At 38.3% G+C, this 72089-nt stretch overlaps 1 non-coding gene across 1 annotated transcript; it reads left to right on the top strand.

The window, feature by feature from the left end:
• The first annotated feature begins 31550 nt into the window (after nt 1-31550).
• LOC123836163 (U6 spliceosomal RNA) lies at nt 31551-31654 on the top strand. Its single transcript, XR_006788867.1, has one exon. It is a non-coding gene; the product is annotated as a U6 spliceosomal RNA (small nuclear RNA).
• The last annotated feature ends 40435 nt before the right edge of the window (nt 31655-72089 follow it).

The following is a 72089-nucleotide window of genomic DNA, read 5'->3' as shown; positions in this document are numbered from 1 at the left end:
GGACTAAAACTATAGATTAATTCTGTATTTGTATATTCGTTCAATGATTTATATATAACCATTGGGCTTATCGTAAAGCCTGTTAAAATGTATACATCTCATCAATATTTTTCTAGTAGCACAGGATTTGCATTTAGCCATTTTATGAGGACTTCTTTGCACTGATTCTTTTTCATTTGGAATGGCTTCTGAAAAGAATGATTCTTAAAATAAGACTGATTAAACAATTATGCAGTGAGTCCGTTTCTTCAGTTCAGATTTCTGATGAGAATATAGTTCTCCCTGGCTGCCTTTCCAGCTAACTCCCTAAATTAGTAGAATTAGGGGAATTGCTTCTTTTATTTCTAGAACCAATATTAAGGGTAACTTTAATTTAAATTCAATAACCGACATCATTAGTTTTTGATACAATGTTCAGTGATACATTAGTTGCATGTAACAGCCAGTGCTCATCACATCATGTGCCCTCCTTAATGCCTTAACAGAAAATACTAAGAATTCTGTCCGCTGTAGCTGTACATTGCCTTCAGCTGAAAGCCCCCCAGAACGCACTGTATGGATAAAGCAACACCAACCCTGAAGAGCATGTTTGGTCTCAACCAGTAGTCAAAGAAATGAAGGGCTGGGGAAAACACAATAGGTGTACCCATTGCCCCACCCCACCCCAATCCCACCAACTCCACCTGTTGACATTAAAATGTTTTGGGATCCCAGACCTGTGTCATAACTCATGTATATTTGATGATTCTGAGTCTGCCAGATTCATAGGAGATGTTTTGTTTAGCTGTATTTTGTAGCTGAGATGTTTTGAAAATGAGTTTTTTGAGCCCACGGAGCCGGATAACAAAGGTGGCCCAGAATTCCTGGGAGGGGGCTGGGGTAAACCGAGAAACATGCCGTGGCACCTGGATCCTGTTGACCACAAGGACACAAAATGCACCCATGGTTTCTTTCCATAGTGTTTCACATCGTTGTTATTGTCCTTGTTTTAAAATGAGATTTCTAAACAGAGTCACGCAGACTGACTATATCAAGGTTGTTCTAGGTTGTTCAGTATTCTCTCTCTTTTTAAAGATTTTATTTATTTGTCAGAGAGAGAGAGAGAGAGCGCGCACAAGCAGGGGAAGCTGCAGGCTGAGGGAGAAGCAGGTTCCCCACTGGGAGCAAGGGGCCTGACGTGGGACTCCGTCCCAGGACCCGGGATCATGACCTGAGCCGAAGGCAGTCGCTTAACCGACTGAGCCACCCAGGTGTCCCGTTCAGTGTTCTCTCTTATGTCCAAAAGGAGAAGAAAAACAAATCTTGTCAAAGAAAGTGTCACATTGATAGAATATCTGATGATTTCTAGAAAGTTTAATAATGTCATCAGGAAAAACAGAATCTCTCATACATTCATGAAGAAAAAACATGAAATAAAACTCAAATTTTAAGCAAACACAGGTGATGAATTTGTTCCATTTCACTTAATATTATAAAAGTTACCTGCCTAAAAAACCAGATCAAATTGTTCTTTTAGATTACTCATTAGCTATTACCTTTTTTTGTTAGTTTGCTATCAAAGCCTGCCCCTTACATGGTAATGAATATGCCGAAGGAAAGCAAAAGATCAAGACGTTTATCTAAAATTTATTTAGATTCCAAATGTTCAGGCTGTATGAAGCCAGGAAATTTCATGTATAATTTTTTAAAGAAATACTGAATGTGTTTATGTTTAACTTTAGGCATTGTCTTACTGGGCCTTTTTAAACTTATTTTTCTATATTTTTATATTCATTCAACAAATATTGCTAAGTTTCTTAATATGCTAGGTTCTCAGCTATTGGGGGTACACAGCAATTTGTGCCCTCATAAAGTTTCCATTCTAATTGAGGGAATGGTTAACAAAGAGTAAGTGATCATTTGGTTTTTTTTGTTTGTTTGTTTGCTTTTTTTTTAATTCTTATGTTAATCCCCATACATTACATCATTAGTTTTAGATGTAGTGTTCCATGATTCATTGTTTGTGCATAACACCCAGTGCACCATGCAGAATGTGCCCTCCTCAATACCCATTACCAGGCTAACCCATCCTCCCACCCCCCTCCCCTCTAGAACCCTCAGTTTGTTTTTCAGAGTCCATCATCTCTCATGGTTTGTCTACCCCTCCGATTTCCCCTGCTTCATTCTTCCCCTCCTGCTACCTTCTTCTTTTTTCTTAACATATATTGCATTATTTGTTTCAGAGGTACAGATCTGAGATTCAACAGTCTTGCACAATTCACAGCGCTTACCAGAGCACATACCCTCCCCAGTGTCTATCACCCAGTCACCCCATCCCTCCCACCCCACCCCCCACTCCAGCAACCCTCAGTTTGTTTCCTGCGATTAAGAATTCCTCATATCAGTGAGGTCATATGATACATGTCTTTCTCTTTTTGACTTATTTCGCTCAACATAATACCCTCCAGTTCCATCCACGTCGTTGCAAATGGCAAGATCTCATTCCTTTTGATGGCTGCATAATATTCCATTGTGTATATATACCACATCTTCTTTATCCATTCATCTGTTGATGGACATGAGTAAGTGATCATTTGTAAGACTGTTGCATGGGTGGTTCAGTGGTAGAATTCTCGCCTGCCATTTGTAAGACTGTTAATTGCCTTGGAGACAAAAATGAAGCATAGCCGGGCAGGTGCCTGAGGGGCGGGTAGTGTGTCATGTGGGTTTGCAGATTTAAACTGGGTTCCAAGGAAAGCCTCCTTGAAAGGGTAATGTTTAAAGGACTATAAGAAGTAACAACATATACAGAAAAATATTTAGTTTTCATCTTCTCTTTAAGACGAATTCAATTAAAATAATTTCTAAGCCTTTAAATATGGCAATATTAGAATTATTTATTGCATTGGTCATTACATGAGAAAGATGTGGACCTCTGATCATCTCAGAAGACGGCCCGGGGTATTCTGCAAGATTGGAGGGACTTCCATTCGATTCAAGACAATTTTAGGGTTCAGGGTAACTTTGTTCCATCTTTCTGAAAATTAGAAATCTGATCATTTTCTGGACCTAGCTTTAACCATTTCATGTCTTTTCTTTATTGAACAAGAACATCCGGTTCTCTGACCAGGATAGTAACAGATTAACAGCATGGAGAGCCCCGGTGGTGAGTAGAACCCAGACTGGAGTTATAAACCAAGTACTCACGCAGTAGCCTTGTCAATCCACACAATACGTTTACGTTCTCCGAGCCTCAGTTTTCTCACATGCTAAGCAATCAGTTTGCATGCCATGGTTTAATAAGTTTTCTGTACATTGTAAATGGTTATCGCTTCCAAAATTCTGTGACTTCGTCACACATTCCTATGCCTCTTACTAAACTAGAGGGCAGCGGGGTAGTAACTGTTTTGTGGGAAGTTCTGCGGGTGACTCAACAGATGAAAGTAGGAATCGTGAACACGCCTTTCAACCGGTGCCCATGAGGATCCTTTTCTCCGAGTTTCAGCTGTAGTCACTTCTTGCAGAACTCGTTAGTGCCCTTGCCAAAGTCCTTACCCTATTGCTCAATCCGCATGCCAAGCTGTTTCATCTGCTATTGTTTTCCAGAAGTTCTAGCTGCCCTATGTGGCTGGAAGCAGTGCTTTGAAGTGTCCCTACGCCTGTGGTTGTCTCCTTTCATCTCACTCTACCCAGATTCCGGGAATCCTAAAATAATCCTTTCTTCACGTAGAGTAGCTCAGTCAAATTGGGCGGCAGGGTTTTGTATACAAGAATGATAGGAAGATCTGCACTATTCTGGCCCTGGGATGGCTCTAGCTATCTATCCATCTACCTACCTACCTACCTATTTATTTATTTATTTTGGAGGGAGAGGATATTTACTGTTCATGAGAGCTCCAAAGTTCAAAGTCCAATTCAATATTCAGTTGTATTCCTTCCTGCTTCTACAAAGATTACTGAATACTTCAAGCCACATTAGTCTCCTCTCCCTTCTTGTCTGGGAGGAAGAGACAGATTGTGGTACAGCAGAAAGAACACAGGTATATTTGGGAAATAAACAAACTGGATTTGAAATCAACTCCACATCTTACTTGGCTGGATATTTGGAAAAGGACTATAGCTGCAACTACTGAGTATTGATAAATATATAAAATCACTCACTACTCATTACTACCTGATATAATTTCATTAAAAAAATACCAGTTGTAATATTCAGATCACACAATTTGTATGAAAATAAAAATAATGTGTGGAAAACATTCAATCACTAAAGTACCCAACATTTGAAACATATTAAATTTCTCCCTTTCAGCTTTTATTCAGTATTTTTAAGCTGAACACAATTATTTTATAATTATTTCATACATATAAATGTTGTCTTATTAATCTTCTCATAAACTTTCTGACAAAAGGATGGTGCCACATATTTCTTTAGGGCCTCCAGTGCACTGTCTGAACTATTTGAGGGCTGCAGGGAGTTAGTAATTTTAGACCTAGCATTTAGTACCACGCCAGGCACATGATAATTGCTTAGTAATAGTTTGTGAATGAGTGGGCTTCCTCAATTATTTGTTGCTTTTTTTTAAATTCATGGGTCCGGTTTGCTGCTCCTGAATTTGTTTCCTTCCAATCAAAATTCTACATGGTAAAAGCAACAGTGCTGGGGTAGACCATAACTTATTTCAGAATACTGCTAATAGAAGCCTCCTTGTCCCACATCTCTGGGAAAATAGGTACTGTCCCAGGACTTCAAGGAGACACTGCCCAGAAAGGGATATTCACATACAAGGATGTGTTTTAAACGTAGGTAATATTGTATGAAGGCCCAAATAGGCATATGAGAGGTATGTTTAGGCTTAACCTGATGCCATCTTCTGGAATTAAAGTCAACTTTGTTCAAGATATAACTGGCAAATATCCAGGAGGATTATCTGTGTTCTTTAGACTGCCTATTCTAGTTTTAGTAAATAATAACTTTTAATATATTTTGAAGGAAAGCTCCTACTAGAATTTTGCTTGTGTATCCAAGAGTTGTAATGTGAATAATGATTTTTAAGTGGTTTGTCATTTGGGAATCTTTAAATAACATTTGTATTCCCTGCTCTGGGAAAGAAGAGAGGCAGGTCAAGGGGCCGGTCATCTCAACAAATCCAGTGAGCTAAACTTAAATATTTTAAGTAACTATAAAAGAAATATATTTAATTGAGGCAGCTATCTCAAGTTTTAGCTTTGGGTAAGAATCAGTTCAGCAGTTGGTTAAATTACAGTTGGTCTGGGGTGGAAATCAGGAGTCTATTTTTACAGGCAGCCCAGGTGATTGACACTTGTCATCTATTGACCTCAGTAAAAGAAACTGTCTTAGACTCCATAATATATCTCTACTTAGGAAAGAGCATGTGGTTTTTATGGCCAAATAAGACTCAGTTCAAATCCAAGATCTGCCATTTACTATCTTTGTGAGTAAGGTAAATTATGGAACCTCTCTGCTCCTCAGTTTCCAACTGTAAAGCTGAGCAATTCTTATCATGTAGGTGAGATAAAATGAGGTATTATACCTCAGCATTTTGTATATCAAAAAGTTGTCACTGAATGGGAGTTATATATTTATTCATTTACCATATGTGTGTTTCTTTGGCTTTTGTATCCTTCTAAATATAAGAGCTAACTATTAATTCTAATAGGGAAATAGATCGTGAATGCATTGATATAATGTCCTCAGCTAAATTCTTCTCAGTTCCTCTATGGTTATTCAGAGATGAACGCCTTGAGAGCTACTAGCTAGTGGGAACATTGTATCTCAATGTGCCATTCACTTTTGAATTAGATCAAAGGGCTTCCTGAATGTTGTGCTAGACAAAAGTTGTGAAGGAAAGATGCAATTTGATATACTCCATTGCCCTGAATTTTAATATAAGAAAAAAAACTCATCTATTTCTGGCTCTGTAAACCCCTTTAAGTCACACTGTAATTTCCCAGAAGAGTGAATTGAGGTGATTACTCAGGCACATAATACCTGTAAATTAATCTGCTTCAAGGCCTCCTGGAATGTCTGCTGCAAATACAGGTAGAGGTGGGAGGTTTTAATAATCAAGCTGTTCTGGGAGCCAGCCGGGAGGTATGAGAGCACTTCATTGTGCTGTACTAGGAAAACCTCCGTGGAGAATCTTGGGGGGCTCTCAAGTCCCAGGTAAAACTCCCTGAGATTTTGATCACTTGGAGTGACACTGAAATTTCCTGACGTCCCAGAGGTTTTTATTTCTCATGGCACTTTATATTTGCACATCCACAGCCTCGTGTTAATGTATACTTGATTATTTGCACATCTGTCTCCCCCTGAGGGAATAGATTGTAGTTTACTCATTTTTATTTCGGTATAGAGGACACAATCAGGTGTTGAATTACTATCCTTAGTTATATACCCACTTCTTGGACTGAGTAGTCCTGTCCATGGGAAGTTTCTTTATGGAACTGTACAAATATTTTGCATAAATGAAGGCTGAATCAGCTCCCTTTGTACATGTAGTTCCTTTAAAGTTAATAGAATATATCATACACTAGTGCTTAAGTGTTATAGAGAAGAAAATAATTGCCTTTATGATTTGCTAAAATGCAGATACAAAGAGATACTTTATGATTTTTGTTTGTTTGTTTTATGATTTTCTACTTTGCATTGGAGTGCCTCAGGAATAGTTTTAGCAGGTATATCTTTAAAAACAACTTTCAAATCACAAAAGACCAAGGAAATATTTCATAATTTCAGATTTACTCACATAAGATTTAAGGTTAACAGATCCCATAACTACCACAAAAAAAACCCAAAATTTCAGTACCTTTTACTAACCAGTTATACCCAAAATATGTAGAAAAGAGCTATTGCAATGTTGGAGTCTTTTTATAAAATATGTAGAATGTTGAAACATTTTTTAAAATGTTATCTTGGGATTTATTTATTTTGTAAAGATGTTGCTAGATGCTGAAAAACCCAGTCTGAATTCAAATTGGAGCCAAGTAATGACATGCAAAAAGAAAATTTCATCTTTCTACAGAACATTCTTGCTCATTCTGACTTAGCTAAGCTTACCTACTATGCTTGAAATAGAGTCAGGTGGTGGTACTCCAGAGCAAGGTGCTCCAACCATAACTACTTTCCTTAATGTCTTATTTTCTGTCCATCAAAAGGTTTAGTCAATTTAATCGTAGGTATAACTAACAAGAACTTTGATGGTTCCCTTTAAGAGGATATTGGCTAAACACCTCATTGTACCATTTTCAATTGTACCAATTTCAAAATTAGATTTAAAAACAACTAATTGTGCTTTTAAGCCTTTTACATATAGCTCCAGATAATAAATATACCAATAAAATAAAGAAAGGAACAAGGTATATTTATATCAATTCTAAGACTATAACAAATTGTATTAGTAAGCATTGAAAAACCATCCATGGAGAGAGCAGGGCAGGAACGTAAGACTCTCAGAACAGCTGGGATAGTAAAGGATGATCTTTCTCCAAGGAATCTGGTCATTGTAAATCAGAGCGCTGAGCATGCTCCAGGCATGCATGTGTACTTATAAATTTCCATTTAGGAAATGATAAAGCAAAAGCCAATGTTGAGACCTTCAGATAAAAATTAATATTCTGGAACTTCATCAGTGCCTCTAGTCCATCGTCACTCGGTTATATTGAATTCACATGTGGACTGGCATTTCATTTTTAACTGTGGAATACTTGGCCAAAAAGAATGCTTACAGCAGGAAGTTTCTGTTCCTCATTGAAAGTGAGGATATTTCCAAAGGACTTTCCAAAAGAAATATTTAACTCTGAATCATTGTGAATATCAGTATTTAGACTTGCTCAAATATGGATCTTTGGAAAAAGCTTTGAAGTTAACTTTTTATTGGAATGTAAAATGCATATAGGAAAATACACAAATCGTATGTACAGCTTGATTTTTTTTTTTCCACAAAATGATGATTTCTATGTGGAACCTGCAGCCAGATGAGGAAACAAACCATGATTAGCACCCAGAAGATTCCTTCTTTCTCCCTTCCAACCATTAGCTTTTAGGAATAACCACTATCCTGATTTTTTTTAACTTGATGTAAGTGGAATCATGCAGCAAGGATCGTTTCTTGTCTGATTCTTTTGCTTCAAGTATGCCTGTGAGATCCATCCGTGTTGTGGCTTTAGTTATCGTTTTATTCTCATCACTGTGTAGTAATCTGTTGTCCAATACGCCATAATTTATTCTTCTTTCTACTGCTACAGACATTTGATATTCCCAGTTGGGAGCTATGACAAATAGTGTAGCCATGAACACTGTCATTGTCTTTTGGTAAACACCTGTGTGCCCTTCTGTTGGGTGCATGTTTAAGAATGGAATTGTAGAACATTTGCATATGTGTCTTCAGTCACTCTAGTAATTTCTGCCAAACTGTAAGAACACCATTTGATTACATCCTCTCTAACATTTGGCATTACTCTCTTAAGACTTATTATATTGGTGAATGTGCAGTATATTTCTTTTCAGTTTTAACGCATATTTAAATGATGACTATTAAAGTTCCTTCTTCTATAGTTAGAGGCCATTATAAGTTTCTTTTGTGACGTTTTCTTTTGCCTACCTTTCTTTTGTGGCGTTTATATTTTTCTTACTGGTTTGTACAAGTTACTTATATTTTCTTTATAGACATTCTTAGTAAAAAAATCTATTTTTATATATGCTATGTAGTTTACCCTTTTAATCTTTTAAGGATTTTTTTTTTCTTTTGAAGAATAGAAATTGTTCGTTTTAGCTTGGTCCAATTTTATCATTTTTTTTTTCCTTTTCTTTAGCCTTTTTAGAATCTTATTTAAGATTCTTGCCTACCGTTGGTCATGAAGATATTTTCATTTTCTTATGAAAGCTTTGATGTTTTACATTTCACATTTAGATCTACCATCCAACTGAGTTTGATTGTTGGGTATGGTGTGAGACTAAGATCAAAAGAATTTTTTTCACATGGATATCCAATTGACCCAGCACCCATATTGAAAAGTCCACTTTTTCTGGAAAACTCTTTTCCCTCCTGCTCTACAATGTCATTTTGTCATTCAGATGACTATATCTATCTATATCAATATAGGTATATCAATATAGATAGATAATATTCGTAGAAAATCTGGAAACATATCCATAGATAGGTAGATACATAGGTAGATAGATCGATCTATGAATATCTATATATTTCCAGATTTTCATTTCTTTTTTCTTTTTAAAGATTTTATTTATTTATTTGACAGAGAGACAGTGAGAGAGGGAACACAAGCAGGGGGAGTGGGAGAGGGAGAAGCAGGCTTCCCTCCGAGCAGGGAGCCTGATGCGAGGTTCAATCCCAGGACCCTGGGATCATGACCTGAGCCGAAGGCGGATGCTTAACGACTCAGCCACCCAGGTGCCCCCAGATTTTCATTTCTGCTCCACTGGTCTATTTGTCCTCGTTCTAAAACCACAGTATTTTATTACTAAAGCTTTTTAATGTTTAGCAATCTGTTAGTGTAATTTTTCCAGCTTTGCTCTTCTTCCAGTTTGTCTTAGCTATTTGCAGCTTTTTTCATTGTCATGTTAATTATAGAAGAAATTTTTCAACTTACACCAAAAAAGGACTGAAATTTGTATTTATGGATCAATTTGAAGAGAATTTGCATTCATACAATAATGAGGTTTACAACTCATGACCATGGTATATCCCTACATCTATTTACATCCAATTTGATTTCTCTTGGGTATGCTTTGTACTTTCATATTGTTTTTGAGATTTATTCCTAGTGAAGTTGTTTCTTAGGTGTTATTATAATTGGTTTTGTTTTAAAATTTTTATGTTCTCGTTTTCATTTTGGAAGATAAAATGCAATTGATTTTGTACATTGAGCTTGTATCTAGAGATCTTGTTCAGTTTCCTTTTTAATTCAAATGGTTTGAGTATAGACTGCTTTTGTTTTGCCATTTTCTGTGTGTACTACCAAGCCATCTGAAAATAATGACATTTTTATATCTAACTTTTTAATTCTTTTCCTTTCATTTTTAATGCCTTATATTGGTAACGCCTAATACTGTATTGAGTAAAAGTGGCAATAGCAGATAAATAGAACATTCTTATCACTGGTCTCAGAGGACATTTTTCAGCATTTCACCATAAAGTGGAAATTTTGTCACTACCAGTTTGTTAAGAGTTTGAATTATTTGAAATATTTTCTTTGCGTATATCAAGATGACCATGCAATTTTTCTTCTTTACTTCTGCTGCTGTGTATCAACACTAATTGATTTTTCAATTTTAAGACACCTCTGCATTCCTAGAATAAATCCTGTTGTTGGCGATATATTATCTTTTTATCAATTACAATTCTTTTTTTGTTTGTTTGTTTTTAAGATTTTATTTATTTATTTAATTGACAGAGAGAGAGAGAGAGAGAGAGACGGCAAGAGAGGTAACACAAGCAGGGGGAGTGGGAGAGGGAGAAGCAGGCTTCCTGCTGAGCAGGGAGCCCGATGCGGGGCTCGATCCCAGGAGTCCGGGATCATGACCAGAGCCGAAGACAGTTGCTTAACTAACTGAGCCACCCAGGCGCCCCTGTCAATTACACTTCTATGTAGCAATTTACTCATGAGTTTGAGAGACACTGAGCAAGTGTTTTTATCCAACTTTTAAAATAGATTGAATTTTTTTGACAGCTTGGCTCTTTTGTTGTTTTTGACATTTTAACTCTTTTGGGAAGTAAAACATTACAGTATCCACTTATCCTGATTATTGTTGTAGCAGATGTGCTCATAGAGGTGACCTTAGAATGATTGTGTTTCAGGCACTATTGTCTCATATTGTATAGATAAAACAGACTCTTGTGTTGTCACACTTTGGGTAAAAGGATTTTCCCAGCTTTTCCAGACATCTAGTAATAGTCCAAATCACTCTGTCTACAGCCTTTAATGAGATTTTTCTCCAAGAATACATTTTAGTTGGAAAATTTTACCTTACCTGTTCTCCCCCCATTTTCTTAAAGAGTGTCATTCCACACTGAAGTTTGTCCTTTACCTTTGCATAACCAAAGTCCCACCTAAATGTTTCTCTTTAATTAGAGGTATAATTTGTCCTCAAAAGTGAATCCAAACTTCTACTTTTGTAGAAAGTGTTTTAAAAAATAAAATCTGGAACACTTTATTATTATATTATTAATTATTATTTTATTATTATACTTGTCTTTTCCATTTAATTGCTATACACATACACATTACTGCTTTTTTCTGCTCATATTTTTAAGTATTATTTTACATTAAATATTTTTTACATTAAAATATGGCATTTACATTTTAAAAATATGATACAATTGACAGAAACTTCAAGTAAAATTGGGAAAAGTATACGAGTCATTAAACATGAAATTTACTATGTGTAATGACATTACAACAAAATAATGGATATAAGATAACTATAATCTAGAATCTTCTGAAAAGGTCTGGTAATTATATTTCATGGATGTAAGTTTATTTCTATTCTGTTTCCTTCTTCTCTCTCTCTCTCTGTTGTGATCTAGTTATGGATTGTATAATTGCAAGAAACATAAATTCACTCCAGGAAGTGGAGAGAAGAGCAAGTTATGGTAAGGGTACATTAGGCAAATGTAGTCATCCAAAAACAGGCTGCAGTAGAACTGGAAACCAGATATTCAAAAGTGAGTTCACCATTTCTTTCTTTTTCTTTTTTTTTTTTTTTAAAGATTTTATTTATTTATTCATGAGAGACAGAGAGAGAGAGAGAGAGGCAGAGGGAGAAGCAGGCTCCCAAGGAGCAGGGAGCCCGATGCGGGACTCGATCCCAGGACCCTGGGATCATGACCTGAGCCGAAGGCAGACGCTTAACCATCTGAGCCACCCAGGCGCCCGAGTTCACCATTTCTAACTTGAAAAGGTTTATCTCTGTTTTTTCAATCTCACTTCTATTTGACTTTATAGGTTTTTGCATGGCTACCTCTCCTTCCCATGTTTACGTGGTCTTAGGATTTATGTGTACATTGTTATTCAAATATTAAGGGGAAAAAGACTCTACCCTTCGTTTCTTATCTTTCCACCTGAGGACCTTCAGCTAAAATAACTCATCTGTCTTCTTTCACTCCTTACTAACTCCCTATCTTGGAATGAGTAGGGATAATTTTGGTTGGTGAGTTCAAGAGAGGTTGTTGAGCATGCTTTGCTAAGCATCTTCTTCATTGCTTTCTTTGGCTCATCCTCCTTATGGAGAGGGTACATTCTTATCCGCACTCACCGGGATCTACTGCTGAAGTAGGAGGCCAGTAGGGTTGCTCCTGTGTCAGTGTCTGGGTGAATAACTGTTCTGCTTATTTAGGCTGCTCTAACAAAATACCATAAACTAAGTGGCTTATAAACAACAGAAATTTATTTCTCATAATTCTGGAGTCTGGAAAGTCCGAGATCAAGGCACTTGCAGGTTTGGCGTCTGGTGAGAACCTGCTTCCTAGTTCATACACAGCTGTGCTTTCACTGTGTGCTCACATGATGGAAGGGAGCTGGGTTGCTCTCTTTTAGAAGGACACTAATCCTATTTATGAAGGCTCACCCTCATGACCTAATCAACTTCCAAAGGCCCCACCTCCTAATACCATCATGTTAAGGGGTTATAATTTCAACACATGAATTTTGGAGGGACACAAACATTCAGAACATAGCAATAACTATATCCAATTTAGGAGTAAATTCTTAGCAAGCCCATCTAGCTTAGATCTAAAACCATAGTCTCCTATCAGCATTCTTTTTTTTCAGTAGTAATGATGATATTCTGGGTTCCATTTATCTGACTTTTGCTTCTATTTCTCAGTTGGTTCCAAAAGAACAGAGAGACCTATTTAGTGATTTACATGAACCTCACATAGAAAAAATGGTCCGTACTTCACATTATATAAAAATAAATTTCAAATGTTAAAATCTAAATGAGAAAAATAATACTTTGAGTATACAGGTGAAAGTATAGGACAATATTTTTATGAACTTGAATATGGAAGGATCTTGTAAGCAAGCAAATAAAAAAGCACAAATATAAAAACTGGCTTCTTATCTGACCATATTAAAATGAAAATACTTCGGTCTCAAAAAAGCATAATAAATAAAGTACAAAAATAAACCTCAGACTGAAACGGTTATTTGTAACACATATAACTGACAAGAAATTGAAGAGAAAAAAAAAAAAACAATAGAAAAATGGCAATGGAGAGAAAAATCTCACAAATAGGAAAATGAAAACTAGTTCCACAATGAAATACTAGTTTCACAGTGAGATACTAAAGACATTGAGTGTGATAACACCAAGCATTGGAAAGAATGAGGGGCAGTAAGAATACTTAGGCACTGACGGCAGGGGTAAAAATTGGCACAGTCACTTAGGTGGCAATTTGGCAGTATTGAGTAAAGCTGTAAACATGCATACTGAACGACCCAGCAATTTTTATACCTCTCTCCCAGATATATACAAAGAAACATGTATAAGGATATTCATAATGGTGGCATTTATAATGGTTCAACTGGAAATAAACTAAATATATGTTAATAGGAGGAAAATAAAGTGCACTATATCAACACAGTAAAACCCTATATATCAATGAAAGTGGTTACATTTGAAGGATCAACATCACAAATGCAATATTAACAAAGGCAAGGTAAGAATAATATTTCCAAGTGATTATATTTGTATACATTATATATAGTAAAAATACTGGGAAAATAAAGGATGGATTGATAAACACTAGATTCAGGAGAGAAGTTATATCTGAGGAGAGGAAGAATAATGGAAACTGTTGAAATGTTTTATTTCTTAAGCTAGGAGGAGCATGCAGAGATCATCATTCTTTTGCATTCTGTACATTGTTTATGTCTAAGATAGTTTATAAGTTTTTGAAGGAAATGTTGCCTGATTTTGAAGTTATAGCAGGTAAAGCTTGTGGAATATGGATGATAATATAATATGTGCAAGCATCATCCTCGGGTTAATAGCACCTGCTGGGTCCTTATTGGCTACTGGGTAGATCTCGAATGTCTTAGCAGGGCGTAGGAGGCCGTTTCCATTTAGGACCTTACTTTCCTTTCTGCACTTATTTCTCCTATTCTCTTCCTCTTGCTTATAACCCGTGAAGTAAGTAACCAATGAATCAATCTCAATTTCTTGAGTGTACCTTTACCTGAAATGCTTTATCCCTCTTGAACTTCTATTCATCTTTCAAAACACAGTTACAATATTGCCTTTGTGGAAATATCCCCAATTCTCACAATGTATTATGCATGTACTTCAAAATATTGTAATAAAGCATCTGACTCTTGATTTCGGTTCAGGTCATGGTCTCAGGTTGTGAGATCGTGTCCCACGTTGGGCTCCATGCTTAGTGTGGAGCCTGCTTAAGATTCTCCCTCTTCCTCTCTCTCTGCCCCTCCCCCTTGCTCCTCTCTCTTTCTCTGTCTCAAAAAAATATATTGTAATATATGTATATGTATATGTAATATATGTAAATAGGTTTACATATCTGTATTTCTTATGAAAGACAGATCATGGAAAGTAGCACCATGTCTGAATTGTTTTCATCACCCAGTGTCTGGCATAATAGGTGCTTAATATTTTTAGAAGAATAAATTTATTGGAAGAGATATTGAAATGTCACAATATTGAAGTATCAGTTGCTGAATTAATAACACAAACAATAAACAGCATTAAACTTCAGAGAATATCACCGTGGGTTAGAGTGATCTGGAAAGATTCTTGAAAGCTTGTGGCCTTAAGGGGTCTAATAGGATGGGTAAGACTTGCTATCATTGAGGAGGGAGGTAAGCTTTCTAAGCTGAACCAATAATGAGAGCAAAAATTTGGAAAAGAGGAAACCTTTCTTCACTCTGCAGATCTCAGTGCATATGCTACCTCTTTGGGGGGAAATCTAGTGTCTTTATTCTGCTCACATTTCCTCATTGTTTATGGTGATTTCTCTAGATACAGTGATTGTGTTAAGGCTTCAGCTTCATGGAGGAAAAAAAAAGAGAGAATGGGATAACGCAAGAGATGGAACTAAGCAAGGATATGCAGCCTTGGGTAGAATGTAGCTTTCGAACTTCCTCCCCAGGGAGGTCCAGCATGTGAGCAGCACTGGAGCTGATGCCACCTGGAGGCAAGCAGTCCAACCTTTTATACACCCAGGTTCGTCAGTGTTGACAGCAGTTTGTCTTCAAGAAGGGGGTCATCTTCCGGGCAAGAGAACTCCCATTTGGTTTGAGGCAGTTCTCTTTATAAGAGCCAGCTACGAACTTTGAGCAACTAATATGCCCAGCCTCTGGGGGATGGCTCTTGCCTGTGAAGGTGGTTCGGAGCAAGGCACTACCAAAAACTCTGCTCAGTTACCCAAAATAAGTGTACATTTTCCCCACTCTTCTGCTTTGGCCCCATTCCTTATCATGTGGTTGCAGCATGGCCCCCAGATGCCAGGCCACTGTATTGCTTTTGCTGGGCACTGCCACTTTCAAAGTGATCCTCATCCTCTAGGCACTGCTGTGTCTCCTGGTCACTGGCACTCCTGCCTGGCTCTGTGGCCACTTCTACCAGATATCACCACTGATTGCCAGGCAGTGTCAACTCCTGCCTTTCCTTCAGCTCCCTTCCTGTCCATTTCTGTTCAGGGTCAAAGCCTTGTGAAAGATCCCTTGCATTGTGTTCCATTTATGTGCTAAATGGGTACTCAGAGCAGAACAACTTGTACCCATGCCTTTAAGAGTTAATAATAGACCAACTCTTTCATTTGCTCTCAGTAAAACACCATGCACCCAAACACTGCTTGGACTTCCCTCTTCTCCCATCACTCATGCTGTTATTGGAACACTATGATCTTCTCCACTCTCTGCTCCCTTGAGGTGGGTCCTCCCCTCACTAATCTCTCCATTGTTCTAGGCAGGCCTGTGCCCCCAAAGTTCCCAGACATATCTGAATTCCAGTAGTGGCAAGGCCATACCCCAGCTACCTATGCAAGACCCAAATTAAGACTCAATGATTTGGGGGCGCCTGGGTGGCTCAGTTGGTTAATCGGCTGCCTTCGGCTTGGGTCATGATCCCGGGGTCCTGGGATCGAGTCCTGCATCAGGCTCCCTGCTCCGTGGGGAGCCTGCTTCTCCCTCTCCCTCTGCCTGCCTCTCTGTCTACTTGTGCTCTCTATCTCTCTGTCAAATAAATAAATTAATAAAAAATCTTTAAAAAAAAAAAGACTCAATGATTTGGTTAGTTGAAATTGAAGTTAATTTAGTATGCAGTGACTATTACAGGGAAATCATTGCATTAGGTTCTGTTCAGAATCCCATGATAAGCGTATTTCTAGTGTGTTCAGCAAAGCCTGGATCTCCTGTCCTTCTAGGCAAATGAAAAACAACCCCATGAGCTGTGAGTGGAATGACTTATAGGATGAGGCATTCAGTTGCCTTTGTCATTTCTGGGCCAACGCATCTAATCATGTGAGATCCTCTTGTGTTCTCATCCTCCTACTGCAGCAAGTATGGAGGGGGTGTGGTGGGCAGATGGTTGGTACCAGTGGTTAAAGCAGTCTTGGTTCTGAAACTGGAACCCACACATGGAGGGCAGGGAGAGACTGGATAAAGAGGCAGACCACTCCAGATTGGTAGGTGGCAGTTGAATAAGCAAGGGAACATACACGTGGGGTTAACTTAGGCAGCCACAAGAGGAGTAGATCTCTATACCCACCCACCAGAATTTTAAAAGTTTATATGAAGGCCTTAACAGGGTTTGGTCACATATACTGTCCAGATAGTCTCAATAGCACCTTACTCTCACTTCTGTCTTTGGAACAGCTCCCTCTGTGGGAACAGTAGGCAGAGTATACATTCTAAGGACAGGGGAAAAGATGAGGAGGCTCTCATTGTCCAGGTCCAGCTCAAGGATCAAGCAGCGGTCGCGTCCTCTCTATTACCTCCTACAACAAGCAGTGTGCATCATCAGACTCACAGTGGATGTTGCATAATTGCGAAAAATAAGCAATAGCCTTTTCTTGAGTTAAGTCACTGAGATCTGGGTATTGTTTGTTAGTACAGCATAAACTTAGTCTATCCTCACTAATAGAAACAACCCTTTCATTCCCCTGCTATTCCCCATTCAACTAAAAAATGTGGTCTCCATAATGAAGCAGATTTGGGTGAAGACTCTTAAGTTAGAAAACTTCACACTAATAATTTGTTTTTCAACTCTCTTTTTCCTTTTCCCGCTCTCATTGTCTTTGTTGTATCATCTGGTATGTTATTAAGAAATCTTTGTGTTTGTGTAGAAGGGTTTGGTCAAAAGAAAATACTGGGTATAAGTTTTTACAGATGGCTTATCTGCCACAGTTGTTAAAATAAGTGAAAGATCTGAGTTACAAAATGATTGGTCCATATAATTTAAGAAGTCAGTAATCAGATCAATTGCATGACATTAGAAAGTCAAACCATTCAGCTATTCAAATTCTATATTCTTTTTTTTTTTTTGGATGAAGTTGGCCAGAAGTATGTTTTCAATTAACATGTCCATTTTGGGAAAGTCTGATAACTGTTACTGAGAATTATACAAATAAATGGTAAAATAAGTTTCCTTACTGGAATCCCCCCAAATAAATAAACCTCAAAACTACCTTTATTTACATCCTGTATTTGGTGAGCTGTACTGGCATAAAAAAAAGAAAGATGGAATTGGATATATTCACATCACAACATAAGACTTTGCTTGTGAAATATTATTACTGGCAAAATAATTGAATATTTAATATATATCATTCTGAATGCATTGTATGGGTAATGTGACATTTAACATTTATCTGAACACATCTATTATTTAGAAAATACTTAAATAGTAAAATTCACTTCTTCAAATCCAATGGCTAAAATCTGGATTTGTTCTATGTGCATGGATCATGCTCTCCTGTTCCACTTTTTAACAATTTGGAAAACAAAGCTGGAGGCCTGCTTTTCAGAATCTTTAATTCCTTTGTTATTTTTAAGAAATGCTCTCATCAAAGCATGGTCTGCTCTTAGAATCGGCAACAACAGGTCATGGCCTGTGTCTCATAAGCTTTATTTATTCATGAAAGTTGTCTGTAGTAAAAACAGTTACTATAGGTGAATTAATCTGTTCTGATTTTTTAATGTGAAAAATTTAAACCATGAAATATATCTGATGATTTGCATGAGAAAGGGCAGCTGATAAAAGAGCTAGATGTGAGATCCCAGAGTCAAACAGAACGTACATTGATGGCCAAGAGTATTAGCAGTTCTTCTGAGTATTTTTTCCCTCTAGGCACTTGATGATGTCATATTGCAAATAGGCATTTTTGTTACAGAGAGAGAAGACCCTCCATACAGTCTTTCTATAGAAAAAGATTTCATTGTAGTGGTAAGCATGTCTCTTAGTTTAACATTGGTATTTAGACCATCTGGTAAATAAGAAAAAAAAACTTAAAAAATGAAACATTCATTTTCTTTTTTTTTTTTTAAGATTTTATTTATTTATTTTAGGGAGCGAGCGGGAGCATGCAAGTGGTGAGGAGCAGAGGGAGAGGGACTGGAAAACTCTGTGCTCAGTGTGGAGCCCAGTGACCCAGGACCCTCAGCCCAAGAGTCCATGAATTGAGATCATGACCTGAGCCGAAATCAAGAGTTGGATGATTAACTGACTGAGCCACCCAGGTGCCCCAAAACATTCATTTTCATGACCATTTATAATTATAGGATATTGGTAATTAATGCAATATTTTTAAAAAATACATAAAACAACAACAGCCTAATATTGATTGAATATGAATTATGTGTCAGGCATTGTGTTCTATATGGATTATTTCATTTAATCCTCAAAACAGTCTTTTAAATTAGATACAATTATTATTTCCATTTTAAAATGCAGAAAGCACATACAGGCTAAGTCACTTATTCAAGGTCATAAAGGTAGTCGTTTATTATACACGAATTAGCAAACATTTGTCTGGCACTAGGATTACAGAAATGAGTAAACATGGTTCCAGCCCTGAGGAACTCTGTGGGAGAGATAGACACAGAAATAGCTATTCAATATGACATGAAAATAACTATGTGCTTGAAACAGAAACCATGATTTGATACAGAGAAAATAACATTTGAGCTGAGAGTAAGATTTCATTAGAAGAAAAGGGAAGGTCATTCTAGCCATCATAACCTGTATGTGCAGGGATAGGCATGAAGGGCCAAGCACCGGGGAATGCTGATGAGTCGGTACAGCTGGAATAGAATGTTGGGAGAGGAGAAAGAGCAACTCTTGTTGCCCACTTGAAAGAGCTAGATAATTCACTCACTCTTTGATTTCAACACTTTTGCCTTGACTTCCTTCTTTTTCCATTGCTTTTCTTCTTTACTGTTTATATACTATTTTCACAGAATCTTTACAGTGGCTACATTAAAAAAAATAAAATATGATCACTGAGATGAAAAATATGACCAAATGCCTTACAGTAGTAGATTCAGGGACTTGACAAGGTGAGAAGAAAGAGAAAAGAGATACTCCATTAATTAGGCCAAAAGTAATTTCGAAAAATTAAGTGTCAAAAAAAGCCCTGGACATCCTAGATGATCTAAAAAAAAAAGAAGAAAAAAAAGACATTGAGTGCCACACATAATTAAACATTTTAATTTCTGAGTGTCTAACCCACTCATGAGGTTGGAAAATCCCTAAGGTTATCTTGGGCATTTGACTATACCACAACCCATGGGGAAACCCCTAAAGAAAAGTAAACTTATTTTAGAAGAACAAGGGTTTTCTGAGGTGATGTTTAAAGAGGCTAATGTAATTTTTTAGATTGAGAGGCTGGCAATTTATTTCAGGAGACAGTGTGCTGATATATAAAATCTAAAATAGAATGCAAAAGAAAATTCTAAGATTGTCCAGAACATGCAGGGCAACTCAGGAAGTCATATACGCACTTACTACAAATAGGTGAAGTATAAAACATAAGTCATGAGATATGTTTTCTACCAAAGAATAGCAAAATAATAATGGAACAAGTATTATTTTTATGTAGCTCTTCCTAACAAGAGCAGAACCTACTACTACAGAGGAAAGAAGGCTAAAGCATGAAGGATAATCATGTCTGGAAGAAGAGGTCAGGGCCTGCAGGAATACTACAAGTAAATGCTTGTTTCACTTGTTTATCATTTGAATAAAAACCATTTGAACAAAACCATTTAGTAAAATAAATTTGACATAATAGTATGTGATGGCAAAGGCTGATAAAAATACTACATTATACATGGAAATACTAATAATTAAAGATCGCACGTGAGTTAGAAGTTAGACATGACCACAGATTTTTACAGAGGCCCAAATGCCTAATAATTTCAGAGAACATAATGAAGATGGAGAAAAGAGAGGGGGAGTGAGGAAGAGGGCCAGAGAGATGTAGCAAATGTTATTTTTCCCCCAAAAAGTAGCTACAACAGTGTTACTCATCCTTCATGTTCTTTGATACTCCCCTCATTAAGAGATGAAGTCTGTGTCTCCAGTGTAAGTGCTTTAATCTGGGTGGGCCAGTGACTATGGTAAAAGGAATGCCATGTGGCTGCTGAGAGTAGGTCATAAGAAATGGTATACGCTTTCCACCTGGTTCTCCTGGGACAATCTGTGGTGGGACTCCGAGCCTCCATAGAAGATGTTTGCGGCCACCATGCTGTGGGGAAGCTCAGGCCAAAGGAAGATGCTACATGCAGATTATCTAAGGAGCTCTAGCTGAGGTTCCTGACAACAGCCAGCGTCAACTCCCAGGCATGTGAATACAGATGTTTTCAGATGATTTCCACTCCCCGGCTTCAAGTCCTTCCAGCTGAGGCCTCATCATGGAGCAGATGCAGGTGTTCCTGCCATTCCACTTCTAAATCACTGACCCACAAAATTCATGGTTTAAAAAAGAATGGCTATTTTTAGCCAGTAAGTTTTGGGGTAAATTTGTTATACACCAATACATAACAAAAATAAGAGAAAACAGAAAATAACATTTATTGTTAAAAAAATATTGAGCTTGAACATTCTTGTACTCAGGTCCTTGTCAACCTATACCTAGAAAGTGGTCTTGCTAGATCAAGGGATCTACATATCTTGAATTTAACTAATTATTTTGCCAAGCTCCCACCAGCAATGTATAAGAGTTACCACCAATACTTAGATTAATCATTATGGTAAATTTTATCAATCTAGTGAATATGGGAAAATAAGTCAGTATTACTATAATTTGTACAATAATATTTAATGAATTATCTTACAATACAGTAAAATCTGAATGTCCTTAGGGGAGCAGATGGATAATATGCTGGGGGAAATACTACACAGCCATTCAGATGAATGAACTAGATCGACACACATCAATATGATTGATCTCAGAAACATAATGTCAGAAAAAAGCAAATTGCAAGAGAATACATAATGTGATAATATTGAGAGGCATTTAAAAATAGGAACAACGCCTCTATAGTTTAATCATTCAGAAAATCTACAGAGTGCCTGCCAGATGCTAGGCTCCGTTCTAGGCACTGGGGATGCCACATCGGAAAGAACACATAAATATATGGATCTCAGCCCCCCAGAGTGTACGTGGCTGGTAGACACTATCCAAATACGTGTATGGCGAAATAACAAAGATGTGCATAGTGATGAGACAAGCTTCAGAATAGTGGGTCTTTCTGAGGAGGAAGGAATAAAGAAGGGATAGATAGAGGCTGGTAAGTTGGAGCATAACTTTATTTCTTTAAAAATTTTGAAACAAATATGCAAAAATGGTCACACCTGTGAAATTTTGGTCGCAGTTATATATTATCTTTTGTGCTCCTCTGTGTGAAATGTTACATAATTTAACATGCAAATGCAAATCTATTGATAGGGTATATACAGCAACTGCTCGTCAGCTATGGGGGAAATAGCTATCTTAATCACTCTGCCGCCCACCTGGATACAAACCTAAAGTTTAGAATGTGTCAGTGTAGCTAGGTCTTGAACTAAAAGAAAGCAGTATGATATATATTTTGGAAAGAGTTTATATAGGCTTTGGATCCAGGTAAGCCTGAATGAAAATTCTACTTCCTAAAGTCAGTGGGTGAAATATTTGACCTTCTAGAAGCTCAGTTTCCTCATCCCAAGATAGTTGCAACAAAATTTAAACTTACCTCCGTAGGTTTTTGTTTGAATCAGATAAAATCGACAAGGAGCTAACATTTATTGAATCCTGGTTTGTGGCAGGCACTGTTCTTCTTGCTTTATATGAATTAGCTCTGTGATTCCCAAACTGTGTACCAGTGGATCATTGTAGCAAACTCACAGAGGCTCTGAGCAATTTCATATGTTTAAGACAGTGTGGTACTTGAAATCTGCTGGACACTGTGGTAGCTTCTAGCTCAAGCTTTTTCAGAGTCAACCTCAGATTACATATATTCTTTGCAATAATATTTTACCTTTGCAGTACTATTTAAAAAATTTATGTTCTATATTTTCCAGTGGCTATTACTTTAAGTTGTTACGACACAAAGGCTTAATAGTTGTTTGGAAATAGTTACTTAAGAAATAGAACTATTTAGAATTACATTTGGCCTAGGGACACAGGGAAAGGAATTATGGAGACACTTAGCATAGGGGTCTGTGAACAAAGGAGATTTGGGTCCCTCTGCATGTTTAATCTTCATATCAACCAAATGACATAAATCCTATTATGTCCACTTCACAAAACTAAGACACAAAGAGGTTTACTACCTTGCTCACACAGCTAAAAAAAGTATTCTGCAGGATCTGAACTGAGTCACACTGACATCAAATCTCACACCCGAAACCAGTGCACTCTACTGTTTCTATGTATATAACTGTGTAAATAGCGTGACCGTGTCAAATACACTACAGTACTGTAGAGACATGTTCTGAAAAGAAATAAAATTTTGATCACAATATTAGAAGTATGTATTTCAAGCTGGAGCTGGAAGGGACTTCATAAATTTTTGTACAAGGAGAAAACTAAAGCCCTGATGAGTCTCCAAGACAAACACACCTAGTCATTGGGAGAGTCAGAATAAGAACCTCGTCTCCTGTTCCCACTGTGATATACCTGTGGAAAACTGACCACATTCTGTTCAGGAGTGGCCATCAACAATAAGATATGCTTATGATGCCACAAGAAGGCACAGAGAAATAAACACCCACATTTGGAGAGCAGTGGCATGGCAGGTATCTTTGTAGCTGATAAGAATCAATAGATAAAAGTCAGGTGTTTTTCCACTGAACTCAGGGGATTTACATGTAATGTTTATTTCAAACACTTACTAGAGCGACCGTTCCCAGTGGACAGTCAAGTAACTCTCACTACAAGGCTCTAATTTGAGCTCTGTGCTTCCACAATCTGTGAAATACTTCCTTCCTCTGGGTTCCACGGCAGACAATGTAATACTCACTTGTTTTCTTGTTGTCTGATTTCCTCGGCAGCTGAGGGCTCTCGAGGGCAGAGCCCATGCCTTTTGCCTCAGTCAGTATTTCCAGTGTCAGTCAAGCATAGTGCCTGGTATATAGTAGATGTTCAAAAGACGCTTGCTGAGTGAGTTTATAAGAAATATATGTTGGCAGAAAGTTATATATGAGCTATGACATCATTTATTTAATCAAACCAAATACAAATTTATCTTCAATTACAAACACCTATTTTGGACTTCATATAAGTAAGTAATATTTATTGTTAAACTACTAAGATTATGGGGTTCATCTGTTACACAGGCTTCTGTTAGCCTAATGTATCTGTTCATTAGCCTAAAATAACCATCTGTTATCTCCAAAATTTTATCCAGAGTCAGGCCTCTCCTTATATGTTTAAGCTCACTTGGTTTTTTATTTGTTTGTTCTTTAGAGACAGAGAGAGCACACAGGAACACATGTGATGGGGGGAGGGGCAGAGGGAGAGAGAGAATCCCAAGCAGGCTCCATAGCCAGCTCACAGCCCAATCTCATGACCCTGAGATCATGACCTGAGTCGAAATCAAGAGTCAGATGCTTAACCGACTGAGCCAGCCAGGTGCCCTGATTCAAGCTCACTTGTAATTGTTATGTAGATTCCGTCTGCTTCGGCCCCTGGTGACACGCACGCATACACGTATCATCTTAGCACTTTGAGAACTCACTTGTATCATCTCCATGTCTTTACCTTTATTCATCATATTCATGTTGCTTAGAACATTTATTCTTTTTACCTATCCAAACCCTCTCTTCTCCTCATTATCTAGTTTAGGCTGATCTCTTGCGCTCTGCCTTTTCTAATAGTTTTAGACTCCATTGATGCCCTTCCCCTGAACCTTAACAGCATGGCAGCTCTGCACTGCACCATTTGGCTCACGATTAGACTGTCTTGTTTTACTCTTATGTGTTTGTTAGTCTAGTCGCTCCAGCTAGATTCCAAGCTCTCTGAGTATAGGAATCAATCATTGCAGCATCACCAGATCTAACAGGATCCTAAGCAAATGGTAGTCATTCGGTATTTCATGATTCATTTGCTCCCTTGATTGCCTCATGTATTGCTTAATCTCAACTTACTCAACAGACTCCAAATCTGATCAGATAGTAGTATTTCATGGAGCCCTAAGCACAAGCAGAAGTTGGTGATATCAAAGAGGAAGGGAGAAATCATTTCTTGGGCACCAGGATTTAGACAATGCGTCAAAACAGAGGAAGAAAAGAAATTTGAGTGGAAGTTCAGTCATGGTTCATGGTCAAGCGTGGGAAGGTCAGTAGTTTTAAGGAAATATAAGAGCCAAAATACAGAGCAAAAGGAGCTGAAGTTTGGATTGAATTGAACTAAATTGTTCGTGTCCCACTGATGTCTAGGCTTCACTTTTTTTTTCCCCCCAGTTTCAGTATTAGAGCCGGATATGGTAGTGGCTGCTTGAAAATCTTTCCAGATACATGTTAGAGTTGCGGTCCTGGCATTAAGGCATTATCTGCAGTGACAATGATGGGGGATCTCCCTGGGATTATGAGTTATGTATGGGTTTGGGTATGGTTGCAGTCGGGCAGTGACATCCTGTTTCTTAACATCGTAGAATCTATCACCCTGATGAAATTTTATGTGGCTCTTGTTGATTTTTTGTAGTGTACAAGGCTGAATAAGGCATAAACTCCAGGAAATATTCTGACTGTCTTCTGTGGAATACCAAGGAAATATTTTACTCTAGTATATCTTTCTGCCCAAGTAAAAAGAATTAACGAAATGTCCTTTCTTTCCAGCAGAGTAAATCTAAATTGCCTAGAAAGTATTAGCATTAGTGCGTCTTGGAAAGTGTGAAGGGTGATATTTGTTGTGTTGCATTTTTGGATACGGTATTTTCATTATGCTGTGAGAAGAGATCATTGGATTAAGGACAGAGTATGGAAAATAGAGAAAACCAGATAGTAAATTGCAGCTCTGTTAAGACACTTTTCAATTTTTTCTCTTTTCTTGGTCTGTTCCTCTGTGGGGTAAAAGAGATATTTCCCTTCGTGCTCAGCCTTTTGCTTCACCATAGGCTTAAACTCTGTCCCCCCACTCCCAGCCCAAGATAATACGTATTTACCTACATGGTGGGCTGTGCTAGTCTTCCCCAAAGTGGGGGAATTATGTCTATTTGATAGAAGCAAACTGAATTTTTGAATTTATTCTTGGGAAACTAATGCTTTTAATTTTCTGTGATAGGTCTCATAATTTGATATCAAACACCTCTGAAAACATCAATCATTCCATTCAATCAATAGAACCAAAGGAATATTGAGAGAGCAATTTGTGTCCATCTCTTTGCCTTCAAGTGTACTTACGCCACATAGTTTTTCACATTGTTATGTAAAAGTTTAGGCCATTTTCACTTGCTTCATTCTCAAGGGCAGTGCAGTAACATGTTTACCCTTGTTTGAATAAAAACCAAGTCATCTTAATAAGTGCTGTAGACACCACTTTTAGGCAACAGGCTTGAGCAATAGAAACTTGAGCAAGGCAAAAGGGCCCACCGTGACCCGTGACCTGAATACAAACGGGCTCATTAAGTGACCTACCTCAAAATGGCCATAGGCCCTAACTAACCAATGGACTACTTATAGCCAGGCACAGTTACCAAAAAAGGGGAAATTCCATACTTCCCCATAGTTCCTCACTCCACCCTATAACCATAGCCCCTCACCACCACCTCATGGCAGACCGTCTCTCCCTTGCTATCCTGCTCGCTGTTCTTTTGCAGCATATTCAGTAAACGTCTATCTCCTTTGTTCTGCCTTCGATGAATTCTTTCACTGCCCTTGCTGCCAGCCCCCACCCCATTGGAGCCCCACAAGTGCAAATCTCAGAGAAGAGGGAAAATGTCAGAGCTGTGAGTGAGGATGGTGGCTAGAAAGTGATAATTCAATTGTTCTCTTCCTGCTATTTTCTTGGCCAGCAATGCATCCCTTAGAGGGATGAACATCATAAAAAATAGAGATTTATATTAGTAAAGAATACAGATAGATATCTTAAAACAACCTTATTATTATTATTATTATATTAAATATTTTTGTTAGATCTTCAGAGAAATGTAGATCATTAAAAAACTGTTGGAGGTGTTTCATTTAAATAATAGTTACATGTGTGAAGAATATTGACATCATAAAGGACCTTCAATAAAAATGGTATTGATTTTTTTTAAGATTTTATTTATTAATGAGAGAAAGAGAGAGAGAAGAGGCAGAGGGAAGAGCAGGCTCCCTGTGGAGCAGGGATCCCAACATGGGACTCAATCCCAGGATCCCGGGATCATGACCTGAGCCAAAGGCAGACACTTACCAGACTGAGCCACCCAGGTGCCCAAAATTGGTATTGATTTTTGTTGTCATTTCCCAACCACTATAGCCGAGGCACAGGAGTACAAGAACGCCTGTCTCTGGGGTTCCCAAACAGACAAGGTTTGGCCAACCACCACTAACAAGATCCAAAGGCAGAGAAACCAGTTGTGGTGAAACCAGAAAAGAATTTATTTTATTGAGACTAACACCAGGAAAACAATGTACTAATTTCTCAAAGACTGTCTCCAAAGTGCCAAAAATACTTCCAGGTTTATATAAGGAAAATGTGTGACAAAGGTCAGTAGGTATGTGATGGTGGGCAATGAAGGTCAAATTGATCATTGTCTTAGGGTCAGTCACTTGGGGTCTTGCTGGCTCAGGGCAGTCCTTATGCTTAAGGGCTTATGCTTCAGTTCCCATCAGCGGATGTTTTGCTCTCCTGGTCTCTTGCCTGAGTTAAGAGATAAGCTGGAGGGTTCTAGAGGGGAGGGGGGTGGGATGATGGGTTAGCCTGGTGATGGGTATTAAAGAGGGCACGTTCTGCATGGAGCACTGGGTGTTATATGCAAACAATGAATCATGGAAGACTACATCAAAAACTAATGATGTAATGTATGGTGATTAACATAACAATAAAAATTTTAAAAAAGAAAAGTAATTCAGAAAAAAAAGAGATAAGCTGGAAAGAAGAACTTAATCAATTAGAAAGTACAGACTGAGGTCAAAATGGAGGTAGTTGAAGTCCTCTTCCACCACCTCTAAATATTCCAGTTATTTTTAACTTTAAACTTTTTAGTGATTGATTTCAAAAATAGGAGTCTTTCCCAGTTTGGTTTACTATGTCAAGCTCCATCAAGAAGTCATTTAGCTTCTGGAATGTGCCTAAACTATGAAACTTTGAACAACATCTAAGAGAAATTGAGAGTCCATTATGTATTTTGCCTTAAAGTAAAAGATGGTTTCAAGGTGTCTAGGGTGGGAAGAACGATGGCAAAATGAGAAAAACAGACAGAAAAAAATCAATGAGAGGAAAAATAGCTACTTCAGTTTGTGCACAATGGCTGTTATAGGACCACAGATGTTTAAGAGCAGCTAGGAGAATATGTCTGGAACACGTTAAGAGTTAGGAGAGGAGATGCCAATTTCACAGCCATCTGCATTCTGTCAAAGGTCTGTAGTGGGTAAGTTTACTGTGATCTTTGTCTTTCCGTCTCTAACCACTGCCCAGCTCTGCCCAGTCGATTTCATCTTTTGAGATTTGAATTTGTTTTCTAATAAGCTACATTACACTTGTTGTAGCTGTGGGTCACCTGGGGCTGGGAGCGAGAGAGAAAAGGAAGACATTTTTGTCTGTTTCTAGTACTCCTCCAGGAATCAGAAACAACAGGGAGAAAAGGATGTCTGCTGAGGTGCTTGAATGACAAAGCCACTGCTGAATTGTGCAAACAGAAGCCGTTCTGGAACATGAGCCTGGTCTCCTTGTTAAATTGTGCCTGATGTTGGACACCCTGTGTCACTACTGTGTTATCACGGCAAGCTCAACATTCAGGATTCCTTTATGAACTATGTGAGAAGCCACTAAAAGCATTCTCTGATGATACAGTCGGCACTGGGAAAGACATCTGAGCATTAATCAAGAAATGTATGTGGGGGAACATTGCTGGTATCTTGTTTAATAGACAAGGGTAACATGTCCTCCTTTCAAATATGCTTTCGATGACATGAAGTAGATTTAGAGAGATTTATAACAATGGGATTGGGATGACAGTAGACTTCCTTAACCCATTCTGTTATGGAGATCTTTATGTAGTAAAACGTCCGATTATGGGCTCAGCACAATCATTTTTGGAACATGATCCTGTATATCAGAGCATCTCATCATTTAGAAAAATATCTTTGTTTTAATCCTTCCTGATACAAATTTAATTCGCTTTGGTGCTCAAGGGTTATAATAAGTGTGGAGTTACATGCTCCTTTGTGCTTGCCTCACAAAACTTCCAGCCGAAACCAACCAACCAAGATTTCTTTCACCTTAACAGTAAGCAGAGAAGTTCAAATGAGAGGTATGAACATCTTTCCACAAATGCACATCTTTTCTCAGTGGAGGGCTGTCGGTTGCACAAACAAGGAGTTTGCTGTGGTTTGGAGACCTTTTTTACCTTGTTGCATTGCCAATTATTTAGCTTTGATTATGGCAATAATCAAAGTGTCAGGAGTTACTTCTTGCCTAAAAGAACTGAGGTCAGTTTGAAAATTAAGCAGGTCCTAATTCATTTGCCTTTTATTTCTTTTACTCATAATCTATACTACAAACCATCCGCTCACAAAAAATGTCAACATCTCAAGGTCAACATCTCCTATGCTTCAGTTCATAACTCCCTAGTGAGTTCCTAAGCTTGCCACAAAAATACAAAATATCTATCACAAACTTATATAAGCCTCAAACTTTAAAATCTGATGGCAATTTACTTTAGGAGACTATGTTAAAATAAGGATCATAGGCTATGTGTCAAAGTGTTCATGTTTGATTTTGTGTTAGATGTTAACATCATATATGTACAAAGATGAAAATCCAAATTAGAGGTCTGATCTCTAACCCAAACTTTTATCTCTATATGACACGCAAACACACTACAGACATTTGGTAACAGTGGTTACTTTTTTTGTGTCCACTTGACTGGGCTAAGGGGTACCCAGAGAGCTGGTAAAATACTATTTCTGGGTATGTCTGTGTGTGTCTGGAAGAGATTAGGGTTTGAATTGGTAGACTAAATAAAGAAGATCCACCCTCACCAACGTGGGTAGGCATCATCCAATCCATGAGGGGCCTGAAGAGAACAAAAAGTGTTGGAAGGGTGAATTTCCCCTCTGCTTAAGATGGGACATCCATCTTCTCCTGTCCTCAGACTTTAGCGCTCCAATTTCTTGGGCCTTCAGACTTGGATTGGGATTTACACCACTGGCGCCTCTGGTTCTCAAGCTTTGGGTTTGGACTGGAGCTACACCATTCATTGTCATGGGCCCCCAGGTTGCTGACAGCATGTTGTGGGACTACTCAACCTCCATAACTGTGTGAGCCAATCCCTCCGAATAAATCTTTCTTTTTTTTTTTTTTTTTAAAGATTTTAATTTATTTATTTGACAGAGACAGAGACAGTGAGAGCAGGAACACAACCAGGGGGAGTGGGAGAGGGAGAAGCAGGCTTCCCGCCGAGCAGGGAGCCCGATGTGGGACTCGATCCCAGGACTCTGGGATCATGACCTGAGCCGAAGGCAGACGCTTAACGACTGAGCCACCCAGGCGCCCTGAATAAATCTCTTTCTATATTCCACATATCCTATTGGTTCTATTTCTCTGGAGAGTCCTAATTCAATGACTCACTAAAGTAAGATTCTAAGTTCCTATAGCCCTGTGAAGCTCCTAGGAGAACCATTAAGCTATTGGCCATTTATTTAACTTTTATATCAAGTTAAATGCATATTAGTATTAGAAGTCAAATAGAGACCCATGTAGAATATTGGAAGACGTGGGTTCTCTCTTTGAATTTAATACTCCATTTTGGATCAAAAGTTGAGTAGTAAAAAGTCTCATTAATATGTCTCTTGAAAGTTTTCTCTCTACTCTTGTTTCCACTTGGGTAAAACAAATGTACTAGTATCAATACAATGCTTAAAGTGTAGCAGCTTAGAAAGGACTCTCAGCATAGCATCTAGAGTTGATGAATCACTATGTTTTTACACCTGAAACTGATGTAACATAATATGTAAACTGTACTTCAATAAAAAAACAGGGGCTTTTAGTACACACGGTATACTGTGGTAGGAAGAATTATTCCCCCTCCCCTCGAAGATGCCCACCTCCTAATCCCTGGAACTTTTTTTTTTAAGATTTTATTTATTTATTTGAAAGAGAGAGAGCATGAGAAGGGGGAGAAGCAGACTCCCCTACTGAGCAGGGAGCCTGACTTGGGGCTCGATCCCAGGACCCCAAGATCATGACCTGCGCCAAAGGCACTTGCTCCAACCGACTGAGCCACCCAGGCGCCCCTCCCTGGAACTTTTGGTTCTGTTGCTTTACGTGGCTTAAGGGACTTTACAGAGGTGGAATTAATTTGAAGGATTCTGAAACAAGGAGAAACATCTGGATTACCCAGGTGGAAACAATCTAATCACTTGCATCTTTCTCTCAAAGCGGAGAAACTTTCCTGGCTCTGGTCAGAGAGGTGTCCAAGAGTTGCAGGTTGAGGATTTCACCCGCTGTTCCTGGCTTTGAAAATAAAAAGAGGTCATGAGCTGAGGAACGTGGACAGACCACAGAAGCTGGAAGTGAGTTCCACAGAAGTGGGTGAGTTGAAATTGGTTCAATAATTTCCTAATGTTAATGTGTACAACAACTCACGGGCTACTTGTTTTAAAATGCATCTCAACAGGCCTTATTTCAGGCATTCTGAGTCATTATATCTAGTGTGGAATTGTATCTAGTGTGGGATTCATTATATCTAGTCTGAAAGTTAACTCCATTTGGATAACATTTTATCAAGATGAGTTCAAAAAGCCATTCTAGCTTGATTAAAAGTAAGTTGCCATATTTAACACGTAATTTGTTAGTCTTTTTTTTCCATATTTATATTACAGAATCGGGGAAAAGTGACATATACATAAAGGTACTTATTTTGACTGCATTTAAGTTAGTCAGCTTGTGCTCACTTTGGCAGCACATATATTAAAATTGGAACAATACAGAGATTAGCATGACCCCTGCACAAGGATGACACACAAATTCATGGTATTAGCTTGATAGTGCCTTTCTAGAAAATTCACAAATTTTGAACCTCAGTTTTTGAAAACTTCACCCGGGGTACTGGATCAGAAGGATCAGGCATGTCCTCTTCCTGGACATTTATTATACATGTTTATTTGTTTAATGTGTGTTTTCCATGCTTGTCTGTAAATCCCATTAAAGCAGACAACATGGGTACCTTACATCAGTAGCTCCACCAACTAGGTGGAGCCAGACCCCTTTAATCCAGAAGTACTTTCTTTTCAGGTAAATGAAAAATGCACAAGTGTAGTTAATGGTAGGAGAAGTGCAGGGCAGGGTTGGATTGAAGAAATATTTAGGAATTAAAATGAGCAGATTAAACAATCTGATGAAGGATTGCGGAAAAAATGGGTTTCAGTCTCAAGCTTAAGTTGGATGGATCTATCCCCTGTTGAGGAAGAAATAAATTTGGTGGAATATTAATTTAGTTTTGGAGATCACACGTTTGAGATGTCTGTGGGAGCTAATAACCAGTGAATAACTACAGATACATAGGAATCTACAATTCTAAGGTGTGACGGAGTGGCCACCCAAAATATCTGTGTTCTCATTCTTAGAACTGATGCATGTTAATTGTATATGGGAAAGGGACTTTGCATAGGTGATTGAAGTTAAGGATCTTAAATATGGTGAGGGGATTCTGCATTGTCCAGGTGGGCCCAATCTAATCACATGCGTTCTTGAAAGCACAGAGCTTTCCCCAGCTGCAGAGAATCAGAGTTAGGCAGAGAAAGACTCACCTAACTTTCTCACCTAACTCTCTGGGGCCACAGTCTCTGGAGCCAAGAAAGGAGCAGATTCTCCCCCTCAATTCCCTTTCGTTTTGAGAGACATTTGCTTAGTTGCTGATTTCTGATCTGGGTTTTCACTGACATTCTTTTGAAGCTTCTGAGGATACCGTCAGGGGGAGGCATGGTTCAGCACACAACAGAAAACACGAGGCTGACTCTGCCAATCACAGGGTCAGAGCCAAACTTTGAGAGAGAAAAAAATCACACTCTGGCCCAGTTCTTACTCTGTTATCTCTCAGTTTGGGTTTACTCCATCACTAGTGAAACTCATCTGAAACTTTCCAGAGAAACCTTGGATGAGCTGTGCTTGGGGAGTGGAGTCTGGATCAGAGCATGGCTACATAGATCGGCAACAACAGAAATTGAACATTTGTCTCTTCCATAATCTATGCTTCTTCCTTCTTGTTTAACATTATGGCGCAGTCTGAGGCAGGATAATTCCTTGATCACCTGGCTGAGACTGTTGTTCTGTTTTCTCCAGTGTAAAATTACTTCTTTCCCTTCTTTCCATCCTTTAGTCTTTGGAAGAAACCTATGATGTGCCACCCATACATAAGGAGTGGGGCGTTACGTTCTACCTCCCTGAACATGGAATAGCTGCATAAGTTATTTGGGATTCTGCACAGATTGTCTATTCTCCATTTTTTGAATAAATTATAGCAGGAGGGACTCATGACTCCTATACTTGGGTTTATAATGCAATACTACTTTATTTTATTGATAACTTGTTCTAGCTTCAGCCACCTGGAGTTCCTTAAGTTTGTTCCCGTCTCCTACTGACCTACTCACATGACTGTGGTTTTTGTCTTGTCTTTGTTTTTGTTTTGAGTGCTGCCTTACTTTCTGGCAATTCAAGATAGCTCCAGATTCTTCTTGTATTTTTCCTGCCCCAGTCCTAGAATCAGTTGTCTTTTCCCCCCAAGCAGCTCTGGTTTTTTTTTTTTTTTTTTAAGATTTTATTTATTTATTTGAGAGAGAGAGAATGAGAGAGAGCAAGCACATGAGAGGGGGAGGGTCAGAGGGAGAAGCAGACCCCCCGCTGAGCAGGGAGCCCGATGCGGGACTCGATCCCGGGACTCCAGGATCATGACCTGAGCCGAAGGCAGTCACTCAACCGACGGAGCCACCCAGGCACCCATCTCTGGTTGTTTTTATTGGTGAACGGTATTAAAACCAAGATCTGAGGGTCAGGTGAACCTATTGCTACCTGAGAGACATTGCTTTTAGGCCCCCTCAGGTGGCACAGTAAGGAAATGGATACGTAAACACTCACTTGTATGCATACACATACCTATAAGTATTTTTATATATGACAATATTTATTAATACTGAGCTGAAAATGTGTTCATGTGGAGGTCTCCAACACTAATCCATTACCACGTGGATCATTCTAGTCTCTTTCCCTTGCTTATCTGTAACCACCTACTCCAACTGTGAGAAAACTTGTTCCCACCATCCATTTCGGTTTAATTAATTGATTCCAGTATACATGGACAGTGGTTTCAGAATTGTTAACACCTATCCCCAGGAGAAACAACTTCATTACCTAGAATACAGAGCTTATGTACAGTTCCTTTTGACTTTAGAGATCTCATTTCCTTCATTACTTAGGCTAGCATCTTTTCCTCCACCCTCTTCAGTGAGATTGTCTCAGACATTTGTAATACTGTTAGATTCTTTGTCCCATTCTGTTTGGTCTTGAGATCCTATGACTTCTTGAAGGATTTTTTTTAAATATGCCTACGTAAAAGTTCATTGTGCTGTGAAGTTCTGCAGGTTTTGATAAATACATAGTGCCATATATCCACCATTACGTTCTTATATAGAATGGTTTAATCATACTAAAAACTTCTGTGCTATACCAATTTAACATCCCCCAACCTCCAGCAATGTGTTCATTATCTTTATAGTTTTACCTTTTCCAGAATGTCTTATAAATGAAATGATGCAGTTTGTAGCTTTTGCAAACTGCTTTTTTCGTTTATCAAAATGCATTTCAGGGCGCCTGGGTGGCTCAGTTGGTTAAGCGACTGCCTTCGGCTCAGGTCATGATCCTGGAGTCCCAGGATCGAGTCCCACATCGGGCTCCCTGCTTGGCAGGGGGTCTGCTTCTCCCTCTGCCCCCTTCCCTCTCATGCTCTCTGTCTCTCATTCTCTCTCTCTCAAATAAATAAATAAATAAATAAAAATCTTTAAAAGTAAGGTAAATACCTAAAGAGCATGATTGTACATAAATGGATTGCATAGTAAGACAATACTGAGCTTTGTAAGAAACCACCAAATGATCTTTAAAGTAGTTGGGCCATTTTATATTCCCATTAACAGTGACTAAGTGTTCCTGTTGCTCTGCATCCTTGCCAGCAATTGGTATCATCATTACATCTTGATTTTACTTGAGTGAGACAGTACCGGACTTTGCAACTAAACAACTGATCAGTAGAACCGTAAGACAGTAAATTTTTGCTAGTTTAAAGCAGTACATTTCTGGTAATTTGTTACAGAAGCAGTAGAAAACTAACATGCCTATGCAGTGTTTATGTTAGGAAGAGTGCATACATTTTTGGACAGGTCTATCCTCTGGTTCATATCCAGTTATATCTTCTTCAGAGGCTGACTGCCAGAATATAATGCATGACTTGGAAACCTTTTCATGTATAGGAGAGAAATTATTATATTCCTTCTCTCCATTTATTAAAAAATCAAACACCTTTTACCAATGCCAACATGGGACATTATTCCCCAAACTCCCCAACTCTCCACCCTTGGTGTAAAGAAATGTTAATCAATATTTTAAAAGTATACACTGAAGCTTAATTTTATCTGAAAATATACTTATATAGTTAAGTGTATACTTTTAACATTTTTTTTCAATTTCTTCTTTTTAGATGTCTATATATATATATATATATATATATAAAACTTTCCTTGAAGATTTTAGTTCTTCAAACTGAATCTGATGATTAATATTTTAGGTTTACTAGGATGGTAGAAAAAAGGCAGAGTATTTAAGACTCAAAAACACAGTTTTTGAGAGAGTCTTATGACTTATATTTCACTGTACAATGCAGAACAAAAATTGTCATTTGTAAACATTTGCACTGTCTGTTCCTTGAAGCAATTTACATTTTAGGCCTTTTCACTTCTCTTCCAGTACATGTCTTCTTCCTCTATTGTCTGTAATTTCTGGTTCTCCTCCAAATGGGGCCACCCATTCATTCTGTCACATGTATTTATATTCCTCCACATCAAAAAGCCACTCACAAAGTACTTTCAGTCAACATTTATATTAAAAAGATATTTTTAAATTCCAATTCATTAGGGGAAAAAAGCTAATTACATACTTTTTTTAAAAAAGCATAGGTTTTCAACCTGTATTAAGAAACACACTATCAACAAAGTATCTAAGGATTTATTGGCATGATTTTTTTTAACACTCTAATTTCCTTATCCCTCCTCCTTTTACATATCGTTTTTTTATAGCAAGATTCATAGCATTATAGATGTAAGAAAAAAGGGTAGCGAGAAATCTGTACTATAGTTAACCTCCCAATATTTAAGTTTATCAGAAAATAGTCAGAATACAAACATCCCCAAATAGCAACTGATGATGAGGTGATAGGAATAAAAAAATAAATTGCTAAGTGAAACTTACACTCAAGATAGAGCCACCTGAGATGTAGAACAGTTGATACACATTTAGTCCTTAATTTCAGTAAAACATAGATGATTTCTGGTAAGATCAAGGACTAAGAGCATGAATTGTTTCACATTTGAGGTGAATGAATGCTGAGTATCAACTGGGCTAAGACAATTTTTTGAAGATTTTACAATCTAGAGGGAGATAGGTACAGATGTAACTAATAATGTACATTGTTTTAATGTAAATCATAATATAAGGTAAGCGATCACTATCATAGCATAACTACAGAGACTTGAGGAATTCAAAAGGAGAAAGACTGTCTAACTAAGAAAGCCATGTTAAGCTTTAAGGAGGAGGGAGCTTTGGGATGGACTTGAAGGACTGGTAAGAATTTAATAATTGGGAACAGAATGGGCAATGCTAGAGGTGGAAAAGGATGGCGAATATTTAAGAAGCATGAAATAATCCTGCATAGATTTTTGGGAGGTTAAGAGTGAACAATGTTAGAAATTGAACAAGGCTTACATTTTTGGAAATCCCTGCAAGTCCAACACATGTTATTTAATTCACTAGACAATAAGACACTGTTGAAGTTTTTTTAAGACCATTATTTTAACAGATATTTAAGGCAAATCAGATGAAATAATAAAAATGCAATTGGGAGTTAAGAGGTTATTGTGGTTGTCCCTCTAGGTCTGGATTTCACTCATGAGTGTGCATGAGAATAGTCTGTAGAGAGAACTAAAAAGCCAGGGACTGGGCCCAATCCCTGAGATTATGATTCAGTTTGTAAGTTGTGGGGCTCAGGAGAAAGTTCCCCCAGGAGGTTCTATGCATATTCAAGTCTGAATGTCTACATGACAGAGGAGAGCCTGACTTTGAGTGTGGTAGCAGAAATGTCTCATAGGGTACAGATGAGACAGATGTGGCACCCTGGCTGCAAACCCTGAATTTTTACAGATGACTCAGTTTCAGTTCGAGGCCCTCTTAACCAAAGCGTCAAAAACAATGGATATTTCTTAAGCTCTACATTGCTCATTCTCAGAATTGCTTTCTGAAGGTGACTGTAAAACTGAGCACCACCTTATCAGACATGGTTTCTGGTTGGATCTAGCAAGTTGAGACTAAATAGACTATTGGAGTAGTGTCCTTACTATGTCTCCACTTCTCTAAAGCAGGGTGGGGCTGCTGAGAGAGATAATGGAAAACAGGGAGATGAGATTGAGTTCTTCCAGACCAGACATACCAACTCCTTCATCTGTCAAGGCAGGGTCAGTGTTAGTGGGATGAATGAGTGAGTGAATGAGTGAATAAAGAGGAACCTGGGGGACTTTTGATGTAGGTTTACAGGACAGTGGTCCAAACAGCATCAGGAAAAATAATAGCAACAATGTCCTAATAAATATTTTTAAAGATGATAAAACATCGTTTCAGGAAGTCTCTATGATTTTCTACCACAGCTAGGAACACTGGTTAAGCCAAAAGCTAAAACCTATTAGTCTTTCTTGTGGGGTCTTTACCTCCTATTCCCAGAAACACTTGTGCTAGAGTTTTCTACACAGTAATGGCCAACAGCAGCGTGGTATTTCAGATGAGGACATTCCTGATTGAAGAGTGTCCATGGGGCAATACACATTTCTGGCATCAGATTGTCCTCCTTATCCTTAGAAAATTCAGCAAAGAATAACATAAAGCACAGAAGAGAGCCTCAAAGAAAAGATTGGTCCTGCACAGCAAACTTGATTTGCTCTAAAGAAATAGAATTGTGAATAAACTGTATGAACAGTATTTATAAATATTCTTCTACTTAATGGATAAAAGTCTTATGATAATAATAGGTCTGCCTAAGCAAGGTGTTAAATTCTGGAAAACAACTATTTTCTAGGCTATTTATTAGAACATAGTTATTTAAAATTACCATAATTAAAAACAAAATCAGAATTAATAATAATCATGGAACATTTTTATGGCAGTGAGATTTCCTTCAGTTTAATAGCTACTGAAGTAATCCTTTCTGGAGAAAGGACAAAATACCAGTAATAAAGAACATTATTTTATTTTATTTTTTAAGAGATTTTAATTATTTGAGAGAGAGAGAGAGAGAGAAAGAGAGGGGAGAGGAGGCAGAGGGAGAGGCAGACTCCCCACTGAGCAGGGATCTCAATGTGGGACTTGATCCCAGGACCCTGGGATCATGAGCTGAACCGAAGGCAGACACTTAACCAATTGAGCCACCCAGGAGCCCCAAGAACATTAGTTTGAATTGATATCCATATAGTAGTATTACTATGATCATATTATTTTTAATGTTTGGTTCTTAAGCTCTGACCCTTGAGTTTTATCACTTGGAAGATAAATTTATCCTATATGAAGTTGACTGATGTTTCAGCTTCCAAAATATTATGTATGGTACAATATTTTAAGTTGAAAAATTCAAATAGGAATCCAGCAGGTGTTTGATTTATTGGCCAAGTCATATAATTACTTTTTTTTTTCACTGAAGAATATTAACATGACTCTCAGGTGACTTGAAGTAGATCCTATTCATTTCATTTGACTTTTGCTAGGATTATAAAAAGGACCATACTCTAGTACAGAAGAAATTTGTTTTTCTCACAGAACAGAGGTTCTTCCAACCACAGCTATCATGGCATCTGTTTCATCCCACATGGCAAACAACTATTTAACAAGCCACTAGCTCAAAGTAGCTATTGTCTGAGAGCCCCTGAGTCATTCTCATGTCCTAGGAAGTAGGGCTACTAACTTCAGTCATAACCATATGGCATTTTAGAAATCTTCCTATCTAACTCCAATATAGAGAAATGTGTAATTGATTTTAAACTTAGACTTAAATGTCACATTGACTGGCATTGTCAAATTTACCTTCCGTAATATTGAAATAGCAGACCAGGAACTATACTACAGGGTGTTCCTGATGAAATTAGGCAGCTTTTAGAGTTAGTCCTCCTATACCATTTTAATAACATTCAATAGTCATCATTAATTCTATTTAAGAGTAATTTTAGATGCAAAAGTATTTCAGATTGAGCTATTGTTTCCTTCCAGATATAATACTGATACTACATTCTTTAACTATATCTTCAATTATAATATGCAAGAGTCTATCTGGAAAATGAACAAGTACCAGTGATTTTTTTGTAATGCAGGTAACTGCATTTACCCTATGTTTATCATCCAAGTATACACTAAACCATTGGGTATGTGCAATTAATATTTAACAATAAACAGAATCTAAATAAATTCATTGAATTTGTTTAGAAATGTGCTCAGGATTTACTGAAATTTTGAAGATAGGCAAAATGAATATAAGCATAAAATTGAGGGGCACCTGGGTGGCTCAGTTGGTTAACTGACTCTTGATTTCAGCTCATGTCATGATCTAATGGGTCATGGGATTAAGCCCCGTATAGGGCTCCCTCTGCCCATTTCCCCACTCGTGTTCTCTCTCTCAAAAAACAAAAACAAAAAAACCCTAACAACAAAAACCATAAAATTGAGTAGTATCTAGTTCTAGGACCCAGTCCTGTAACTAAAGCTAAGAAGACAGCACCCCCCACCAAGAAAAAATATGCTGGTCTGGTGGGGGGACACAGGGATAACATTTAAACAAAAAGTTTAAAACCCTTTTTAAACACTGAATTTGTTTGAGTAGGAACTTATTTTTTGAAATTTAAATGTTTGTTTTGCCAGGAATTTTCTAACTTCAGTTTTGTTTTGTTTTGTTTGTCACTTACTGGTTTGGAAATATTTTAACCTTTATATTCTAGACAATACTTCAAGTAATGTCTTGAAGGTCTGTGAGAAAGGTTAATGTGTGGCCCTTCCTGCCTAAAACAAGACAAATTGGCAATTCCAGGAGCAAGAGGATTCTTTAAGTTACTTCTTCTGAATGGAACGTGTATACTAATTTTATGGGGCTGTACCAAAACACTGTATATGCACCTAATAAAAATATTAGTGTCTTAAGAAGAAAGAGAGTAGTCATTGTTTGTTAAAAACATGAATGGAGATTTTTAATTTCTATTGATACTTGTATATGAAATAACAAAATCACACCAAATTTTATGGGAGAAAAACTTTTTAAAGAGCTGGTAGCATTTGAGGACACATTCACATCATAGATTTTATGAGTATATTTCCAATTATTCATTCATTTCATCATCAAGCAAGCAGGGGGTAGTGGCAGGCAGAGGGAGAAGCAGGCTCCCCACCAAGCAAGGAGCCCGATGCAGGACTTGATCCCAAGGTCCTGGGACCATGAACTGAGCTGAAGGCAGATGCCTAACTGACTGAGCCACCCAGGCACCCATCATTTTTTCTAAATTTTATTAATTATGTGCTAAACTTAGGACATTCAAAGAGAATATTTATTCTTTGGCTTAATGGAAATCCCTCCGGGACTTCCTTGTGCCCCTGTGCTATGCAAGTTACCAGTGAACATAATCCATTCCATTTTTACTTTGAGCCTCCTCTCTCCTAGCATTTGGAAATCAATTCAGGCTGAGAACAAGACAAGGATGCAAAATTGAGATACTGTCATTGAGTCAACTTATTTGCCTGACATGCGCTTATTTTGGAAGGAAATCCCCTGGTGCACCTGGACGAAACAAGTAAATTGATTACCAGCAAGCTGTCTTCCAGGACACCCCACATATGCTGATGAGGTGGCCCTGGGTACAGCTTATGGTCTAACGGGGATTCCCTTTTAAGGTTGAAGGGTGTTCAGGTTGGAAAGTATTTTTTCTTCCTTGCCAAGGAGTGGCTTGGATTTTCTCTTGTCAGGAATGGGAAAATGTCCTTTACAGGGATGGAAGGATGAATAGGGCTTGATTGGGTGCTTGGGTGAATTAACTGATGAACTGAAAATTGATTAGGGAAATGTAGCTTTAAACCTATTTCTGTCCTGGGAATTTTGAAATTGGTTTAACATTGACCTTGGAATCATGCGGCTTGGTTCAAAACTACAATTCACAAGTGTTATCAGTTATTCACCTTTTTTTAAATCTTTTTAAATTTTTTTTAAATTAACATATAATGTATTTGTTTCAGGGGTACAGATCTTTTTTTTTTGTATTATTCAAATTTAATTGGCTATTATGAGCAAATTCTCTCTCACTGTTTTTTATTATTATGTTAATCACCATACATTACATCATTACTTTTTGATGTAGTGTTCCATGATTCATTGTTTGTGTATAACACCCAGTGCTCCATGCAGAACGTGCCCTCTTTAATACCCATTACCAGGCTTACCCATCCTCCCACCCCCCTCCCCTCTAGAACCCTCAGTTTGTTTTTCAGAGTCCATCGTCTCTCATGGTTCATCTCCCCCTCCGATTTCCCCTCCTTCATTCTTCCCCTTCTGCTATCTTCTTCTTCTTTTTTTTTTAACATGTATTATTTGTTTCAGAAGTACAGATCTGTGATTCAACAGTCTTGCATAATTCACAGTGCTCACCATAGCACATACCCTCCCCAATGTCACCCAGCCACCCCATCCCTCCCATCCCCCACCACTCCAGCAACCCTCAGTTTGTTTCATGAGATTAAGAATTCCTCATATCAGTGAGGTCATATGATACATGTCTTTCTCTGATTGACTTATTTCGCTCAGCATAATACCCTCTAGTTCCATCCACGTCGTTGCAAATGGCAAGGTTTCATTCCTTTTGACGGCTGTATAATATTCCATTGTATAGATATACCACCTCTTCTTTATTGATTCATCTATTGATGGGCATCTTGGCTCTTTCCACAGTTTGGCTATTGTGGACATTGCTGCTATAAACATTGGGGTGCTTGTGCCCTTTTGGATCCCTGCATTTGTATCTTTGGGGTAAATACCCAGTAGGGCAATTGCTGGGTTGTAGGGTAGCTCTATTTTCAACTTTTTGAGGAACCTCCATACTGTTTTCCAGAGTGGCTTCACCAGCTTGCATTCCCACCAACAATATAGGAGGGTTCCCCTTTCTCCGCATCCCCGCCAACATCTGTCATTTCCTGATTTGTTAATTTTAGCCATTCTGACTGGTGTGAGGTGGTATCTCATTGAGGTTTTGATTTGGAGTTCCCTGATGCTGAGCGATGTTGAGCACTTTTTCATGTGTCTGTTGGCCATTTGGATGTCTTCTTTGCAGAGATGTCTCTTCATGTCTTCTGCCCATTTCTTGATTGGATTATTAGTTCTTTGGTTGTTGTTTAAGTTCTTCATAGATTTTGGATACTAGCCTTTATCTGATGTCATTTGTAAATATCTTCTCCCATTCTGTCAGTTGTCTTTTGGTTTTGTTGGCTGTTTCTTTTGCTGTGCAAAAGCTTTTTATCTTGATGAAGTCCCAATAGTTCATTTTTACCCTGGCTTCCCTTGCCTTTGGCGATGTTTCTAGGAAGAAGTTGCTGCAGCTGAAGTCGAAGAGGTTGCTGCCTGTGTTCTCCTCAAGGATTTTGATGGATTCCTGTCTCACATTTACGTCTTTCATCCATTTTGAGTCTATTTTTGTGTGTGGTGTAAGGAAATGGTCCAGTTTGATTCTTCTGCATGTGGCTGCCCAATTTTCAGTAAAGTGGCAGGATATAAAATCAATGCACAGAAATCAGTTGCATTTCTACACACCAACAACAAGACAGAAGAAAGAGAAATTAAGGAGTTGATCCCATTTACAATTGCACCCAAAACCATAAGATACCTAGGAATAAATCTAACCAAAGAGGCAAAGGATCTGTACTCAGAAAACTATAGAATACTCATGAAAGAAATTGAGGAAGACACAACAAAATGGAAAAACGTTCCATGCTCATGGATTGGAAGAACAAATATGAAAATGTCTATGCTACCTAGAGCCATCTACACATTCAATGCAATCCCCATCAAAATACCATCCACTTTTTTCAAAGAAATGGAACAAATCATCCTAAAATTTGTATGGAATCAGAAAAGACCCCGAATAGCCAGAGGAATGTTGAAAAAGAAAAGCAAAGCTGGTGGCATCACAATTCTGCACTTTAAGCTCTATTACAAAGTTGTAATCATCAAGACAGTATGGTATTGGCACAAAAACAGACACATAGATCAATGGAACAGAATAGAGAGCCCAGAAATGGACCCTCAACTCTATGGTCAACTAATTTTCGACAAAGCAGGAAAGAATGTCCAATGGAAAAAAGACGGTCTCTTTAACAAATGGAGATACTCATCTTTATTTTTTTTAAAGATTTTATTTATTTATTTGACAGAGAGAGAGACAGTGAGAGAGGGAACACAAGCAGGGGGAGTGGGAGAGGGAAAAGCAGGCTTCCACGGAGCAGGGAGCCTGATGTGGGACTGGATCCCAGGGCCCTGGGATCATGATCTAAGCTGAAGGCAGACGCTTAATGACCGAGCCACCCAGGCACCCTGAGTTATTCATCTTTTTAAAAAACAATAAACATTATTTGGATGTACAGCAGTATTATATAAGAGTTACAAGGAGACAAGTATCATATGATCTCACTGATAAGAGGAATTTGAGAAACAAGACAGAGGATCATAGGGGAAGGGAGGGAAAAATGAAACAAGATGAAACAAGAGAGGGAGACAAACCATAAGAGACTCTTAATCTCAGGAAATAAAATGAGGGTTGTTGGAGTGGAAGGGGGTGGGGGGATGGGGTGGCTGAGTGATGGACATTGGGGAGGGTAGGTACTATGGTGAGCACTGTGAATTGTGTAAGACTGATGAATCACAGACCTGTACCCCTGAAACAAATAATACATTATATGTTAATAAAAAAAATTTTTTTAAATAAAAAAGTAAACGCAAAAAAAAAAAAAGTTACAAGGAAGTTGCATATGAGAAGTGTGGCTGATGGGTAATGGGAAAAATCTCCCCCTTCGTGACCATTAGGAATTTCTTCCAGCTTCCTTATGCCCCATTAACATGTTGCTGTTATTTTGCAATAACCACCTCTGGATAAAAAAGCAGACATATAGATTTATCTTTGTACAGTTACACTTTAAGGATAATTTGGGTGTTGAAGGAGTTCGTGGAATAAAAATCTGAGGCCCAAACACTTTTTTTTTTTTTCATTAAAGCCAGACTTCCTCATATACACCAGTTTGATCACATAACACTAAATATTACAGAGCATACATAAAAATTTGAGCTGGCCACAAGATGTAAATGGAGTATAGAATTAATTGGAATTTACCATAGTGATGGCAACAGTTTATTTTTATAGAAACAAAAATCCGAGTGTTACTCATTTCTCTTCCTCAGAATTCATTCACAGGGTTTGCCCAGATCTTAAGAGTTCTGCTACCACCTTCGGCCCTGGTGGGGCCTTGTTTGTCTCTGCCTCTTCCCCAAACCCAGTGTGGAAAGATTGGAGGAGGGCCTCCATTGAGAAGCTGTGAAGTTGCCTTAAAACTGCTTTCAGAATCACTATCTTTTCTGAAAAGACAGAATGCTTGATCAATTCAAGATAGTTATAATTCACAAAGAAATACTAAAACAGCATTTTCACTGCAGGTTCTTGCAGTGGGTTTTATGTGTCAAAATTGTCATTAACACTCCGCTCCAAACCTGGAAACCGAGATACTAAGACCCTTAGACTATCTCATGAAACCAGAGTGAGACTAATTTTATAACTCAGACTTATCTTGGCTACTTAAAGGATCTTGGTAGATGATTAAGCTTTATAAAGTAGAAGGAACATTTAATTTGATCTTTAGATGTGATATTAACGATCAATTATGTTAAAATCTAAAATTTTCCATTTCTATCTGGCACACTTTTTCCCCATCTATTTCTCTAAAAATGAGATACAAAGTTAAAAGTGTTTTCTCTTTTTTTCTTTTTTTTTTTATATATTTCTATGCTTCACAGTCAAACTAGATTTCAGCAGAACAATGACAAGGGGGGGAAAATAATCTTTTGTTTCCTTAGCTCTATTCCCCTAATCTTGCCTTCCAACACCTTTCTACAACCCACCCCCGCCAACCAGGGCATTTCAGAAAAAGCCTAGAAGCATGTACATTTGAAATGAGTCCATCCTTTAAAGCAGCCATTCTCAAAGGGGAAATAGCATTCCCAGTTGGCTGGGGAGAGCATTGGTTCTTGGGGAGGGAGAGTAAAATATGAGAAAATGGCTTATGGCTCTCCAAACAACACATGTATTATATATCTGGAGATAAAGATATGCATACAGTGTGTCTTGGGTATAAAGTTTCATAGGGGGCTGCAATAAGGAAGAAAAAATCTTAAAAAAACTTCATAGGAGAAATGATGGTAATAGTAAGACAGTTGGGAAACACTGCTGTTCTCTTCCAAAATGACTTAATCCTGTAGAGGCAGTCCCCTTGCACTGTTACAACTGCAAACCTAAACCACAAGGAAACCTTTGAGCCTTCTCTCAGTTTTCCAAATACTGTTTCTATGTCATCGTTCTCATATCAGTTACCAAGGTTTGATGATTTGCCTGTACCTACAAGAATGTTTTAGTAGTACTTTTCTCTTTGCATCCTTAGGAGAGACTATCTTATCTCTGTCTGATTGTTCAACATCCTGTTGACTCAACCACCTCCTTCTTTGTCCTTAATAGCACATCATTCTTTTGTCCTAAAGCTTTTATAAAGCAGAATGATGTTATTACATCAAATTAGCATGGCCTTAGAAATATTTATATATGGATAATTCCCAAATGTATTTCTCTCATTCAGACCTCTCTCTCAAACTCTAAACAGTAAGTTAGCAAACTATGGCCCTCAGGCTAAATTTGGCTACAACCTGTTTTTGCAAATGAAGTTTTATTGAAACACAGCCCTGGCCATTCTTTTGTAGATTGTCTGTAGCTGCTCATTGGCAGAGTAGCTGTGGTAGAGAACATTTGGCCCACAAAGTGTAATAAAATATTGACCACCTGGTCCTTTACAAAAGGCCCTTTACAAAACAAACAAAAAACCTTCTATAGATGCAGCTACCTAGTTTTCTCCTTTATTTCCATTTAGATATCCATACAACCTACCAAACTGAGAAGGTTTAAAACCAAACTCTGTTCTTTTCTCTAAAATCTCCAAATCCCAGTTAATGGCAACTTCATCTTTCTGGTTATAAAGCCAAAAATTCTGGAGTTACTTCTTCACTTCTTGGTTTTTCTCACATCCTACTTCCAACCAGACCATCCCATTGGCTCTATTTTCAAGTTGTACTCAGAAATGAGTTTCTTCTCCAACACCTCCCCTCATGGTTTGGTCTGAACCAGTGCCATATTTTACCTGAGCTACTGCTTTGGCCTTTGCAATCTTTTTGTCTCTTTTCAGCCCACAGTCGGAATAATCATGATGAAACAGAAGTCACTCTATGGCCTTTCTCTTCTCTAAAGTCTATGGTGGCTCCTAGTGTTCCTTAAAGTAACAGCCAAACTGCCAGTAATGGCCCACCAAGTCCTAAGAGAGCTAGTTTTTCTCTGTTACCACTTGACCCCGTCCCTCACCGCTGTACCCATTGCTCACTCCAATCCATCCAATCCAGCTGCCTTAGCCTCCTTGCTATTTCTCAGAATACTACTCCTGCTTCAGGCCTTTGCATTAGCTGTATTTTCTGCCTGTAATTTTCATCCTTATGATAACCACATGACTCATTCCTTCACTTTTTGAAATTCTTATTTTTTTTTAAGTTTTTATTTATTTGAGAGGGAGGGGAAGAGAGAGAGCACGAGCAGTGGGAGGGGTAGACAGAGAATCAGACTCTCTACTGAGCAGAAAGCCCGATGCAGGACTCGATCCCAGGACTCTGGGATCATGACCTGAGCCAAAGGCAGACGCTTAACTGAGTCACCCAAGCACCCTGAAATCTTTTCTTATTTGCAGTTATTATTTTTCTTTTTTAAATTGTATTTTATTATGTTAATCACCATACATTACCATTAGTTTATTATTATTATTTTTTTATTCTTATGTTAATCCCCATACATTACATCATTAGTTTTAGATGAAGTGTTCCATGATTCATTGTCTGTGCATAACACCCAGTGCTCCATGCAGAATGTGCCCTCCTCAATACCCACCACCAGGCTAACCCATCCTCCCACCCCCCTCCCCTCTAGAACCCTGTTTGTTTTTCAGAGTCCATCGTCTCTCATAGAATTTTTGATGTGGTGTTCCATGATTCATTGTTTGCGTGTAACACCCAGTGCTCCATTCAATACATGCCTTCTTTAATATCCATCACCAGGCTAACCCATCCCCCCAGCCCCCTCCCATCTAGAACCCTCAGTTTGTTTCTCAGAGTCCATAGTCTCTCATAGTTCGTCTCCCCCTCTGATTCCCCCCCTTCATCTTTCCTTTAACTTCCATCCCTACAAGAGTCTTGATCTCCTTGATTTCTATTTATCCCACAGCACTTTCTGCCTTTAATATACAGAATTTACTTCTTTTGTGTACTATTTATGTTCTGTTTTTTCTCTCAGAATATAAATTCTGTAGGGCAGAGTTCAGGGGATGTTTTATTTGCCTGTTTATGTTAAGTACTTTAGAAGAGTGCCTGTCTCATGATAGGTCTAGGTAAAGTGTTTGATGAATAAAACAAAGGAGGGGGGCCTAGGTGGCTCAGTCGGTTGAGCATCCAGCTCTTGATTTTGGCCCAGGTCATGATCTCAGGGTTGTGAGATTGAGCCCCGCATTAGGCTCTGCATTGAGCATGGAGCCTACTTAACATTCTCTCTCTTCTTTTCCCTCTGCTATTCTTGCCCCATTCATCCACTCATGTGCTCTCTCTCTCTCTCTCTCAAAAAAAAAATCAGTTTTAAATTATTCAATAAACACAATAAACTTGTTCATCAGAAATGTTCATGAAGGGCACCTGGGTGGCTCAGTTGGTTAAGCGACTATCTTCAGCTCAGGTCATGATCCTGGAGTCCCAGGATTGAGTCCTGCATCGGGCTCCCTGCTCAGCAGGGAATCTGCTGCTTCCTCTGGCCCTCCCCCTTCTCATTCTCTCTTTCTCAAATAAATAAATAAAATCTTTTTTTTTTTAAAGATTTATTTATTTGAGAGAGCGAGAATGAGAGAGAGAGAGAGTACATGAGGGGGGGAGGGTTAGAGGGAGAAGCAGGCTCCCCGCCGAGCAGGGAGCCCGATGCGGGACTCGATCCCGGGACTCCAGGATCATGACCTGAGCCGAAGGCAGTCACTTAACCAACTGAGCCACCCAGCGCCCTAAATAAATAAAATCTTTAAAAAAAAAATGTTCATGAAGTCATGTCTATGTGTGATTTTGTGTCGGTATGTGTGCATATCCTTGTGGGTAATTTTCCTTGTCCCATAATACTGTAATTACTGTAAATGTCTTCAAACGAGGATTGCACTCTGTCTCTGAGATCACTACTTTTTCAGCCTTTCTTCTAAACTCTCAATAACCTATTTCAATGTCACATTGTTTGTCTTGAAAGTTGCTAATGCTCGATGGCCATCTGTAAATCACCTTATTCTTCTAGGTCCATTTCTTCTACCTTACTCCAAATTTGATGAATAGAATTTCTATGTGATTAATAGAATGCTCCTACATTTTGATCCTATCCACATTTGTGACGATAAGGGTTCCACCAAAACTTCTCATCTTAACCTAGGTTCTACAAAAAGCAGAGCCTAAGGCAAGGATTATAATGCTTTTTACTGATGAAATGCCAACTTAGGGCAATGATGAAATGGGAAAATGACAGTAGGGGAAGGAGAGCTGCAAAGCTGTGAATTCCAGGGCTCTTGCCCTTGCCTCCCTTCTCGACCAACTGCAGAAAGACACAGAAGCATACTCAGTAAGTATGTTCTTCTGTTACGCAGGAATTTTTTGCAAGGATTATAAAGAAAGGCCTTAATTTGAAATATCAACCAAAGAGACAGAGAAAGGGAAATCTATCTGCCTGGCATCTTTAGACTCTCACTTCCCATTGGTCAGGGTTTCTGCAGAGAGTTGACTTTCCTTCACTTTTATGTTGCCTTGTTTGGCTGTGGAGGAAGCCGCTAGTGTGGCATATTATTGAATCCAGAAATGACTCAGCAAAGATGAGTTCAGCATGTGGGACATGAGGACTACTTAGGCCCAGCATTTTTAAATGTGACTCAAGCCTCCTCTGAGAAGTAGACAAGGACACCAGCAAAGTGACCAGTGGCCTACAAAGAAGTGTAAATTCTTTAAAAAATAAGCCATTGAGGGACTCTGAATGGGTGTACAAAACCACCAACTACAGTTACATTCAACCTGACTCAACTTCTGGCCATCCTCAGACAAAAACAGCTTTTGAATCTTGATTAACTTCTCCAAGTTCTCTATCATTGGTCACAAGCTTGCCAGTATTTGCTCTCTCACTTCCAGTCCTCGTGCTCCTAACCCTGTCCCTAATCTCCAGCATTTGGCACCTCTATGATCTTCCCCTGCATCCTCTCCCTTTGGTTCTTTCTTGCTCTGTCATCCACAGCCAGTCAACCCGGGGTCACTTCTGTGTTTAACTCCAGCTTACCACTCAGAAGAATCTCCAGCCCTTAACTTCTTTGTCTTCTTTTACTCCTGGGTTGCCGTGTAATACTGGATGTTGTCACTACAAAAATAAAGCACATAAATGTCAAATTCCTACTCTTCTACCTTAGCCATATCTTCACAGCTGTTTTGCACTTTTTTTTTATTCATCTCAAAAGGACTCTAGCATTTTTCACCACTGTCTGTTGAAATGTCCTATTTGCTCAGCTTCTAAATTAGCTTTTCAACTCATTTCTCACAGATCATTAAATTTACTGATCTATTAGTTCAAGAACATTCAAAATTGGCTTATCCCCATATGAAAATCTTCTCTGAGTTCTTCCTAAGGTTAACGCTTTTACAGACTGATGTCATGATTCTATCCTAAATTACTTCCTTTAGAAACTTACTTCAATAGTTAGCCACTTTTTTTGTCTTCACTCTGTCCCACCTTTTTTTTTTTAATTTTTATTTATTGATTGATTTGAGAGAGAGTGAGAGTGAGAGAACACAAGCAGGGGGGTAAACAGCAGAGGGAGAGGGAGAAGCAGGCTTCCCGCTGAGCAGGGAGCCCAATGCAGGACTCGATCCCAGGGATGACCTGAGCCAAAGGCAGACCCTTAACTGACTGAGCTGCCCAGGTTCCCCTCTGTCCCACCTTTCTTTATACATCTTCTCAAGTCTCTGACTAGGGTCTCTTTTACTGAAATTGACACACACAAGAGGGAAATGAAATAAAGCAATTAGTTATTCTTTAATTTCATTTTTTTTCCAGCTGCAGCCTAATACAGATCGAATTATAGACTGTATTTCCAGAAATATCATCTGTTTTTAGAGATACTTAGATAACATAGTTGGAGATAAAAATATATAAATACGGAAGTACGCACTTCAGCTTTTACTGTATGAAGCCATTACATGGCTAAACCCAAAGCAGCATATTCAGGCTTTAGCAATAAAAGTGATTTAAGGTCTAAAAGTAGACTTCTAGTAAATTAGTTCATGCTCCTTTAGGCAAAACCAGGTTAGTCAAGATGAAATCTTAGTAGTATGTAATCTGCTGTGTTCCTTTTCTAACACTTGATTTATTAGTATTCATCTTAGTAACTTAAAAATAACCCTAGTTCCTGACTAATTGTTAGTGCTAGAAAAATAATCACGGAAGCACTTTAGGAATAGTGCTGTGAGGAGCTTTGTGGTCCCACTCCCCAGTGAAACAATTATAATTGGTGAATATTATGAAAAATAACTATTTAAAGTGCCTGGAAATTTTTCTAGGGCATGCATGCAGCTAAAGTGCTTAGAGGAGAATTTATAAATGCCTTTCTTTATAATGAAGAAAGATATCAAATAATTTTTGACATTAGAATTTTGGGGGGAGAGCAAACTATACAGCAAACAGAAATAAAAAATAAAGACCATATTAAAAATAAAATGGAAAATATAAAATCAATGAAACCAGAAGTTGTTTCTCTGAAAAGATAAAAAAAAAAATTAGTAAATCATTACTTAGCCTAATGCAGAAAAAAAGAATAACCAAATTACTAACATCAGGAGGAAAAGAGGGCCTATCATTATCACCTTACAAAAAATATATATATACTTAAATATATATAAAATATATAAATTTACATATATATAAAAAGGGAATACTATGAACAGTTGTACACCGACAAATGAGATAACATAGATGAAAAGTACAAATTCATAGAAAGATACAAACTACAGAAACTGGCTCAATAAGTAGAATATATGTATATACCTATAGCAGGTGAAGAGATTGAATTATTAATTTAAAAATTCTATGCAAAAGCCTAGGCTTAAATGGCTTTATAGTTCAGTTCTACCAAACTTAAAAAGAATTAATACAAAGGCCCCAAAAACTCTTCTACATACTAGAAGAGGAAGAAAGATTTTCAAACTTGTTCTGCAAGGCCAATATTAACTTAATACTGAAATCAAACAAGGTATCAATAGAAAAGGAAACAACAAATCAATATTTCCTGTAGAGATACGAAATCCTCAACAAAATGCTGTCACATGCAATCCAGCAATATACACACAAAAGCAGTCTATATCAAGGCCAAGAGGAATTTATTCCAGTAATTCATACTTGGCTTAACATCCAAAAATAAGTTAAAAAATTGACCTCATCAATAGAATATAGAACAAAAATTACATGATATGTCAATAGACACTGAGAAGGTGTTTGATAAACCAAACACTCTTCACTCTTTCATGATACAAGTACATGACAAACTAAAAGAACAGAACTTCCTTAAACTTAGAAAAGGCATCTATGAAGGGGCCCCTGGGTGACTCAGTCAGTTAACCATCTGCCTTTGGCTCAGGTCATGATTCCAGGTTCCTGGGATTGAGCCCCGCATCGGGCTCAGTGGGGAGCCTGCTTCTCCCAGCACCCGCTGTGCTCTCTCTCGCTATCTCTCTCTCAAATAAATAATTGAAATCTTTAGGGGAAAAGAGAAAAGGAAAGGCATCTATGAAAATCCCACAGCTAACACCAAACTTAATGGTGAAAGATGGAAAACTGTCCTCCTACAATGAGGAAAAGACAAGGATGTCCACACTCTTCACTTCCACTCAACCCTGTATAGGATATTCTATCCAAGGCAGGAAGATTTTATTAAAAAGGCATCTAGGTAGGAAAAGGAAAAATCTACCTTTATGAACAGATGACATGATCTTGTATAAAAATGATCTTAAGGAATGGAAACCTCTCTAAGAACTAATAAACAAGTTTGCAGGATATAAGATCAATATACAAAAATCAGTTGTATATACAATAAGCAATTTGAAAATTAAAACAATTGAATTTACATTAACATCCAGAAGAATATACCTATAATTACGTTTAACAAAAGAAATGCAAGACTTGTAAAGTGAAAACTACTATAAAACATTGTTCAACTTAAAGAAGATAAATGAGGAGACATTCCATATTTATGAATAGGAAGAAAATACTGTTAAGGTGGTGATACTCTCCAGCTTAGTTTTCAATGGCTGACAAATTACCAATAACTTGGGGGCTTAAAACTACAAAAATTTATTTTCTCAGAATTTTAGGGGCCAGCAATCCAAAATCAAAGTATTGACAGGGTAGTACTCCTCTGAAATCTGTAGAGGACAATCCTCCCTTGCCTCTTCCAGCCTCTGGTATAGCTCCAGACCATCCTTGGCTTGTGACTGGATAACTTTAATGTCTATCCCCATCTTTATAGGTCCTTCCTTTCTGAATGGCTGTCTTTTCTGGGTCTTTTAAGAATCCTTGTAATTGTATTAAGGGCCCACTTGGATGATCTAGGGTGATCTTATCCCAAGATCCTTAATTACATCTGCAAAAATTACGTTTACAAGTAAGGTCTTATTCACAGATTGTGGGGTTAGAGTGTGAACATATTTTTAAGGAATCATCATTTACCTACTATAGTCTCCAAATGGACCTATAGGTGGAACATAATCTCCATCCAGCTGGCTTTTTTGTTGTTGTTTTTAAGAAATTGACAAAATTATTTTAAACTTCATATAGAAAACAAGAAATTTTGTGTAGTCCAAACAATCTTAGAATAGAATAAAGTTAGAATACCCATGCTTCCCAATTTCAAACCTTACTGTAAAGCTATAGTAATCAAGATAGCATGTTACTGGTATAAAGATAGCCCTACAGATGAATGGAATAGAATTAAGAGTCTAGAAATAAACATGTTTGCCATTGATTATTTTTTTCAATAAGGGCTACCACAACAAGTCAGTGGGAAAATAATCTTTCAACAAAGGATGTGGAAACAATGGGATATCCACATGTAAAGAAGGAAGTTAGACCCCTAATTCACACCATAAGAAAAGATGACTCAAAATGAATCATCAGTGGGTTGTCTTTTTGCTATCTTAATGCTGTCCTTTTAAGCACAAAAGTTTTTATTTTCATGATGTACAATTCATTTTTTATTGTCTCTTGTGCATTTGTTCACATAATTAAGAAACCGTTGCCTAACCCCAAATCATGAGGATTTACTTCTGTGTTTTCTCCTAAGAGTCTTACTTTCAGGTCTTACATTTAGGTCTATGATTCATTTTCTTAGGAAAAAATGGGTATGCCTTAGAGATGAGGTACAATAACATTTATTTAGCCAGGCAGTGGGATTTAAATATGATTTTATTTATGTATTTCATCAACCCTATGAAAAAGGTAAACTTTTATTGCACATTCTATAACTGATAAAACTGAGACTCAGAGAAGTTAGGTAACTTCATCTGGTATTTCACTGATAGTACGTAGTAGAGCACGAATAGACACCAAGAGTTCATGTTGATACCACGTACAGCATAATGCCTCAGGTATGTGAATGTTTTCTTTTTTTTTTTTTTTTTTTGAATGTTTTCTAATAATGGAAACATTCCTTGTTTCATGAAAGCAAATCTTCAATATATATTTTAGTTATTTTTTTTTCCTTCTGGTCCAAATTCCTATTTTCATTTCAATTAGCCGAACTATTGGACAACTTTGAACTTCAGCATTTTTCTTTCTGGGGGCTGACTTTGACCGAGATACATATACAAATTGATAATTGTCCTGTTTTTTACTCTTATAGTGTAGGATACACAGATAAAGGATTAGGGAAAAACTTTGTCCAAATGAAGGAATTTGGGAAGAGCTAGAAAGCCAATCAGAAGGCCAAAGTTGAGGAAGACTCACGTCCAGAAAGACAAAGGTATTCATCCTGAGGTAAAAGTTGAGGACACAGAAAACAGCGGGAATTTAGAGCTGGGCCAACAGGCTGAGTATGGATCAGCACTGAACTAGAATTAATTTATCATATAGGAGAGACAGAAGGATTTTAATCACACTTATGTCTGAATGCTTCCTGTCTCTATCTTGTCAAATTTCAAGAACTAAAGGGCAAGTACATTGAGCTGTAGGGGAAGTATGAAAGAATTAGGCCTAGAAGAAGTGTCCATTATGTTTGGAATGTCTTCAATATGATTTTTGTCACATCTGTAGGACACAGAGGGCCTCCTGGTGGGTGCCCATAGGCCAGTTTGTTTCTTTCCAGAATCTTTACTTATGGACTACATTTATTATAGGATACTAGCTATGAAAAATTCCAAATTTTCCCCTGTTTTTATATTTGAGGTAAAACAAGATACAGTTTTTATATGCAAAGTAAAAGCCTTCTGCCATTTCAAATATTTAGCCTGACAAACCAATAATGGTTTCCCAAACAATGACAGGGTAATTGCAGTGTAGTGTATGGAATTAAAAATCCAAAGGACTCAGACAAATGCTACTTAAATCTAAAGGGGTTTCATTTTATTCTTTTATCTTTTTCAGTAAAAAATGCAAACGAAATTTTTGAATTATTTTTTGGCACCAATTTTGATTTTTGAGATGTATTCGCTATTTACCAAAGGTTAAAAAAGTACTACGTTGGGCGCCTGGGTGGCTCAGTCGGTTAAGCGACTGCCTTCAGCTCAGGTCATGATCCTGGAGTCCCTGGATCGAGTCCCTCATCGGGCTCCCTGCTCAGCAGGGAGTCTGCTTCTCCCTCTGACCCTCCTCCCTCTCGTGCTCTCTGTCTCTCATTCTCTCTCACAAATAAATAAATAAAATCTTTAAAAAAAATAAAATAAATAAAATAAATAAATAAAAAAGTACTACGTTATGTTAAATGAAGAATCTGAATAATACTTTTTAAAAATATCCTATCAGGAGCACCTAGGTAGGTCGGTTGGTTAAGAATCTGCCTTCAGCTCATGTCATGATCCCAGAGTCCTGGGATCTAGCCCCGTGTTGGTCTCCCTGCTCCCAGAGGGGAGCCTGCTTCTCCTTCTCCTCCCCGCTCGTGCTCTCTCTCGCTATCTCTCTCTCAAATAAATAAATAAACTCTTCTAATAAAAAAAAATATCCTGTCAGTGACAAGTGAAAGAAATAATACTAAAAGAGACTTCGAAGCTTCCTCTTCATGTGTTTGTTGATAATTTAAACAATGCCTAGAATAATGAATTTGCTCATAAATAACATTATACTATATGAATGCTCATAAAATAGTTGCTTTTTCATGGAGATTTTATTTCCAGTCCCTTCCCAAACCTTAATGAGCTCAAGTTCAGTCTGTCTCGAGGATTGCTGGGTACTTGTGTGTTGATGCGAGTAAAAACCGTGTACATCATTACTAATGATGTGGCTACACCTACTTATAAATTATTTATAATTTTTGTAAAGAAGTGCCTCAAATATCTTCATGTTTTACCAAGCAAGACATGGGGACAGTTTCTGTTTTATTCTGGAGAGAAGAGTTTTTCTCATTTTGTTTCACAATGACTCTGCAGACGGAGAGAGTGAAAGGTGTTATACTCTTATTATCGAGTTTGCCGTAAGTCACGTGGTTTCTTTCTTAGAAACATAGAAATCATAAGCTGGAAAGAACCTTAGAAATCAGTCCTGTGATTTTATAAACTGGGAAAATGTAACACAGAAAGTTTAAGTGACTGTCCAAGGTAATAGATTCAGTTAGTGGCTGAGCCTCCTTCCGTTAACAGTGTTTTTCCACTACACACCTCCTATTTTGCATCATGTCAAAATAACTGGTCAACTCACACAAAAAAAGTAAAACCTAGTTGGGCATTTGACCAATTAGCCTGTGATGAGGGCTGCAAAGTTCTCCATTTTGTGTATTACACAGATGATAACTGTTACTATATTACATGGTGTCCACCTGATGAAGACCGTGAGGAAAACATGCCTTCCTAGTCTTCGTATCAGAATATGTTGTGTTTTATCCTTAACAACTTCATTCTCCACGGGGAACGCTGAATTCTGCAATGGATCAGTTTTTTCTTTTCCAATTGCCTGCACAAAAGCTAAGAGTAAATGTGTGTCTTATTTATTTTATTATTGTAGACAGCTGCGTATGGAATCATTCTGCTGCCTGATTTCTGGCTTTTGTTTACACCCGTACTCATGATTCTTGTTTTCTTTTACACCTATTTCTATACTGCGTTATACTGTTCCGTTTGGTTATTGAAACTTAAATTCTTTCAGTGGCAAGACAAATATAAATAACCAAATGTATATGGGGTTCAATTCACTATGTAACTTTTATCATAGATCAAGTTTCAGAATCTATCCCATAGCGGATTTTTAATATATTTAGAAAGCCTTTTCTAACTCAGTTTAATGGGTTGATTCTTTTCAACCTTGGGCTAGTCTCATTTCGGTAAGTTTACATCATGGAGATGACTTGAGGAAATTAAATTATTTTGTAACTTGCTTACCTAATTTGATTTGCCTGAACTACATCTGAACCTAAATTACAACTTACAGAAGATAAATAATGGGTTGGCTATAAAAAGTAACTCCTATAAATGTGAGGAGATTAATTATCAGTACTTCAAAAAATCTTTCAGCCAGGTAAAATGTTTGCTTTATCAGGGTTTCCATGCAGTTGAAAAGCTGTTGGTGGAGCAGATAAATTTCTGGGAGAAGATCAATGATAACGGGCTTCAACTTCACAGGGTGCTCTTTTCCAAGTATTTCACATTATTAGCAGTGAGGAGTCCTAAAAGGGGGAGAGCAGCATGGGGGATTACAGAGTAGCGCAGAATTCTTCCAACACTTCTAATTCATGTTTGCAATTTATTCAGGGCCTAATAATTGGGTTTTGCTTGAAAGTTTTTGACTTTATAAAGCAACATTTACCGTTTCAGATTATTCTATTCACAAGACTACATGACCTCAAAAGCAAACTATGTCACTGGTCCTTTCTTAGCTTCTTCCCCCAGCTTTTCTGAGGGTTCAGCTATGTGAGCCCTTACTTGTCTCTTATGTGTGGCGATATTATGATTTAAGAATCCGCAAATGCTTTGAGGGAAACAGTAGCACGAGATTCCAAGCTCACTTCTCTGTGGTTTCCTTAGCTTCTTGATCTTGGCTTCTCACGTTCTGGCTGTCGTAATAGTTCTCTGATCACTTCAAAGAGTTACTGTTGACATAGTCTCGTCATGAAGGTGAATCTGAAACAAGTTGCATTACCATGGCACGTCACAGAATTTCTGTTGTAAAACAATATTTGTATTTCCTATTTCATTGACAGTAAATGTCCCCTCTTCTCCTTCCTTATCCTAGGACTAGCTAGCACCGAGTCCAAAAGTAATTGTCCATTTCTCTAAGCTTCGGAAATCTAAGCTGTAAAATCTCAACTCTACTGACTAAGTGACCTTTGCCCTGTGCAAGGTGTCTTCTAGTCAACTGACTGGGTGCTTCCAGTTTACCAGGGCGCCTCTGAGGCTGCGCCCTCTGCCTGAGGTCTTTTTAAGATGACTTTTCCTTCTTCAAAACTCTGTAATCTGTGTCCCATATTCTCAACTCTAATTCCTTATTCTATCCCCCAAAAGATTACAGTGCCCCTCCCTATTAAAACAGGGTTAGATATTAAATATCCTCCTGCCTCTAAATGCTAGTCTTTTTCTGCTTCTTTGTTTTCTTTTTTTTTTTTTTAAAGATTTTATTTATTTATCTGAGAGAATGGGAGACAGAGAGCATGAGAGGGGAAGGGTCAGAGGGAGAAGCAGACCCCCTGCTGAGCAGGGAGCCCGATATGGGACTCGATCCCGGGACTCCAGAATCATGACCCGAGCCGAAGGCAGTCGCTCAACCAACTGAGCCACCCAGGTGCCCTGCTTCTTTGTTTTCTATGCTTTGAATAACTTTCCGAAATACAGGCCTTATGATGTCACTTCATTGCTCCATACCTCTCAGGTTTTCCTTATTACCCCTGGGAAAAAGCCCAGTGTCCTTGGCATGGAGTCTAAGGCCCTTTGTGTGCTGGTCACAGCTTACTTTTCCAGCTGTATTTTTAGCTTCACTTATCCATGCATCCAAAAGTCCAATTTTTCCAGATTTTTTCATGGAAATGGACAATTAATTTTTTTAAACCAGATCACATCCTATCTTTCTTTCTTTTTTTTTTTAATATTTATTTATTTATTTGACAGAGAGATACATAGCGAGAGGGGAACACAAGCAGGGGAGTGGGAGAGGGAGAAGCAGGCTTCCCGCAGAGCAGGGAGCCCGATGCGGGGCTCGATCCCAGGACCCTGGGATCAGGACCCGAGCCGAAGGCAGACGCTTAACGACTGAGCCACCCAGGCGCCCCCGCATCCTATCTTTCATGCCTCTCTGTTTTGGTTATGGCTGTACTTTCTTCCTTAAATGCTCTTCCTTCTTCCTTTCCCAGCAGAAATTCTGCTGACTCTTCATAGTCCACTGAAGCATCATCCCTATGGTGAGACCTTTGTTCTCCTCCCCACCAACCTTGAGAGGCCCCGTAACACTGATAATTCCAATATTCTTCTTTCTACATTGTAAGAAATTAAAAATGCTGTTAATGGTTCTGATGTTTTTCTCCAGCTGGTCTATTAGGTCCTGAGGCTCCTTTCTCCTTAGCACAGTGCCTGAGAAGTAGTAATTGCTTTACAAATGTTGGCTACCTAGAACTGAATTGCAATGAATACCAGTGTTTGCCTTGGGCTTTGGCTGATTCTTTAGACAGAGGACTGCTTTAAGCCCTGCGTGGAAATCCCAGGGAAGGTTTTTTTGGTTTTGTTTTTGTTTTTTGTCTTGTTTTGTTTTCTTGTTGTTGTTGTTAGGGGGATCTTTCAGACTTGTTAGCTCATAGCATATAGGAAGGAAGCAGCCAGCCTTCCCTAAAATCTTGGTCCAACCCTAGATATTATAGGGGATATTGTCCTTTTTAAGCACAATTTTTTTTTTCTAATTCCTTCAAAGAAACTAAAGTTCTATGCAGTTGGAAGTGGGGAAAAAAAACTGTATAGAATACTAATACCTTATAATTTGAGCCAGAAGTTGCATCTATGTAAATTTAGTTCTGAATTGTCATCAAGGTATAATACCAAGTAGCTCTGTGATTTCTTAATAAGTTGGCTGGCTCTTAGCTGGGGGTGGATTCTATTTTGCAATTAAGTTCAGAGGTATGTGGGTTGCTTTTTAGATTCAGGTTATTTTCGGGCTTATGCTTGGACGAACTAAATTATAATCTAAACTTAGGATGCAAAACAGTCATCTGCTTGTGCCCGAAGCGTTGGAAAAATGAGGTCTTAGGGCCCTTCGTATAAAGTTTCCCAAATGCATACTGTGCTATAAAATTGAAGAAACCAAAGAGGGAAAATAAAGTAAGTGGAAACGCAGACTGGCACACCCTAGGGTAACTTCATAAGGTGAGAATGGAAAAAAAAAAAAAAAAAGAATAATTGAGTTATACCTGGAAGAATCATAGAAAAGAAATAGGATATTTGACGTCTCCCTGAAAAGCTGAAGGGGTTGATGTTGTTACCTACATTTGGAACAGGAACAGTGTTTGCACTCTAGTGAGTGTAGAGGAGGGAAGAACATCTGTTTGGTCCTGGAAATTTGAAGAGGAGCGTACTCTCATGAGGAAAGTCCCTGAGATGGGCTATTCAGCTCCAAATCAGAAGGAAGCCAAGACTTGCTAGAGGAGTGATCCACTCTTGGGTGTGGGCAAATTGGTTGTCTTAAGGTTCTCTTTCTATCCTGTACCAATGGGGAAGGCAGCAGAGAACCTTTCCCAACCACTACCTTACTCACAAGAACAGTTGAAAAGGGAAGCTGATCAAATCTGGCCCACATCAGACTCAAGCAGAGAACTGCTGGGGCTGGCCATACCTCTGCTCACCCTGGCGCTGCACCTAACTGCCTCCTGTGTGAAAAGGAGGAAAGCAGACAGATTGATGACTTCTGGGTTCCCACAGCTCGGTAGTAGGAACACAAGGAGCTGTGGGACTGTAAAATAAATAGGAAAGGCTTGAGATGACTGTGAAAGAAGCATTTGGACATCAGAATATATAAGCCACTGAGCAGCAAACATACATTCCAAAGGGAAAAGGACAGGATGCGGAAAATCTTAACTGGACTGGGGCTGGGGTGATTGGGAACGTTCAGAGTCTTCTAAAGGAAATTTTCTTGAAACAACTAGGGTCTAATCTCACACCTCCATACCAAGAAATCATGATTACTCTTTCTTGGGAAACTAGAAGCACCTGTTCTATTTTCCACCAAAGCTCACTATTGTCATTTCTAATAATTTCTAAATTTGGTGAATCTGTTTGCTCAGTGCCTGTGTTACTTGCTGTTGAGGCATGTCAACCAGAAAAGAAATTATGTGAAATAATATCATGCACAGGATTATATTATACGATCAGGATGCTTTCATGACATTGCACAAATGATGCTTAACATACCAGTGTGAACTTGGTGCTTTGAAACTGACACTACACGGCCAAGCACTGACTACTACCCTTTTGTCCCTTTCGGTCTCTTGGAGCGTCTCGTCCCTGAGGTTCACTGACCTTAAATGGCTGATAAAATGGCTGCATGTCCTCAATTTTCCATTTTAGAATGTCTCTTATCTCAGATGTCAGCTGGTATGTTACACTTCCATCCATCAGTGCCGGGTGAGCTAGAAATGTGTGATGCATGCTTCAAGTTTTTCTACCCTGATGGGGACTTGCAAAACTGTGGTAGGGAAGAGGGGAAAAAATGCTGGCTCTTGGCCTGTGCCTTGAGTTGTAAAAGATCCTCTTCTAAATTAGCATATTTCTCTAAATGGTCTCCGTATGTTATTTGATTTTTAAAAAGTGTGCATTAGATGACAAAAACTGTTAGAGCCTTATATGGGTCCATACTGAGAGCTGTCAAGGTAGACACTTTATCCTGGAAAATAGATTTAGTCATTTCACACAAATCATCACAGAAGGAAAATCCAAGTCACCAAGTGTTAAATTTGCCACCCCAACAAACATTATCTTAACAAATAATTTACTCTCCAGAGGACTAACATAACTTAAATGCATTTCATCACTGTTGATTATATGGAGAAATAAATATATATTTTTATTAAAAAAACTTTAAACTTCACCCAGGCCTTAAAGAAAGCAGATTTTTTGAGATGCTTAATTTAATGCAAACATTCCGCACTGGCTGATTAAATGAAAAGCAACACGAAATAACACTCTATCTATAGCACATTTTTCATTCATTGTGTAGAGTTGGCCTGAGGCTTGTATAAAAAAGTACCAGATGTTTTCGGGTTTGGGGGGTTTTTTTGTTTTTTTTTTTTAAATAATTTTGTCTTTGTACGATGACAGATTCTCTTTGAAATTACAAAGTATGTAATAGCACGTTCGCCATTTGAAATCAAATTTTATTCCCAAGTCACATCTAAAGGATGAGGCTCACTGTAAGCTTCTTTAATATGATCACATTACAGTCTTGCCACTTGGAGTTTTGTACCCCAGCCAGGAGGACTAATTAATTATAAAGAACAGTAAGTTCACTTAACCATTTCCTGGTTTGATTAGGGTGTTAAGTGGTATTAACATAATCTATTGATATATGCCATAGTCCAAGGTGTAAGCCATGTTCTTTTTCACTATTCCTCATAACCCAGGATAACACTTAGGAGAGTGTGGCAAACAAAGTTTTCACTTTACAGAGGTGAGGCAAGTGAAAACGCCGAAGAGGGGAAGGTTTCTATGCTGCTGAGGCAGGTAGGGCACTCCTGAGAGGATATCCTCGATCGTGGTGATTACGAAGGTGAATCAATAGAGCCATAAAATTATAAAATACACTTCACTGGTTGCCACAGATAAAGAAAAATTGATAGTACGGTCAATGGGTTTGTATGGAAATTATCATGCTTACACTTGGTTAGTAGGAATATAAGTGGTGACAAACTCAAGATGGGATAACTTGATGATAAAGGTATGAAAAATAGTTTTGAGTCAGCAATTCTACTTCTAGGAATTTATCATACAAATAGATTTGCAAGGACGTGAATATTCATTGCAATACTGTTGTAATAGAAAAAGTGACATAGATATTTAGCCAATGTAGGACTGGTAAAGTTAGTAATGATCTACCTTGTAGTAAAATTATATAAGATTATGGGTGCTCTGCTACCACTTGAGTAAAAATAGGAATATGCATATATACACACACCTACCTACATACATACATATGCATGCACATTCGCACAAAGTCATTTACATGATTTTTCTATGCAGTATATCCATGAAACACTTCTGGAAGGTGCATAAGAAACTGTTAAGCTGTTTCTTCCTGCAAGGGAAACTGAAACATAGAATGGGGAAATAAAATAATTTTTATTGTTTTTATTATTATTTTATATTGTCAGAAAGTTTTTCTGTGTCCATGAGTTATTTTTTACAGTTAAATGAATAAATAGTTAAGGAAAAAATCTTTTTTTTTTTTCAGAAAAGTTTATTTTGGGGTTAATCCTATTTTCTTTCTGTCTTACCATATATATATTACTAAGGAAAAAATATCTGCATGGACTAGTTGAAAAAAAAAATTAAGATTGTAGCCAGCTTTTATTATAGGACAGGTCATGTTATTAAGAATCTTCATGCCACATTTTTATGTCTTTTCCTCTTGGTCCAGTAGACAACTAAAAGCATTGGAGTTTGACAGAAATGTACTTATGTTGTCATATACTGTCGGCCTAGCCCCTTTGTTTTCTTCCAGAAATATCATCATCTATCTTTGGGAATTTCTCTTCCCTCCCTCCAAACACGTGTGTCCATAAGAGTTGTTTTGATTTGTTTTGTTTTGTTTTGGTTTTTACCAGACTATGCCGCCTTGGCCAGTGTTCCCAGAAGGACACTACATTTAAGTCTGGCCAATCAGGTGCTGCCCTGAGAGCTTCTAATGAAGTTAACGTGAACATACACACACCTACATACATACATACATACATACATATGCATGCACGTTCACACAAAGTCATTTACATGATTTTTCTATGCATGCACACACACATTCTCATGTTTAAATAATAGTTTTCAAATTAGAATATTAGAAATAAGATTATTTTGAAAATTAAGCATGTGTGTGTGTGTGTGTTCCTAAACAAACACACCATAAACAGCACAAGATGTCAAACTCTGCAAATTGAATTTAGTGAGGCAAAAATTTGACACTTGTTTTAATTTTCCAGATTTCTTTGTAAAGAATAGTTTTCCTTTAAAGATTGCAGAGATGCCAAAATAAAAACTATTACTGTAACCACATTGGAATAATATTAAAATGACATAACTATAAAAAAAAGCTATGGGAGTCAATATTACATATTTGTTTTTTCTTTTTATTAAATAAGACAGTATGTTTCATATTACAACATGACCTCTTCCTGGGACATGCTCTAAGAACTCACTAAATCCTATTTAACACTTTGTTTTCACATTGCACATACTAAGAATGAACAATCGTAGAAATTTTGGGGTATCTATAAAATATAGGACTAAATATTTTTATTGACCAGGGCGGAGCAAGATGACAGAGGAGTAGGAGACCTGGATTTCATCTCCTCTCAGGAATTCAGCTGGAGAGGGATCAAACCATTCTGAACACCTACAAACTCAACAGGAAATCGAAGAAAAGAATAGCAACAACTCTCTCAACAGAAAAGCAACTACTTTCTGGAAGGTAGGACGGGTGGAGAAGTGAATCCGAGGCGATATTCGGGAGGATAGACGATGGGGGAGAGGCCTCCGTCGGCCACTTCTGGCAAGTGATAGAGCCGCGGAGCACAAAATTGGAACTTTTAAAAGTCTGCTCCGCCGAGGGACGTCACTCTGGTGGCTAAGCGGGGGGTGGAACCCTCCGGGACAGTGTGGTCTCAGGACCCTCGGGGTCACAGAAAGACCGGGGGTGCCTGAGTGTGGCAGAGCTCCCAGGTAACAGAGCAGGGAAGCCGGCTGCAGAGGCGGAGCCCAGGCGTGGGCTCTCAGCTTGGGGTTGCCATAAACCGTGATCCGCGGCACAGTCGGGCCACTGCTCCTCCAGCAGGGACCCAACAAGTGGCAGATCCAGGGAGACTCACCTTCCTCCCCTGGGAGGAGCCGCGCAGGAGTGCACCACAGGGATCTGCTGGGTTTGGAGACTCCACCCAGGGTCAGGTGCCAGAGATAGAAACACGCGGTCACAGGCCGGGTGAGCACGGAGTGCAGCCAGAGACTGGGGAGATGGGAGTGACTGACGGCTTTTCTCTGGGGGCTCACTGAGGAGCGGGGCCCTGAGTTCTCGGCTCCTCCGGGGCAGAGATTGGGAGGCCCCATTTTCACTCTCCACCTCCAAAGCTGTACAGAAAGCTCGCAGGGAACAAAAGCTCTGGAGAGCAACCCAAGGAGATTACTTAGCCCAGACCTGGCAAGGCGGGGCAATTCCGCCTCCAGCAAAGACATTTGGGAACCACGGCAACAGGCCCCTCCCCCAGAAGATCAGCGAGAATAGCCAGCCAAGACCAAGTTTACCGATCAATGAGAACGGCAGAACTCCAGCGCTAGGGGAATACTGCACATAGAATTCATGGCTTTTTTACCATGATTCTTTAGTCTTTCAAAGTTAAGGTTTTTTTGTTGTTGTTTTTTTTATTTATTTTTTTAAAGGTTTTATTTATTTATTTGACAGAGAGAGACACAGCGAGAGAGGGAACACAAGCAGGGGGAATGGGAGGGGAGAAGCAGGCTTCCCGCGGAGCAGGAAGCCCAATGTGGGGCTCGATCCCAGGACCCTGGGATCATGACCTGAGCCGAAGGCAGACGCTTAACAACTGAGCCACCCAGGCGCCCCAAGTTTTTTTTTTAACTGTCTTTTTTTCTTTGTTCTTTTTTTTGAATTTTTCTTTTTACCTTTTTCAACCAACATCTTATCAATCCCTTTTTTAAAAAACATTTTTATTTTTCATTTTTAGAGCCATATTCTATCTCTTCATAGTAGTTACCTATATTTTTGGCATATATATATAAGTTGTTCTCTCTTTAAAATTTTGAGATAGTTTCTTCTAACAGATCAAAATATACCCTAAATCTCTACTATATGGTTTTTTTCTACCCCCCTGCCTGATCACATTCTCTCCCCTTTTTTTTTCTTTTTTCATTTTTTAAATCCTCTTTTCTTTTTTCAAACAACTTATCAATTCCTTTTATAAAATTTTTTATAATTTTCATCTTTACAGTCATATTCCATCCCTTCATCATATCAACCCTTATTTTTGTACATATATAAGTTTTTCTTTCTTTAAAATTTTGGGAGGCACTTTCTTCTAACAGACCAAAATACACCCAAAATCTAGTGTGTGGCACTGATCTATATACCAGCCTGATCATATTTAATCACATTCTGGTTTTTTTTGTTGTTGTTGTTTTGTTTTGTTTTGTTTGTTTTTATCTTTATCTTTTTCTTTTTCTTTTTTTTTCTTTTTCTTTTTTCTCTCTTTCCCTTTCTTTTCCCACTACTTCAGGTCTTTTCTGATTTGTTTAGAGTATATTTTCTGGGGACGTTGTTACTCTGCTAGCATTTTGTTCTCTCATTAATCTATTCTCCTCTGCACAAAATGACAAGACGGAAAAAATCACCTCAACAAAAAGAACATGAGGTAGTACCGACTGCCACGGACCTACTCAATACGGACATTAGTACGATGTCAGATCTAGAGTTCAGAATCATCACTTTAAAGATACTAGCTGGGCTTGAAAAAAATATGGAAGTTATTAGAGAAACCCTTTCTGGAGAAGTAAAAGAACTAAAATCTAACCAAGTAGAAATCAAAAAGGCTATTAATGAGGTGCAATCAAATATGGGGGCGGTACCTGCTAGGATAAATGAGGCAGAAGAGAGAATCAGTGATATAGAAGACCAAATGATGGAAAATAAAGAAGCTGAGAAAAAGAGAGATGAACAACTACTGGATCACGAGGGCAGAATTCGAGAGATAAGCGATACCATAAGACGAAACAACATTAGAATAATTGGGATCCCAGAAGAAGAAGAAAGAGAGAGAGGGCCAGAAGGTATAATGGAGCAAATTATAGCAGAGAACTTCCCTAATTTGGGGAAGGAAACAGGCATGAAAATCCAGGAAGCACAGAGAACCCCTCTCAAAATCAATAAAAATAGGTCAACACCCTGACATCTAATGGTAAAACTTCCGAGTCTCAGAGACAAAGAGAAAATCCTGAAAGCAGCTCGGGAGAAGAGATATGTAACCTACAAGGGTAGAAACATTAGATTGGCAACAGACCTATCCACAGAGACCTGGCAGGCCAGAAAGGACTGGCAGGATATATTCAGAGCACTAAATGAGAAAAATATGCAGCCAAGAATACTATATCCAGCTAGGCTGTCATTGAAAATAGAAGGAGAGATAAAAAACTTCCAAGACAAACAAAACTAAAGGAATTTGCAAACACAAAACCAGCCCTACAAGAAATCTGGAAAGGGGTCCTCTAAGCAAAGAGAGAGCCTAAAAGCAACATAGACCAGAAAGGAACAGAGACAATATACAGTAACAGTCACCTTACAGGCAATACAATGGCACTAAATTCCTATCTTTCAATAGTTACCCTGAATGTAAATGGGCTAAATGCCCCAATCAAAAGACACAGGCTATCAGACTGGATTAAAAAACAAGACCCATCGATATGCTGTCTGCAAGAGACTCATTTTAGACCCAAAGACACCCCCAGATTGAAAGTGAGGGGTTGGAAAACCATTTACCATGCTAATGGACACCAAAAGAAAGCTGGGGTGGCAATCCTTATATCAGACAAATTAGATTTTAAACCAAAGACTGTAATAAGAGATGAGGAAGGACATTATATCCTACTTAAAGGGTCTATCCAATAAGAAGATCTAACAATTGTAAATATCTATGCCCCTAACATGGGAGCAGCCAATTATATAAGGCAACTAATAACAAAAGGAAAGAAACACATCGACAACAATACAATAATAGTGGGGGATTTTAACACCCCCCTCACTGAAATGGACAGATCGTCTAAGCAAAAGATTAACAAGGAAATAAAGACTTTAAATGACACACTAGACCAAATGGACTTCACAGACATATTCAGAACATTCCATCCCAAAGCAACGGAATACACATTCTTCTCTAGTGCCCATGGAACATTCTCCAGAATAGATCACATCCTAGTCATAAATCAGGTCTCAACCAGTACCAAAAGATTGGGATCATTTCCTGCCTATTTTCAGACCACAATGCTTTGAAACTAGAACTCAGTCACAAGAGGAAAGTCGGAATGAACTCAAATACATGGAGGCTAAAGAGCATCCTCCTGAAGAATGAATGGGTCAACCAGGAAATTAAAGAAGAATTAAAAAAATACATGGAAACCAATGAAAATGAAGACACAACTATTCAAATTCTTTGGGATGCAGCAAAGGCAGTCCTAAGAGGGAAGTATATAGCAATACAAGCCTTTCTCAAGAAACAAGAAAGGTCTCAAGTACACAACCTAACCCTACACCTAAAGGAGCTGGAGAAAGAACAGCAAATAAAGCCTAAACCCAGCAGGAGAAGAGAAATAATAAAGATCAGAGCAGAAATCAATGAAATAGAAACCAAAAGAACAGTAGAACAGATCAACGAAACTAGGAGCTGGCTCTTTGAAAGAATTAACAAGATTGATAAACCCCTGGCCAGACTTAATCAAAAAGAGAAGAGAAATGACCCAAATCAACAAAATCATGAATGAAAGCGGAGAGATCACAACCAACACCAAAGAAATACAAACAATTACAAGAACATATTATGAGCAACTCTATGCCAGCAAATTAGATAACCTGGAAGAAATGGATGCATTCCTAGAGATGTATCAACTGCCAAAACTGAACCAGGAAAAATAGAAAACCTGAACAGACCTATAACCACTAAGGAAATTGAAGCAGTCATCAAAAATCTCCCAACAAACAAGAGCCCAGGGCCAGATGGCTTCCCAGGGGAATTCTACCAAACATTTCAAGAAGAATTAATACCTATTCTTCTGAAACTGTTCCAAAAAATAGAAATGGAAGGAAAACTTCCAAACTCATTTTATGAGCCCACCATTACCTTGATCCCAAAACCAGACAAAGACCCCATCAAAAAGGAGAATTACAGACCAATATCCCTGATGAACATGGATGCAAAAATTCTCACCAAAATACTAGCCAATAGGATCCAACAGTACATTAAAAGGATTATTCACCACGACCAAGTGGGATTTATCCCTGGGCTGCAAGGTTGGTTCAACATCCGCAAATCAATCAGTGTGATACAATACCTTAATAAAAGAAAGACCAAGAATCATATGATCCTCTCAATAGATGCAGAAAAAGCATTTGACAAAGTACAGCATCCTTTCTTGATCAAAACTCTTCAGAGTATAGGCATAGAGGGTACATACCTCAATATCATAAAAGCCATCTATGAAAAACCTACAGCGAATATCATTCTCAATGGGGAAAAACTGAGAGCTTCCCCCCTAAGGTCAGGAACACGGCAGGGATGTCCACTATCACCACTGCTATTCAACATAGTATTGGAAGTCCTAGCCACAGCAATCAGACAACAAAAAGAAATCAAAGGCATCCAAATGGCAAAGAAGAAGTCAAACTCTCACTCTTTGCAGATGATATGATACTTTATGTGGAAAACCGAAAAGACTCTACCCCAAAACTGCTAGAACTCATACAGGAATTCAGTAACGTGGCAGGATATAAAATCAATGCACAGAAGTCAGTGGCATTCCTATACACCAACAACAAGACAGAAGAAAGAGAAATCAAGGAGTCGATCCCATTTACAATTGCACCCAAAACCATAAGATACCTAGGAATAAATCTAACCAAAGAGACAAAGGATCTGTACTCAGAAAACTATAAAATACTCATGAAAGAAATTGAGGAAGACACAAAGAAATGGGAAAACGTTCCATGCTCATGGATTGGAAGAACAAATATTGTGAAGATGTCAATGCTACCTAGAGCAATCTACACATTCAATGCAATCCCTATCAAAATACCATCCACTTTTTTCAAAGAAATGGAACAAATAATCCAAAAATTTGTATGGAACCAGAAAAGACCCCGCATAGCCAGAGGAATGTTGAAAAAGAAAAGAAAAGCTGGCGGCATCATAATTCCAGACTTCCAGCTCTATTACAAAGCTGTCATCATTAAGACAGTCTGGTACTGGCACAAAAACAGACACATAGATCAATGGAACAGAATAGAGAGCCCAGAAATGGACCCTCAACTCTATTGTCAACTCATCTTTGACAAAGCAGGAAACAATGTCCAATGGAACAAAGACAGTCTCTTCAACAAAGTATGTTGGGAAAATTGGATAGCCACATGCAGAAGAATGAAACTGGACCATTTCCTTACACCACACACAAAAATAGACTCCAAATGGTTGAAAGACCTCAATGTGAGACAGGAGTCCATCAAAATCCTAAAGGAGAACATAGGCAGCAAGCTCTTTGACCTCAGCTGCAGCAACTTCTTCCTAGAAACATTGCCAAAGGCAAGGGAAGCAAGGGCAAAAATGAACTATTGGGACTTCATCAAGATAAAAAGCTTTTGCAAAGCAAAGGAAACAGTCAACAAAACCAAAAGACAACCGACAGAATGGGAGAAGATATTTGCAAATGACATATCAGATAAAGGGCTATCCAAAATCTATAAAGAACTTATCAAACTCAACACCCAAAGAACAAATGATCCAATCAAGAAATGGGCAGAAGACATGAACAGACATTTTTCCAAAGAAGACATCCAAATGGCCAACAGACACATGAAAAAGTGCTCAATATCGCTCGGCATCAGGGAAATCCAAATCAAAACCTCAATGAGATACCACCTCACGCCAGTCAGAATGGCTAAAATTAACAAGTCAGGAAATGACAGATGTTGGCGGGGATGCGGAGAAAGGGGAACCCTCCTACACTGTTGGTGGGAATGCAAGCTGGTGCAGCCACTCTGGAAAACAGGATGGAGGTTCCTCAAAAAGTTGAAAATAGAGCTACCATATGATCCAGCAATTGCACTACTGGGTATTTACCCCAAAGATACAAAAGTAGGGATCCGAAAGGGTACGTGCACCCCGATGTTTATAGCAGCAATGTCCACAAGAGCCAAAGTGTGGAAAGAGCCAAGATGTCCATCAACAGATGAATGGATAAAGAAGAAGTGGTATATATATACAATGGAATATTATGCAGCCATCAAAAGGAATGAGATCTTGCCATTTGCAACGACGTGGATGGAACTGGAGGGTATCATGTTGAGCAAAATAATTCAAACAGAGAAAGACATGTATCATATGACCTCACTGATATGAGGAATTCTTAATCGCAGGAAACAAACTGAGGGTTGCTGGAGTGGGGGCTGGGGTGGGATGGATGGGGGGACTGGGTGATAGACACTGGGGAGGGTATGTGCTCTGGTAAGCACTGTGAATTGTGCAAGACTATTGAATCTCAGATCTGTACCTCTGAAACAAATAATGCAATATATGTTAAGAAAAAAAAAAAAGAAGAAGAAGAAGGTAGCAGGAGGAGAAGAATGAAGTGGGGGAAATCGGAGGGGTAGACGAACTATGAGAGACGATGGACTCTGAAAAACAAACAGGGTTCTAGAGGGGAGGGGGTGGGAGGATGGGTTAGCCTGGTGATGGGATTAAAGAGGGCACATTCTGCATGGAGCACTGGGTGTTATGCACAAACAATGAATCATGGAACACTACATCTAAAACTAATGATGTAATGTATGGGGATTAACATAAAAATAAAAAAAAAACACTAAAAAATATATATATATATATTTTTATTGACCAGGACTGCTGATCTTACTTCCCCCTCTGTCCCTGTAAGAAATTTTCTTTTTAGATTGAAAGCTTTCTTTTAAAAGGAAAAAACCCACCACTATGTATTCCAAATCCACATTTATTGTAATAGCATGAATTCAAATAACATGAAAATGACAGAATATCCAACAGTAGGGTGTTGTTTTAAAAGTAGAGGATGGGATGAGTAGTGTCTGGATGGTTTTCCTGAGAAAAGAACAGACCTAGAAATGTTGGTAGGATCTAAGTAGGTGTGGGAAAGGGCAGTTTCAAATGTGCTGATCAAAACCTGGGCTCTGAAGTCTTGCCCAAACTCAGAGACCCATTGGAGGATGAGTGAACAGATAGACCAGCTAGACTGGAACAGATGGTCCCAGCTGCAAAGTCATGAGTGATGCTTTTGGAACTGTATGTTTGCACCAAATTTAAGAGGAGCCATCAATGACATGATGATGATAGCAGTGTTTAAGCAAAAGAGATCTGATGTCTTGGTGGAAAATGAACTGAACTGGGGAGAAAGCCGTTTTACATAATCCAGCCTGAGAGATGACAGGGACATATAGCTGGGGACAATGACAGAAATTCGTGACCAACTAGTTAATGCATTAATGACAAATACTTTCATTTGTTCAGGGTTTACTCTCAGTAGGAGTAATTCTAAGTGTTGCAGAGCAAAATGCATTATTTAATTTTCATAGTAACCATGAGAAAGCTCTT

This window comes from Mirounga angustirostris, unplaced genomic scaffold, assembly GCF_029215605.1.
Source record: "Mirounga angustirostris isolate CCGP_5_RB_7025 unplaced genomic scaffold, mMirAng1.0.hap1 SCAF_12, whole genome shotgun sequence".
Classification (NCBI taxonomy): domain Eukaryota; kingdom Metazoa; phylum Chordata; class Mammalia; order Carnivora; family Phocidae; genus Mirounga; species Mirounga angustirostris.
This window is presented reverse-complemented; position numbering and strand designations above follow the sequence as displayed.